Here is a 72,089-nt window from a genome sequence, read left to right as displayed (position 1 = left end):
ATAGTCGAAGGAATATGTATTTGACATGAAGAAAGCAATAGCAATAAAACCGAACGATCATAATGTTAAGCTAACAGATGGATCTTGTGCATCACATCATTCTCCTAATGATGTGATCCCGTTATCAAATGACAACACATGTCCATGGTTATGAAACTTCAACCATATTTGATCAACGAGCTAGTCAAGTAGAGGCTCGCTAGGGACATGGTGTTTGTTTATGTATTCACACATGTATTTAGGTTTCCGATAAATACAATTCTAGCATGAATAATAAACCTTTATCATGAATAAGGAAATATAAAATAACAAATTTATTATTGCCTCTAGGGCATATTTCCTTTAGTCCCCCACTTGAACTAGAGTCAATAATCTAGGTTACATTGTAATAAATCTAACACCCATGGAGTCTTGATGTTGATCATGTTTTGCTCGCGAAAGAGGCTTAGTCAACGGGTCTGCTACATTCAGATCTGTATGTATTTTGCAAATCTCCATGTCTCCCTCCTTGACTTGTTCACGGATGTTGTTGAAGCATCTCTTGATGTGTTTGGTTCTCTTGTGAAATCTGGATTCCTTTGCCAAGGCAATCGCTCCAGTATTGTCACAAAAGATTTTCATTGGACTCAATGCACTAGGTATTACACCTAGATCAGATATGAACTCCTTCATCTAGACTCCTTCATTTGCTGCTTTCGAAGCAGCTATGTACTCTGCTTAACACGTAGATCCCGCCACGATGCTCTGCTTGGAACTGCACCAACTAACAGCTCCTCCATTCAATATAAATATGTATCCGGTTTGTGACTTAGAATCATCCGGATTAGTGTCAAATTTAGCATCAACATAACCATTTATGACGAGCTCTTTGTCACCTCCATAAACGAGAAACATATCCTTGGTCTTTTTCAGGTACTTCAGGATGTTCTTGACCCATGTCTAGTGATTCACTCCTCGGTTACTTTGGTACCTCTGCTACCTCTTAAGCACTGTGTTGGTTTTCCCTTCAAGAGGAAAGGGTGATGCAGCAAAGTAGCGTAAGTATTTCTCTCAGTTTTTGAGAACCAAGGTATCAATCCAGTAGGAGGCCACACGCAAGTCCCTCGTACCTACACAAACAAATAAGAACCTCGCAACCAACGCGATAAAGGGGTTGTTAATCCCTTCACAGTCACTTACGAGAGTGAGATCTGATAGAGATAATAATGATAAGATAAATATTTTTGGTATTTTTATGATATAGATTGAAAATAAAAATAGATTGGAAACTTATATGATCGAGAATAGACCCGGGGGCCATAGCTTTCACTAGTGGTTTCTCTCAAGATAGCATAAGTATTACGGTGGGTGAATGAATTACTATCGAGCAATTGATAGAAAAGCGAATGATTATGAGAATATCTAGGCATGATCATGTATATAGGCATCACGTCCGTGAAGAGTAGACCGACTCCTGCCTGCATCTACTACTATTACTCCACACATCGACCGCTATCCAGCATGCATCTAGAGTATTGAGTTCATAAGAACAGAGTAACGCCTTAGGTAAGATGACATGATGTAGAGGGATAAAGTCAAGAAATATGATATAAACCCCATCTTTTTATCCTCGATGGCAACAATACAATACGTTTTGTTTCCCGTTCTGTCACTGGGATCGAGCACCGCAAGATTGAACCCAAAGTTAAGCATTCTCCCATTGCAAGAAAGATCAATCTAGTAGCCCAAACCAAACTGATAATTCAAAGAGACTTGCAAAGATAACCAATCATGCATAAAAGATTTCAGAGAAGAATCAAATATTGTTCATAGATAGACTTGATCATAAACCCACAATTCATCGGATCTCGACAAACACACCGCAAAAAGAGTTACATCGAATAGATCTCCAAGAAGATCGAGGAGAACTTTGTATTGAGATTCAAAGAGAGAGAAGAAGCCATCTAGCTACTAACTATGGACCCGGAGGTCTGAAGTAAACTACTCACACATCATCGGAGGGGCCATGGAGTTGATGTAGAGGCCCTCCGTGATCAATGCCCCCTCCGACGGAGCTCCGGAAAAGGCCCCAAGATGGGATCTCTTGGGTACAGAAGGTTGCGGCGGTGGAAATAGGGTTTTATGGTGCTCCTGGATGTTTTTGGGGTATGTGAACATATATAGGAGGAAGAAGTAGGTCGGTTGAGCCACGAGGGGCCCACGAGGGGGGAGGGCGCGCCCCTTGCCTCGTGGACTCCTCGTCTGTTTCTTAACGTCCACTCCAAGTCCTCTGGATCACGTTTTTTCCAAAAATCACGTTCTCGAAGCTTTCATTCCGTTTGGACTCCGTTTGATATTCCTTTTCTGCGAAACACTGAAATACGAAAAAAATAGCAATTTGCACTATGCCTTGGGTTAATAGGTTAGTCCCTAATAGAAAAGTGTAAAATAAAGCCCATTAACATCCAAAACAGATAATATAATAGCATGGAACAATCAAAAATTATAGATACGTTGGAGACGTATCAAGCATACCCAAGCTTAATTCCTGCTCGTCCTCGAGTAGGTAAATGATAAAAACAGAATTTTTGATGTGGAATGCTTTGTAGCATGTTCTTCAATGTGTTTTTCTCTATTGTGGCATGAATGTTCAGATCCAAAAGATTCAAGATAAAAGTTTATTGTTGACATAAAAATATTAATACTCCAAGTATGCTAATCAAGCAATTACGTCTTATCAAAATACCATAGCCAAAGAAAACTTATCACTACAAAGTCATATAGTTTGGCCATGCTTCATTTTCGTCACACATAATGCTCCCATCATGCACAACCCCGATGACAAGCCAAGCAATTATTTCATACTTAGCCTTTTCAAACTCTTTCAACTTTTACGCAATATATGAGCGCAAGCCATGGACATAGCACTATAGGTGGAATAGAATATGATGGTTGAGGTTGTGTGAGAAGACAAAAAGGGAGAAAGTCTCACATTGATGTGGCTAATCAATGGGCTATGGAGATGCCCACCGATTGATGTCAATGCAAGGAGTAGGGATTGCTATGCAGCAGATGCACTAGAGCTATAAATATATGAAAGCTCATCAAAGAAACTAAGTGGGTGTGCATCCAACTTGCTTGCTCACGAAGACCTAGGGCATTTGAGGAAGGCCATCATTGGAATATACAAGCCAAGTTCTATAATGAAAAATTCCCACTAGTATATGAAAGTGACAAAATAAAAGACTCTCTATCATGAAGATCATGGTGCTACTTTGAAGCACAAGTGTGAAAAAAGGATAGTAACATTGTACCTTCTCTCTTTTTTTTGTTTGGGCCTTCTTATCTTTTTTATGGCCTCTTTTTTTCGTCCCGAGTCTCATCCCGACTTGTGGGGGAATCATAGTCTCCATCATCCTTTCCTCACATGGGATGCTCTAATGATGATCATCACACTTTTATTTACTTACAACTCAAGAATTACAACTCGATACTTTGAACAAAATATGACTCTATGTGAATGCCTCCGGCGGTGTACCGGGATTGCCATGAATCAAGAGTGACATGTATGAAAAATTGAGCATGGTGGCTTTGCCACAAATACGATGTTAACTACATGATCATGCAAAGCAATATGACAATGATGATGCATGTCATAATAAATGGAACCGTGGAAAGTTGCATGGCAATATATCTCGGAATGGCTATGGAAATGCCATAATAGGTAGGTATGGTGGCTGTTTTGAGGAAGATATAAGGAGGCTTATGTGTGATAGAGCGTATCATATCACGGGGTTTGGATGCACCGGCGAAGTTTGCACCAACTCTCAAGGTGAGAAAGGGCAATGCACGGTACCGAAGAGGCTAGCAATGATGGAAGGGTGAGAGTGCGTATAATCCATGGACTCAACATTAGTCATAAAGAACTCACATACTTATTGCAAAAATCTACAAGTCATCAAAACCAAGCACTACGTGCATGCTCCTAGGGGGATAGATTGGTAGGAAAAGACCATCGCTCGTCCCCGACCGCCACTCATCAGGAAAGCAATCAAAGAACACCCCATGCTTCAAATTTGTCACATAACATTTACCATACGTGCATGCTACGAGACTTGCCAACTTCAACACAAGTATTCATCAATTTCACAATTACTCAACTAGCACACCTCTAATGTTACCACCTTTATATCTCAAAACCATCTATCAAGCATCCCACTTCTCTTAGCAGTTTACAATTTATAGCCAAAGTGAATTACCATGCTGTTCTAAAGGACTCCCAAATGATATAAGTGAAGCATGAGAGATCAATTATTTCTATAAAATAAAACCACCGCCGTGCTCTATAAGATATAAGCAAAGCACTAGAGCAAAAATTATCCAACTCAAAAGATATAAGTGAAGCACATAGAGTATTCTAATAAATTCCAATTCATTTGTGTCTTTCCCAAAATGTGTGTACAGAAAGGATGATTGTGGTAAACTAAAAATTAAAGACTCAAATCATACAAGACGCTCCAAACAAAACACATATCATGTGGCGAATAAAAATATAGCTCCAAGTAAAGTTACCGATGGACGAAGACGAAAGAGGGGATGCCTTCCGGGGCATCCCCAAGCTTAGGCTTTTGGTTTTCCTTGGATTTTACCTTGGGGTGCCTTGGGCATCCCCAAGCTTAGGCTCTTGCCATTCCTTGTTCCATAATCCATCAAATCTTTACACAAAACTTGAAAACTTCACAACACAAAACTTAAAAGAAAATCTTCATCAGCTCCGTTAGTAAAAGAAAACAAACCACCACTTCAAGGTACTATATGAACTCATTCTTTATTTATATTTGTGTTAACTCTGCTATATTCCAACTTTTCTATGGTTCGTAAACTCTCTTACTAGCCATAGATTCGTCAAAATAAGCAAACAACACATGAAAAACAGAATCTGTCAAAAACAGAACAGTATGTAGTAATTTGTAGGTTTCGAATACTTCTGGAACCCCAAAAATTCTAAAATAAATTTTCTGGACATAAGGAATTTATCTATTAATCATCTTAAAAATGAATTAACTAAATAGCACTCTCCAATAAAAAATGGCAGGAATTCTCGTGAGCGCTAAAGTTTCTGTTTTTTACAGCAAGATCACAAAGACTTTCCCCAAGTCTTCCCAAAGGTTCTACTTGGCACAAACACTAATTAAAAGCATAAAACCACATCTAAACAGAGGCTAGATGAAATATTTATTACTAAACAGAATTAAAAAAGCAAGAAACAAAAATAAAATTGGGTTGCCTCCCAACAAGCGCCATCGTTTAACGCCCCTAGGTAGGCATAAAAGCAAGGATAGATCTAGGTATTATCATCTTTTGTATTTATCTTCTTAATGGAATTATGCTCCAATCTGGGAGGTTCCTTACATTTTCCTTCATACTCGGAGATTCTTAAATCTAGAGAATCCAACCACTTATTGCAAAGTGTAATCAATGTATTCATGCGGTGAAGGTTCCCTCCAACATTTTTAAGAGGTTCAATAGACTTTTGCAATTCACATAATTTCTTTAAGATTTGGGATCCCTCAGGAGATGGTCCCTTTTGCGGGGGAAGTATTCCTACTATCCCTTCTATAATTTCATAAGCAACACTGGGATCAATATCAATAAAATTCCCTTTGGCGGCAAAATCAAGGAGTTGCCTATGTGGTATGGTGAGCCCAATATAAAAATTACGAAGTAAAATCTTAGAGTCTCCTTCTATAGTTCAATCATGATAAGATTTTATCATCCTATGCCAAGAATCTTTTAATTTTTCTCCTTGTCTTTGTTTGAAGTGGAGGACTTCAAAATTGGGAGACAGAGGAGTAGATAAAGGACTAGCCATAACGATGAAGCAAGCGAAAGAAAAGGGCGAATAAAACGGCAAGGGTGAATGGGGGAGAGGAAAACAAGAGGCAAATGGCAAATAATGTAATGCGAGGGATAAGAGTTTGTGATGGGTACTTGGTATGTCTTGACTTGTGCGTAGACTCCCCGGTAACGGCGCCAGAAATCCTTCTTGCTACCTCTTGAGCACTGCGTTGATTTTCCCTTGAAGAGGAAAGGGTGATGTAGCAAAGTAGCGTAAGTATTTCCCTCAATTTTTGAGAACCAAGATATCAATCCAGTAGGAGGCCACACGCAAGTCCCTCGTACCTATGCAAACAAATAAGAACCTCGCAACCAACGTGATAAAGGGGTTGTCAATCCCTTCACGGTCACTTACGAGAGTGAGATCTGATAGAGATAATAATGATAAGATAAATATTTTTGGTATTTTTATGATATAGATTGAAAGTAAAGATTGCAAAATAAAATAGATTGAAAACTTATATGATGGAGAATAGACCCGGGGGCCATAGGTTTCACTAGTGGCTTCTCTCAAGATAGCATAAGTATTATGGTGGGTGAACGTATTGACGGGTTTCGTAGTAATTTCAAAATTTTCCTACGCACATGCAAGATCATGTGATGCATAGCAACGAGAGGGGAGAGTGTTGTCTACGTACCCAACGCAGACCGACTGCGGAAGCGATGACACGACGTAGAGGAAGTAGTCGTACGTCTTCACGATCCAACCGATCAAGTACCGAAACTACGGCACCTCCGAGTTCGAGCACACGTTCAGCTCGATGACGATCCCCAGACTCCGATCCAGCAAAGTGTCGGGGAAGAGTTTCGTCAGCACGACGGCGTGGTGACGATCTTGATGAACTACAGCAGCAGGGCTTCGCCTAAACTCCGCTACAGTATTATCGAGGTATATGGTAGCAGGGGGCACCGCACACGGCTAAGGAATAGATCACGTGGATCAACTTGTGTGTCTAGAGGTGCCCCCTGACTCCGTATATAAAGGAGTAGAGGGGGGAGGCTGGCCGGCCAAGGAGGAGGGCGCGGGAGAATCCTACTCCCTCTGGGAGTAGGATTCCCCCCCTCCCCAATCCTAGTCGGAATAGGATTCGCGGAGGGGGAAAAGAGGAGGAGGGGGGCGGCCACCTCTCCTAGTCCTAATAGGACTAGGGGAAGGGGGAGGCGCGCAGCCATCTAGGCCAGCCCCTTCTCTTTTCCACTAAGGCCCACTATGGCCCATATAGCTCCCGGGGGGTTCCGGTAACCTCCCGGTATTCCGGTAAAATCCCGATTTCACCCGGAACACTTCCGATATCCAAACATAGGCTTCCAATATATCAATCTTTACGTCTCGACCATTTCGAGACTCCTCGTCATGTCCATGATCACATCCGGGACTCCGAACAACCTTCGGTACATCAAAATGCATAAACTCATAATATAACTATCATCGTAACCTTAAGCGTGCGGACCCTACGGGTTCGAGAACAATGTAGACATGACCGAGACACGTCTCCGGTCAATAACCAATAGCGGGACCTGGATGCCCATATTGGCTCCTACATATTCTACGAAGATCTTTATCGGTCAGACCGCATAACAACATACGTTGTTCCCTTTGTCATCGGTATGTTACTTGCCCGAGATTCGATCGTCGGTATCCAATACCTAGTTCAATCTCGTTACCGGCAAGTCTCTTTACTCGTTCCTTAATACATCGTCTTACAACTAACATATTAGTTGTAATGCTTGCAAGGCTTATGTGATGTGTATTACCGAGAGGGCCTAGAGATACCTCTCCGACAATCGGAGTGACAAATCCTAATCTTGAAATACGCCAACCCAACATCTATCTTTGGAGACACCTGTAATGCTCCTTTATAATCACCCAGTTACGTTGTGACGTTTGGTAGCACCCAAAGTGTTCCTCCGGTAAACGGGAGTTGCATAATCTCATAGTCATAGGAACATGTATAAGTCATGAAGAAAGCAATAGCAACATACTAAACGATCGGGTGCTAAGCTAATGGAATGGGTCATGTCAATCAGATCATTCAACTAATGATGTGACCTCGTTAATCAAAAAACAACTCATTGTTCATGGTCAGGAAACATAACCATCTTTGATTAACGAGCTAGTCAAGTAGAGGCATACTAGTGACACTTTGTTTGTCTATGTATTCACACATGTATTATGTTTCTGGTTAATACAATTCCAGCATGAATAATAAACATTTATCATGATTATAAGGAAATAAATAATAACTTTATTATTGCCTCTAGGGCATATTTCCTTCAGTCTCCCACTTGCACTAGAGTCAATAATCTAGATTACACTGTAATGATTCTAACACCCATGGAGCCTTGGTGCTGATCATGTTTTGCTCGTGGAAGAGGCTTAGTCAACGGGTCTGCAACATTCAGATCCGTATGTATCTTGCAAATCTCTATGTCTCCCACCCGGACTAGATCCCGGATGGAGTTGAAGCGTCTCTTGATGTGTTTGGTCCTTTTGTGAAATCTGGATTCCTTTGCCAAGGCAATTGCATCAGTATTGTCACAAAAGATTTTCATTGGACCTGATGCATTAGGTATAACACCTAGATCGGATATGAACTCCTTCAACCAGACTCCTTTGTTCGCTGCTTCCGAAGCAGCTATGTACTCCGCTTCACATGTAGATCCCGCTACGACGCTTTGTTTAGAACTGCACCAACTGACAGCTCCACCGTTTAATGTAAACACGTATCCGGTTTGCGATTTAGAATCGTCCGGATCAGTGTCAAAGCTTGCATCAACGTAACCTTTTACGGTGAGCTCTTTGTCACCTCCATATATGAGAAACATATCCTTAGTCCTTTTCAGGTATTTCAGGATGTTCTTGACCGCTGTCCAGTGATCCACTCCTGGATTACTTTGGTACCTCCCTACTAAACTTATAGCAAGGCACACATCAGGTCTGGTACACAGCATTGCATACATGATAGATCCTATGGCTGATGCATAGGGAACATCTTTCATATTCTCTCTACCTTCTGCAGTGGTCGGGCATTGAGTCTTACTCAACTTCACACCTTGTAACACAGGCAAGAACCCTTTCTTTGCTTGATCCATTTTGAACTTTTTCAAAATTTTGTCAAGGTATGTGCTTTGTGAAAGTCCAATTAAGCGTCTTGATCTATCTCTATAGATCTTAATGCCTAATATGTAAGCAGCTTCACCGAGGTCTTTCATTGAAAAACTTTTATTCAAGTATCTCTTTATGCTATCCAGAAATTCTATATCATTTCCAATCAGCAATATGTCATCCACATATAATATCAGAAATGCTACAGAGCTCCCACTCACTTTCTTGTGAATACAGGCTTCTCCGAAAGTCTGTATAAAACCAAATGCTTTGATCACACTATCAAAACGTTTATTCCAACTCCGAGAGGCTTCCACCAGTCCATAAATGGATCGCTGGAGCTTGCACACTTTGTTAGCTCCCTTTGGATCGACAAAACCTTCCGGCTACATCATATACAACTCTTCTTCCAGAAATCCATTCAGGAATGCAGTTTTGACATCCATCTGCCAAATTTCATAATCATAAAATGCGGCAATCGCTAACATGATTCGGACGGACTTAAGCATCGCTACGGGTGAGAAGGTCTCATCGTAGTCAATCCCTTGAACTTGCCGAAAACCTTTTGTGACAAGTCGAGCTTTGTAGACAGTAACATTACCATCAGCGTCAGTCTTCTTCTTAAAGATCCATTTATTTTCAATTGCTTGCCGATCATCGGGCAAGTCAACCAAAGTCCATACTTTGTTCTCATACATGGATCCCATCTCAGATTTCATGGCTTCAAGCCACTTTGCGGAATCTGGGCTCACCATCGCTTCTTCATAGTTCGTAGGTTCATCATGATCTAGTAGCATGACTTGCAGAACAGGATTATCGTACCACTCTGGTGCGGATCTTACTCTGGTTGATCTACGAGGTTCAGTAGTATCTTGATCAGAAGTTTCATGATCATTATCATTGGCTTCCTCACTAACTGGTGTAGGTGTCACTGAAACAGTTTTCTGTGATGTACTACTTTCCAGTAAGGGAGCAGGTACAGTTACCTCATCAAGTTCTACTTTCCTCCCACTCACTTCTTTCGAGAGAAACTCCTTCTCTAGAAAGGATCCATTCTTGGCAACGAATGTCTTGCCTTCGGATCTGTGATAGAAGGTGTACCCAACAGTTTCCTTTGGGTATCCTATGAAGACACATTTCTCCGATTTGGGTTCGAGCTTATCAGGTTGAAGCTTTTTCACATAAGCATCGCAGCCCCAAACTTTAAGAAATGACAACTTTGGTTTCTTACCAAACCACAGTTCATAAGGCGTCGTCTTCAACGGATTTTGATGGTGCCCTATTTAACGTGAATGCGGCCGTCTCTAGAGCATAACCCCAAAACGATAGCGGTAAATCAGTAAGAGACATCATAGATCGCACTATATCTAGTAAAGTACGATTACGACGTTCGGACACACCATTATGCTGTGGTGTTCCAGGTGGCGTGAGTTGCGAAACTATTCCACAATTTTTTGAAATGTACACCAAACTCGTAACTCAAATATTCTCCTCCACGATCAGATCGTAGAAACTTTATTTTCTTGTTACGATGATTTTCAACTTCAATCTGAAATTCTTTGAACTTTTCAAATGTTTCAGACTTATGTTTCATTAAGTAGATATATCCATATCTGCTTAAATCATCTGTGAAGGTGAGAAAATAACGATATCCGCCACGAGCCTCAATATTCATCGGACCACATACATCGGTATGTATGATTTCCAACAAATCTGTTGCTCTCTCCATAGTACCGGAGAACGGTGTTTTAGTCATCTTGCCCATGAGGCACGGTTCGCAAGTACCAAGTGATTCATAATCAAGTGGTTCCAAAAGTCCATCAGTATGGAGTTTCTTCATGCGCTTTACACCGATATGACCTAAACGACAGTGCCACAAATAAGTTGCACTTTCATTATCAACTCTGCATCTTTTGGTTTCAACATTATGAATATGTGTATTACTACTATCGAGATTTAATAAAAATAGACCACTCTTCAAGGGTGCATGACCATAAAAGATATTACTCATATAAATAGAACAACCATTATTCTCTGATTTAAATGAATAACCATCTCGCATTAAACAAGATCCAGATATAATGTTCATGCTCAACGCTGGCACCAAATAACAATTATTTAGGTCTAATATTAATCCCGAAGGTAGATGTAGAGGTAGTGTGCTGACCGCGATCACATCGACTTTGGAACCGTTTCCCACGCGCATCGTCACCTCGTCCTTTGCCAGTGCCCGCTTATTCCGTAGTCCCTGTTTCGAGTTGCAAATATTAGCAACAGAACCAGTATCAAATACCCAGGTGCTACTGCGAGCTCTAGTAAGGTACACATCAATAACATGTATATCACATATACCTTTGTTCACCTTGCCATCCTTCTTATCCGCCAAATACTTGGGGCAGTTCCGCTTCCAGTGACCAGTCTGCTTGCAGTAGAAGCACTCAGTTTCAGGCTTAGGTCCAGACTTGGGTTTCTTCTCTTGAGCAGCAACTTGCTTGCCGTTCTTTTTGAGGTTCCCCTTCTTCTTCCCTTTGCCCTTTTTCTTGAAACTAGTGGTCTTGTTAACCATCAACACTTGATGCTCCTTCTTGATTTCTACCTCCGCAGCTTTCAGCATTGCGAAGAGCTCGGGAATAGTCTTGTTCATCCCTTGCATATTATAGTTCATCACGAAGCTCTTGTAGCTTGGTGGCAGTGATTGGAGAATTCTGTCAATGACGCAATCATCCGGAAGATTAACTCCCAATTGAATCAAGTGATTATTATACCCAGACATTTTGAGTATATGCTCACTGACAGAACTGTTCTCCTCCATCTTGCAGCTATAGAACTTATTGGAGACTTCATATCTCTCAATCCGGGCATTTGCTTGAAATATTAACTTCAACTCCTAGAACATCTCATATGCTCCATGACGTTCAAAACGTCGTTGAAGTCCCCATTCTAAGCCGTAAAGCATGGCACACTGAACTATCGAGTAGTCATCAGCTTTGCTCTGCCAGACGTTCATAACATCTGGTGTTGCTCCAGCAGCAGGCCTGGCACCCAGCGGTGCTTCCAGGACGTAATTCTTCTGAGCAGCAATGAGGATAATCCTCAAGTTACGGACCCAGTCCGTGTAATTGCTACCATCATCTTTCAACTTTGCTTTCTCAAGGAACGCATTAAAATTCAACGGAACAACAGCACGAGCCATCTATCTACAATCAACATAAACAAGCAAGATACTATCAGGGACTAAGTTCATGATAAATTTAAGTTCAATTAATCATATTACTAAAGAACTCCCACTTAGATAGACATCCCTCTAATCTTCTAAGTGATTACGTGATCCAAATCAACTAAACCATAACCGATCATCACGTGAGATGGAGTAGTTTTCAATGGTGAACATCGTTTATGTTGATCATATCTACTATATGATTCACGCTCGACCTTTCAGTCTCCGTGTTCCGAGGCCATATCTGCATATGCTAGGCTCGTCAAGTTTAACCTGAGTATTCTGCGTGTGCAAAACTGGCTTGCACCCGTTGTAGATGGACGTAGAGCTTATCACACCCGATCATCACGTGGTGTCTGGGCACGACGAACTTTGGAAACGGTGCATACTCAGGGAGAACACTTCTTGATAATTTAGTGAGAGATCATCTTATAATGCTACCGTCAATCAAAGCAAGATAAGATGCATAAAAGGATAAACATCACATGCAATCAATTTAAGTGATATGATATGGCCATCATCATCTTGTGCTTGTGATCTCCATCTCCGAAGCACCGTCATGATCACCATCGTCATCGGCGCGACACCTTGATCTCCATCGTAGCATCGTTGTCGTCTCGCCAATCTTATGCTCCCACGACTATCACTACCGTTTAGTAATAAAGTAAAGCATTACATTGCGATTGCATTGCATACAATAAAGCGACAACCATATGGCTCCTGCCAGTTGCCGATAACTCGGTTACAAAACATGATCATCTCATACAATAAAATTCAGCATCATGCCTTGACCATATCACATCACAACATGCCCTGCAAAAACAAGTTAGACGTCCTCTACTTTGTTGTTGCAAGTTTTACGTGGCTGCTACGGGCTTAAGTAAGAACCAATCTCACCTACGCATCAAAACCACAACGATAGTTTGTCAAATAGACTCCGTTTTAACCTTCGCAAGGACCGGGCGTAGCCATACTTGGTTCAACTAAAGTTGGAGAGACAGTCGCCCGCAAGCCATCTATGTGCAAAGCACGTCGAGGGAACCGGTCTCGCGTAAGCGTACGCGTAAGGTTGGTCCGGGTCGTCTCGTCCAACAATGCCGCCGAACCAAAGTATGACATGCTGGTAGGCAGTATGACTTGTATCGTCCACAACTCACTTGTGTTCTACTCGTGCATATAACATCAACATAAATAACCTAGGATCGGATGCCACTGATGGGTTATGTAGTAATTTCAAAATTTTCCTACGCACACGCAAGATCATGTGATGCATAGCAACGAGAGGGGAGAGTGTTGTCTACGTACCCAACGCAGACCGTCTGCGGAAGCGATGACACGACGTAGAGGAAGTAGTCGTACGTCTTCACGATCCAACCGATCAAGTACCGAAACTACGGCACCTCCGAGTTCGAGCACACGTTCAGCTCGATGACGATCCCCGGACTCCGATCCAGCAAAGTGTCGGGGAAGAGTTTCGTCAGCACGACGGCGTGGTGACGATCTTGATGAACTACAGCAGCAGGGCTTCGCCTAAACTTCGCTACAGTATTATCGAGGTATATGGTGGCAGGGGGCACCGCACACGGCTAAGGAATAGATCACGTGGATCAACTTGTGTGTCTAGAGGTGCCCCCCGCCTCCGTATATAAAGGAGTAGAGGGGGGAGGCTGGCCGGCCAAGGAGGAGGGCGCAGGAGAGTCCTACTCCCTCTGGGAGTAGGATCCCCCCCCCCCCCAATCCTAGTCGGAATAGGATTCGCGGAGGGGGAAAAGAGGAGGAGGGGGCCGGCCACCTCTCCTAGTCCTAATAGGACTAGGGGAAGGGGGAGGCGCGCAGCCATCTAGGCCAGCCCCTTCTCTTTTCCACTAAGGCCCACTATGGCCCATATAGCTCCCGGGGGGTTCTGGTAACCCTCCCGGTATTCCGGTAAAATCCCGATTTCACCCGGAACACTTCCGATATCCAAACATAGGCTTTCCAATATATCAATCTTTACGTCTCGACCATTTCGAGACTCCTCGTCATGTCCATGATCACATCCGGGACTCCGAACAACCTTCGGTACATCAAAATGCATAAACTCATAATATAACTGTCATCATCGTAACCTTAAGCGTGCGGACCCTACGGGTTCGAGAACAATGTAGACATGACCGAGACACGTCTCCGGTCAATAACCAATAGCGGGACCTGGATGCCCATATTGGCTCCTACATATTCTATGAAGATCTTTATCGGTCAGACCGCATAACAACATACGTTGTTCCCTTTGTCATCGGTATGTTACTTGCCCAAGATTCGATCGTCGATATCCAATACCTAGTTCAATCTCGTTACTGGCAAGTCTCTTTACTCGTTCCGTAATACATCATCTTACAACTAACATATTAGTTGTAATGCTTGCAAGGCTTATGTGATGTGTATTACCGAGAGGGCCCAGAGATACCTCTCCGACAATCGGAGTGACAAATCCTAATCTCGAAATACGCCAACCCAACATCTACTTTGGAGACACCTGTAATGCTCCTTTATAATCACCCAGTTACGTTGTGACGTTTGGTAGCACCCAAAGTGTTCTCCGGTAAACGGGAGTTGCATAATCTCATAGTCATAGGAACATGTATAAGTCATGAAGAAAGCAATAGCAACATACTAAACGATCGGGTGCTAAGCTAATGGAATGGGTCATGTCAATCAGATCATTCAACTAATGATGTGACCTCGTTAATCAAATAACAACTCATTGTTCATGGTTCAGGAAACATAACCATCTTTGATTAACGAGCTAGTCAAGTAGAGGCATACTAGTGACACTTTGTTTGTCTATGTATTCACACATGTATTATGTTTCGGTTAATACAATTCCAGCATGAATAATAAACATTTATCATGATTATAAGGAAATAAATAATAACTTTATTATTGCCTCTAGGGCATATTTCCTTCACCCCGACCCTCGCAGTCCACCAGCCCGTCCCTCCGCCGAAACCCTAACCCGCCGCCGCCGCCGCCGGACTTTGCCACCGCCCACCGCCCCGCCACGGACCCGTCGCCGCCGCCGCCGCCGATCTCCGCCGCCCGCCGAGCTTGCCGCGTCGCGTCCGTCCGAGGTAGCCGCTGTCGTCGCCGGTTTTTGCCGGAAAACCGTACGGTTGTTTTTTTAGAACATGCGGTTATTTTCTTTTAGATCAGTTTATTTTTTTTTACCTGGTTTAGTTATTTAGCGAACGTCCGTTCGTACGTTCGTTTTAACGAACGGTTTTCACCGTTAACCGCAGACAGCGAACGTTCGTTCGTTAGCCTATTCGTCAGTTTTCTTTTTCCAGGGTTTTTCCGCGATTATTTTCGATCGCGATTTCTGCCCATTTTCGTTTTAGTTTATCTTTTCGCTCGTTTATCGGAATCAGGCGATTCAAGTGCCTAGATCTTCGTCTCGAACCCTCTTTCTGTTTAATCAACTTGAACAAGATTTTGGTACTGTAAAATTTGACTTTAGTCTAGAATAGTAATCGGATCTTGTTTCTTTCGCAGTTTGAGTTTCGTTGCTCCGTTGATTTGATTCTTTTTGCAAACCGGAGTTCTTCAGTTGAACTTTCCGGTTAGATCTTCTTATTTGAGTTTACCCGTGCATCTTTGCTTGATTGCTTATGTATGCTATTGTTTGTTTGCGATAGAACACCCGGAGTGCGAAGCGTGCTACTACGAGTCTTTAGGATTTGCAGATCGTCAGCAAGGCAAGTAACACTTTGATCATACCCCTTTATCACCCAGTTTTTATGCATTAGTTTCAACCTTCACACATTGCATGAGTAGGATCTCTTAACATGTGGGTCTGGGAAGTAGATAATGAGGTAGAACCTATTACCTGTTTTATTATCAAACCCTTGGGAGTTACTTCTACGTTATGCTTATATTGCCATGCTATGCTCGTAGACGTGGTTTGGGTTTGAGTGTATCCATGACAGATGTGAGTTGTTAATTAATGGTTCAACTTAAGGTGGCAACTTTAATACACATCTGGGTGGATTGCTTGTGGGCACCTGGAGAATCCAGTGTTGTCCTAGGATATCCCGGAGTACCCGTGTGATCATCCTACGGTCCGCCACCCAGGCTCAAAGGGATCATAAGACTATTCATGCTAGAAACTTCTGTGCAGCCACAAGCCATTATGGGCTCTGGCATAGTTGAGTAAGTTGCGTGAGCTCTTGAAGAGGTGGACTAGCAGATGTAGGGGATTGTAGGTGTACCGGTCCGCCCTGGAGTAGAGAGCAAATGCTTCTGAAAGATTGTGTCTCGGTCATCCGTTTCTCAAACACCATGCAGTGCGAGATACAACGGAGGAGATCGAGTCTTGTGGGGAAAAGTGCGCAAACCTCTGCAGAGTGTATAAACTAATCATGGTTAGCCGTGTCCCCGGTTATGGACATCTTGAGTATCTGGCTCTTGGATTATCATATGGATCTCATCACTCTAAAATTAATTTGTTGGGTTGATAATTACTTGTAATTGGGATTGAGTTGGAAGAACCTTCTCAATATTGTTCAACTACCATGATAGTTAAATAAGCTTTTCAAACGAGGAGTAAGGTGCGATAGGTTGTTTGTCATGCACTCAGCTATGCCGTTGGAGTTGATGAACTCACATTATCTTCCAAGCCTTCCGCTGTTATCGTATTAGATGACCTTAAGCCATACTTATTGTAATAAGTTCTCTCTTAAGACATTCTATGTAATAAGTGTGTGATTGCCACTATGTTATAAATCCTTCGAGTACTGTGTGTGTCAGCATTACCGATCCAGGGATGACACTGAAGCACAGAGACTTGACCGTTTGAGGTCGGTTCGCTACAAGATGGTATCAGAGCACACGCTGAATGTAGGACATGACCACTAAGAAAAGCCATAGGCCACTCTTCTCTACTTATTTCTGACTCCTCTCCATTTTCTACTCTTTAGGATGGCGGATACGAGGAACAAGTTTGCACAACCGGATGAAGACACACCTTTTGGACGACATTTGAAGGAAGTCACTAAGTACCTGAACATTGGAATACCAAGCTTCACCGGGACCTACACCGCCACTTTACCATAAGAGGAGCGATGGATGATTCGAGTTCAAGTTCCAGGAAGGACGTTCATGCCAGTCACTAAACCCCTAGAGTTTTCCTTTGATGCACCCACCTGGAGTCTAGGCAAGAGTATGGCAGCCCACATCGCTATAGGATGCATCGGTGAAGTTTACCACAAGGAGCTAAAGGACACTATCTACCAGATATGTGGACGCCGAGATGAGCAATGGGAGATGATCAACACCAGGAAGGATAGGTCCATTGCAGCATTCATCCAGGAATTAAACCACCACATTCGTCGCCAGGAGAACCAGATGTGCGCAAGCATGATAGATTTGAAGAAGGCGATGATCGGGATCACGAAGCTAGAAGAGGAGCTTAAGTCTACACGTGATGGATATGAGGAGGAAATGATGATACTTGTGGAGAAGAATGACGACATGACCAGGAAGCTAGGAGTTTTTATGGGAGACCCCGCGCCAGGAGGAGAAGACGACGAACCTAAGGAGATTCGTTCTGAAGAGTGCATCATCATAGACGACACTGACTCCGACCCGAATAGTAGTGATGATGACTATGAAGACGAAGCTGGAGCAGATATCATGGAGTCTTCCACCGATCAAAATTTCTAGTAGACCACCAATACTATTAGTAGTACCCCATGTAAATATTAGTAGTCTGAGCACTGTAACGATAGTTAGACCGATTGTATGCCCTTGCTTGCTTGATTGAGTGATATGATATGATATGATTGTGTTTGTCTCATGTGCATATGGGTAGTGCTTTATCATTAGACCTCATTCTATTCTAATCTCTTCCCTCTAAAACTCATCAGATGCCTCCGAGACGTGACCCCGGTTTTGCTTTCCCACCGGAGCTCACTCAATTGATCCAGCAGCAGAATGCCTTGATGCAGTCGTTAGTTCAGAACCAAGGCAACAACAACAACAACAACCCACCGCCACCACCACCAGTTGACAACTTAGCTCGTTTTCTGAGGCTGCAGCCGTCGGTGTTTTCTAGTAGCACCGAGCCAATAGTTGCTGATGATTGGCTGCGTGGGATTGGAAGGGAGTTGACCACCGCAGGTTGCACAGATGCTGAGAAGGTGCGTTTTGCCACACACTAATTGGATGGACCAGCAGCCACATGGTGGGAGAATTACACAACCACTTTTCCTATAGCCAATGTCACCTGGGAGCAGTTTCAGCAAGCATTCCGCACTGCCACATATCCACTGGAGCTATGAGCATGAAGAAGCGTGAGTTTCGCAACTTACGCCAAGGGAACCATACTGTAGGCCAGTACGTGGAGGAGTTTAGTAAGTTATCCCGCTATGCTCCAGATGATGTGGCCACAGATGCCGCAAAACAGGAGAAGTTTATGGAAGGGTTGAATGATGAGATGAGTATGCAGTTAATGGTGGCAACATTTAACAACTACCAGGAGTTGGTAGATAAAGCTCTCATGATCGAAGGGAAGCAGCAGCAGATAGAGAGACGCAAGAGGAAATATGGACAAGGGAAGTACAATTCAGGAGCTTGGCAGAAGCCTCGCTTTACCCCGAACTCGGGAGGGCTTACCCATAACCATGGAGGCCACACTCACAATGGAGGAAGTACCCATAATCATACTGGCCCAAGGAATGGGAATGGAAATGGGGCAAGCAGCAATCAGAACTGTTCCAATCCAGCCACACCCGCCAAGAGGGACCTAAGCCACGCTACTTGTTTCAAGTGCGGGAAAACTGGACATTATGCCATGGAGTGCCCTAAAGTGAAGAACGGAAATGGTAATGGGAGCTCTGGGAAGAAGCCCAATCCATTTAACAAAGGACAAGTGAACCATGTGAACGTGGAGGAGGTTGAAGAGCAACCAGATGCAGTTATCGGTAAGTTTTTAGTTAAGTCATTTACTGCAATCGTTCTTTTTTATACTGGTGCATCACATTCATACATATCAAGGGGATTTGTGGATAAGTATAAGTTGTGCACTAGAGTTCTTAAGACACCTATGCTAGTAACCTCACCCGGAGCCGAGTATATGGCAAGCAGTGGATGTTTTCAGTTGCCATTAACCATAGGTAGTCATGTTTTCCCCACTGACTTGATAATTCTGGAGTCGCAAGGATTGGATGTGATACTAGGAATGGATTGGCTGTCGATGTATGGAGGAAACATCGATTGCGCCAGTAAGTCAATTCTGCTTACTACCCCGGAGGGAAAAAGGATCAAGTATGTATCCAGGCATGCGCCAAGGAGAACCCAAGTGCATTCTCTCACGGGAGTTGTTCAGGAGGAAGTGCATGTTGTGAAGGATTACCCATATGTATTTCCAGAGGAGTTACTAGGCATGCCGCCAGATCGAGACATAGAGTTTTTGATAGAGTTGTTGCCAGGCACCGGCCAATATCAAAGAGACCATACCGGATGCCCGCGAATGATCTGGAGGAGATCAAGAAACAAATTAAGGAGTTATTGGAGAAAGGTTACATCCGACAGAGTTCATCACCATGGGGGGCCCCAGTGCTATTGGTTGAGAAGAAGGATAAATCTCTAAGAATGGTTGTTGATTATCGGGCGTTGAATGAAGTGACAATCAAGAACAAGTACCCACTGCCGATGATCAATGATCTGTTTAACTAGATACAAGGAGCTAAAGTGTTTTCGAAGATCGACCTGCGATTAGGTTACCACCAGCTGAAGATTCGAGAAAAGGATATACCTAAAACAGCTTTTACCACAAGGTATGGGCTTTATGAGTATACGGTTATGTCATTTGGATTGACTAACGCCCCTGCCTATTTCATGAGTATGATGAATAAGGTGTTCATGGAGTTCTTGGATAAGTTTGTCGTGGTGTTCATTGATGATATTTTAGTATACTCAAAGAATGAAGAGGAACACAAGGAGCATTTGCGCTTAGTTCTTGAGAAACTTAGGGAGCACCAGTTGTATGCCAAGTTCAGAAAATGTGAGTTTTGGTTGAAGGATGTTGGATTTCTTGGACATGTTATATTAGGGGAAGGTATAGCAGTAGACCCCACCAAAGTTCAGTCAGACACTGAGTGGTTGGCACCCACCTTAGTTGGAGAGATCCGCAGTTTCCTTGGACTCGCGGGATACTATCAGAGATTCATTAAAAATTTCGCAAGACTGTGAAGCCTATGACGACGTTGTTGAAGAAGGACACCAAGTTCCATTGGACTGAGGAATGTGAAGCAAGTTTCCAGGAGTTGAAGAAACGTTTGACTACAGCCCCAGTGCTGATTCTGTCGGATATACGCAAGGATTTCCAAGTGTATTGCGACGCCTCTCGCCTAGGACTTGGAGGAGTACTTATGCAAGACAGAAGAGTTGTTTCATATGCCTCACGACAACTTCGACCGCATGAGTTGAATTATGCCACACATGATTTAGAGTTGGCAGTCGTTGTACATGCACTCAAGACCTGGAGACACTTTCTTATTGGAAACCATTGTGATGTGTACACGGATCATAAGAGTTTGAAGTACATCTTTACACAGAAGGAGTTGAACCTCAGGCAAAGGAGATGGTTGGAGCTTATAAAGGATTATGATATGAAGTTGCACTATCATCTGGGAAAGGCCAATGTCGTAGCAGACACTTTGAGCCGAAAGAGTTATTCCAATACCTTAGTAACAGGAGGATTGCCAAAGGAGTTAGCAGAAGATTTTAGGGAGCTACGTTTAGAGATTGTTCCCAAAGGTTTTGTTACAACCATGGAAGTTCAGTCGACCTTGTTGGGAAAGATTCGAGAAGCCCAGAAGGATGACAAAGAAATTGTCGAGATAAAGGAGAAGATGAGTGAAGGCAAAGCCAAAGGTTTTGTAACATCCCAAATTTTGCAATTTGGAATGTTATACACTAGATCATCATGAATATCATATTTCTTGCATTTTTGGTTGATCCTAGAAATTTCACGCAACTCAAGGACCCTCGGAGAGAGTTGGAGATTTCGTTATTTTCATATTTGAGAGTTTTCTCGAATTTGAAAAGAGGATCATTTGATTTATTATTTCATCTTCAAACAATTTTCCCTTATCAAAAAAAATATAAGAGAGGGAATAATATGACTTTCCCAAAATTGAGGAAAAATGAAGATTTAATAAATAGATCAAGTTTTGGTTTGCCGGAGTTTTATTTGCATTTTATTTGGATAGGGAAAAATGCGTGTTTTAAAAATTGCATTTTAGGTCCGGAGAAAAGTTCATTTTGTTCGGCTCATTTTTAGGAGTCAGGGAAAGTTTACTTTAGAAATTTTGGAGCCCGTTTAGATTTTCTTTTCTGTGTTTTTCTGCGCGCGAAACCGTTAAAAAAATCCAGCAGGCCAGCCGGGCCAAAGGCCCAGCCAGCCGGCCACCGCCCCAGCCTCCCTGCGCGCCGTGCGCCAGGCAAGGCAGGCGCCAGCCGCCGCCGCCTCTTGCTCAAGCCGAGTCCTAAAAGGACTCTGGCCGGTTAGCCCCTCCCCTTTCCTTTGTTTCGTTTTCCTATTCCTACTCTATTTCTTGTCCCCTACCCCAAGTTTCCTCCTCCCCTCCCCAATATAAATACCCCAACACCCCCCCCCCTCTAAACCCATCAAATCAAACCCCAAGCCCTCCACCGCACCCCACACCCGCGCCGCGCCCCAAGTCGCCGCCACCGCGCCACCCCACACCCGCGCCGCCGCACCTTGCCCACGCCACCGCCGCCTAGCCGCCGCAGCCCTACGCCACGCCGCCGGAGCCTCTCGCCGGAGGTTGCCCCGCGTCTCTTTTCCTCGGATCGTTTTCTTCTAATCGTTCCGATTCTTTTCTTCTCTTCCGATTCGTTTTCTTTCCGGTTCTTTTCTAAACCGTTCTTGTTTTCTAGATCGGTTTTTCGTTTCTTTTTCGGTTTCTTTTCCGAAAAAAAACCTAGATCAGTTTTCGTTCTTCTTTTGGACCGTTCGTCTCAACGAACGTGATCACCGGATTCTTCTAGGTTAACGAACGTCTGTTCATATAACCGTTCTTCTTTTTCTTCTCGTCGGATTTATTTCGCGATCGCGATCTCAGATCCGATCTTCTTTCTAGTCTTTCTTCTCGCTCGTTTATCGGAATCAGGTGATTCAAGCGCCTGGAGTTTCGTTTCGAAACCGCCGTTCCGTCTAATCAACTTAAAACAAGCTTTTGCTTCAATAAAATTTGACCTAGTTTCAACTAGCTAGAACCGAGTTGTTTTCTTCCGCCGTTTGTTTTCCGTCGTTCGTTCGGTTCGTTCTTTCTTTGCAACCGGAGTTCTTAAATTGAACTTTCTGGTTCGTTCTCTTGTTCGAGTTTTACCTGTGCATTAGATGAGTACTTATTGTGTGCTTGTTGTTTGTCTGCGATAGATCACCCGGATTGCGCCGCTTGTTACTTCGAAACCCTAGGTCTCGCGGATCATCAGCAAGGCAAGTAACACTTTGATCATACTTTTTATACAACCCAGTTTTATTGCATTAGATCAATCCTCACACATTGCATGATTAGGATCTAATTAAATTGTGGGATGGGAAGTAGATGAGGTAGTACCTATTACCTGTTTATTACCAAACCTTTGGGAGTTACTTCTACGTTTGCTAATTATGCCATGCTATGCTAGTAGACGTGGATTAGGTGAGTGAAATCCAGGACAGATGTGAGTTTTATAATTTTAATGGTTTATCTAAGGTGGCAACTTAAACACACATCTGGGTGGATTGAGGCACCTGATGTCTATCAGGACTTGCCTGTTTTTTTGGACCGCCACCCAGGCTCAAAGGGATCATAAGATCATTCATACTAGTAACTTCCGTGTGCAGCCACAAGCCATTATGGGATCTGGCATAGTTGATTAAGTTGTGCGAACTCTTACAGTGGTAGACTAGCAGATGTAGGGGATGTAGGTGTACCGGTCTACCCGATCGTAAGGTGCTAGCGCCTCTGAAAGACTGTGTCTCGGTCATCCGTTTCTCAAACACCATGTAGTGCGAGAAATCCAACGGAGGCGATCGAGTCTTGTGGGGAAAAGTGCGCAAACCTCTGCAGAGTGTATAAACTAATCATGATTAGCCGTGTCCCCGGTTATGGACAACTTGAGTATCTTGTACTTGAATATCATGTGAATCTCAACATGTTACTTCTAATTAATGTTGTTGGGTTTTAATTGTTCACTTAATTGGGATCGGAATGCTGTCAACCATTCTCGATGTTTAACAACCACCATGATAGTTAAATAAATTTATTCCTTTGCAGTAGGGAAAAACTGGCTTTACGCAAAACTATAACCATAGAGCTTTCCACCGGCCATATATGCATATAGTATAGTTGTTTCATTCCATTACTCTCTATGTGTTACTTTGCCAGCATATTCCATGTGTTGACCCGTTTTCAGGCTGCAACTTCTCATGTTGCAGACTTTTCAGACGACGAGTAAGGTGTTTTAGGTCGTGGTTCTATACTCAGTGATGCCGTTGGAGTTGATGGACCCATTTATCTTCCGAGTCTTCCGCTGTTATCCTTATTAGATGGCCTTAAGCCATACTTATTGTAATAAGTTCTCTTTTGAGACAACGATGTAATAAGTGTGTGATTGCCACTCTACTATAAATCCTTCGATGTACTGTGTGGTGTCAGCATTACTGATCCAGGGATGACACCTGAGCACAGACCACTTGATCCATTCGGGTCGAGTCGCCACAGGTTTTCGTGAGGATGAGCATGACACCTTGTGGTTTGAAGACCATATTTTGTGTCCAATAATGCCGAGATCAGGAAGTTGATATTACAGGAAGCTCATGACTCACCATACTCGATACACCTTGGAAACACCAAGATGTATTTGGATTTGAAGGAGCGTTTCTGGTGGACTGGAATGAAGAAGGATATTGCCGAGTATGTAGCCATATGTGATGTATGTCAGAGAGTGAAGGCAACATCAGAAGTCGGCGGGATTACTACAGCCTATGACGATACCCGAATCGAAGTGGGATAAACTTGGCGTGGATTTTATCACCGGATTACCCAGGACCCAGTCGGGATATGATTCTATCTGGGTACTAGTGGACCGTTTGACCAAAGTATCTCACTTTATCCCAGTGAAAACCACATATACATGTGCGAAGTTGGCCAAGATATATATGACCAGGATCGTATGTCTGCATGGAGTTCTGAGGACCGTCGTATCAGACAGAGGAACACAGTTTACTTCAAAGTTTTGGCATCAACTGCACCAGACTTTGGGAACCAGGCTAGAGTTCAGTACAACTTTTCACCCGCAGACAGATGGACAGACTGAGAGAGTCAATCAGATTCTGGAGGACATGTTGAGAGCTTGTGCACTAGACTACGGGTCTAGTTGGGATGATAATTTACCCTACGCGGAGTTCTCGTACAACAATAGCTACCAGGCCAGTTTGAAGATGGCACCTTTCGAAGCACTGTACGGAAGAAGACGTCGAACCCCGTTGATGTGGGATGAAGTTGGAGACCGCTGGTTGTTTGGATCGGATTTGATTAAGGAGTCCGAGGAGAAGGTTAAGCTGATTCGAGATAGACTGAAGGTAGCTCAGTCCAAACAAAAGAGTTATGCAGACTCGAAACACAAGGAGGTAGTCTATGAAATCGGAGACAGAGCATATCTGCGAGTGTCACCTCTGTGAGGAGTTAAGCATTTTGGAGTTAAGGGAAAGTTAGCCCCGAGTTTTGTAGGACCGTACCGTATTCTAGAGCGTATGGGAGAGGTTGCCTACAAGTTGGAGTTACCTGAAGGACTGTCAGGAGTTCATGATGTGTTTCACGTTTCCCAGTTGAAGAAGTGCCAGGCTGAGATGGCTGATATTCCTCTGAGAGATACAGTGCCCCTGGAAGGAATTCAGTTAGACAGTGATTTGACATATGAGGAGAAACCAGTCAAGATTCTCGAGTTTGCCAGTTGAGTTACCCGCAGCTTATCAAGTTTTGCAAAGTTCAGTGGAGCCACCATACCGAGGACGAAGCCACCTAGGAAAGAGAGGATGATCTACGCAAGGACCACCCACACCTATTTTCTACCCAACCTGAATCTCGAGGGCGAGATTCATCTTAAGGGGGGTAGGTTTGTAACATCCCAAATTTTCAATTTGGAATGTTATACATAGGTCATTCATGCATATCATATTTTAATTGCATTTCGTTTTGTGATCCTCGAAATCCTAAGCAACTCAAGGACCCTCGGAGAGAGTTGGGGATTTTCCCTCGTTCTCATATTTGAGTTTTATCAAATATTGAAACAAGGATCACTTTGGGTTTTAATTATTTTTCTCCCCGAAAATATTTCACATCAAAATATATGAGAGGACATAATATGACTTCTCCAAAATAAATGAAATGTTGGAGGAAAAATATTAAAATCAATTCGTGTTTTTATTTGGGGTTTTATCGCTATTTTATTTGAATTAGGAAAAAATATGCGTTTTTCCAAATTGCATTAGAGTCATAAATAAATGTTCACCTTGTCCGGTAGATTTTTAGAGGACGGGGAAATTTTATTTCAGGATTTTTGGAGTCCGTTTAGTATTTCTTTTCTTCGTTTTTCTGCATGGATTTTTTTTTTAAAAAAAAGGTCAACCGACCTAGTCGGGCCGTGCCCGACTAGGACTCGCCCGACCGGCCTTTATAACCAGCGCCCCCGACCCCCGCAGCCCACCAGCCCGTCCCACCGCCGAAACCCTAACCCTAACCCGCCGCCGCCGCCAGCGCCACCGGATGCCGCCGCTACCGGACTTCGCCACCGCCCGCACCGCCCACCGCCCCGCTGCCGGACGCCGTCGCCGCCGATTCCGCCGCCCGCCGGAGTTGCTCGTCGCCGCCGCCGGACTTCCGCCGGAGCCGCCGCCGTCCCGTCCCGAGGTAGCCGATGTCGCCGCCAGTTTTTGCCGGAAAACCGTACTGTTGTTTTTTTTAGAACCCGCGGTTATTTTCTTTTAGATCGGTTTATTTTTTCTTTTTCCGGTTTAGTCATTTAGCGAACGCCTGCTCGTACGTTCGTTTTAACGAACGGTTTTCACCTGTTAACCGCAGACAGCGAACGTTCGTTCGTTAGCATGTTCGTCAGTTTTCTTTTTTCAGGGTTTTCCCGCGATTATTTTTGATCACGATTTCTGCCCTGTTTTTCGTTTTAGTTTATCTTTTCGCTCGTTTATCGGAATCAGGCGATTCAAGCGCCTAGATCTTCGTCTCGAAACCCTCTTTCTGTTTAATCAACTTGAACAAGATTTTGACACTGTAAAATTTGACTTTAGTCCAGAATAGTAATCGCATCTTGTTTCTTTCGCGGTTTGAGTTTCGTTGCTCTGTTTGGTTTGATTCTTTTTGCAAACCGGAGTTCTTCAGTTGAACTTTCCGGTTAGATCTTCTTATTCGAGTTTTACCCGTGCATCTTTGCTTGATTGCTTATGTATGCTATTGTTTGTTGCGATAGAACACCCGGAGTGCGAAGTGTGCTACTACGAGTCTTTAGGATTTGCAGATCGTCAGCAAGGCAAGTAACTGTAACAACCTGGATTTTTGCCCTTTTCTTTTTCCTTTGATTTTCTTGGATTTCTGGTTTTGTTTTGCTTTTCCGTGGCTATGTGGTTCTGAAACTAGGGAAGATCATGTCTTCCTAGGTTTTATAGTGGCTTGTCACCCTCTTCATCATCCCAAGATCATGTCATTTCCATCCTTGACCTAACCCAAAATTCTTTTGTTGGGAATATTCCTTTTCTGATAAAGGAATAACCCTTAAAACCCTAGGTTGTGAAGCAACCTATATTTCTGTCACTCCTAAAATTCCCAAATAATTCTCATAAATTGTTTGGGTCCTATCTTCCTCAAATATGGAAAAATAGTTCATTTCCATGACAAAAAATAATCCTCCAATAATTCTTTTCCTATTCTGTCCTAAATGGCACTTTACAAAGGAAGTGCTATTTATATTTTCTTGATTGACCCCAAACTTTTTGGACAGCTTTTCCTGTCAATATCATTTCCTCATGCCAAAATTCAACTCAATTTGCCTAGTAAATATTCCTGAGCAATTTTTCAAAGTTCCTGTCTGAGGGAAGTGATTGTGAAGGAAGTACAAGCTAGGCATATCCAAATGAGTTGAAAATTTTCAAGGTTCTTCATATGATCAAATCATGACTCTCCATCAAATATGAGCTCATGTAACTCATCTATGTGAGCCCAACCCCAAATCTTAGTTTCTAGTCAGAGTTTCAGTTTGTGAAGCAACTATATTTTATATTGCTTCATTTAAGCTGAAAATTTACCAGGACATGCTTCTACCTATATCAACTCCTTCCATCAAGTTTTAACTCAATTTGTTAATCCAATTAACCTGTGTAATTTTTCCAAGTTTCTGTCCAGAATGAAACTTTGTGAAGCAAGTGCCACTTTGGTATTTCCAAATGGCATGAAATTTTTACAGCAGCTTCATATCATCGTATAACCCCTCTCTGCCAAATTTCAGCTCACAGAGATCAAGTATGTGACTGTATCATCCTAATCCCTTATTCTGTCCAGTTTGCACTTTCTACAACAACCCCCATCTAAACCACTCCTCTTGGTCTGATTTTTAGTGATCAGCATCACCTTAGTGAGTGATCATCGCCAAAAAAACTCTTTACCATGTTACCAAGCTGGTTAGCCACAAAGAGTTACAAACACCTTCTTACTGATTTACTTTTGGAGCTAAGTGCAAATCTCTTCTTTGCCCCTGGACCGATTTATTTCTTCAGTTGGACTAAGAGCACCAAGGTTGGCCACACCAAAGAGCGCCGCTTGCGCCAGTGCGCGTGGTGATCACGCTTGCATCATGACTGCAGGCATGCTCTGGCTTGTTCCGGCCACTATGCTCGTCTCCTCCCTCCTCGTCTTGACCTCAAACCTTGTCCAGGAGCTCGCCCGTGCTCGACTACGTCGCCCTGCATCACTGCCTCATCGTGGTTCGCCATCAATGCGTCGCAAACGCCATGCCCGTGCCACGCCCTGCCTCTGCCCGCCATTAAAGATTGGTCGGGAGCTCGCCCGTGAGCTCGAGAAGCCTCCCCGCGGCTATATAAGGAGTGCCAGAGGTCCACCGCTCCTCATCGCTCCCTCCCTCGCCTCATTTGCTCTCTGGAATCGCCCCACCTCGCTGGAGTTCGTCGCCGTCCTCGGCCTCGGCTTGGTTCCGACCAACCCGAGCCTCCTCTTCTCCTCCTACCATGTCCACTGACTTCCCCTCATCCCTCTGAGCCTCCCCACTCCACCAGTTCGTCGTTGGAGTCCCTCTGGCAGCACCTCCCGGAGCTTGGCCGTCGCCATTGCTCTCGGCCACGACCTCGACCGAGCCCATCCGGTGCTCCTCTCTCCCTCCCGTAGCCACCAGAGCCTCCACCACTCTCCTGCGAGCCTCCCCAAGCCCTCCACCTCGCCTCCCCGCCGCCGGAGACCCCTGCCGTCACCACCATCGCCCGCCCCTGCCTCCTCTGTTCCTCTCCGTCCCCGCGTCCTCCACTCCTCCCCGGTGCCCCCTTTGTCTCTGAACGGGTGCGCCTCTGCCCCACGGTCCCACCGGTGTGCTCGTCCGGGCCGGAGCTCGCCGGAGCAGGCCGGTCCCCTCGCCGCCCCTCCCCTACTCTGCCTCTGCTTCACGCAAGGAACAGGGCGAGCGGGAGGTAGAGGACAAGCGCCCGTGCCCCCCTGCTCCCTGGGCCCCACGCGCCAGTGGCACACCCCCTCGATACCACGTGGCAAGTGGAAACGCATTTCCCGGAGTACGTCTCCTCTTTTCTGAAAGCGTATTCCATTCCTACTTCGGCCTGAAGTGCGTTTTCTAAGTCAGAAAGCGTATTTTCGCAAATCTGTTTCTGCCTTATCCACTCAGGGACCCGTTGGTGATAAATTTTTCACAGATTAGTCCCTGTTCTTCCAACCTTCACAACTTTTCAACCGTAACTCCGATTGTGGTGAAACCAACGCTCACTTCTTCGTATCGTCGAGCTCTATCTTTTGGTAACATTTTCACTAGGTGTTATCACAGTGAAAATGACCATTTTGCCCTTGCCTCTAATCAGCCCCCTCCGAGAAAGGACCGTCCGACGTTTCGTTCCGCGGCTTCACCGCACTTCTTCCTGGAGTCTCCGTCACCCCACGCAAGCCACAATACCCACTTGCATGATAGTCATGCAGTAGCCATGGTTTTCAACTTGAATATTTATTAAATGTTTGCTTGCTTAAAATATGGTTATAGTTGTTTCGATAATACTTATGGATTCATGCTTACTTTCTTGCTATGTTGTTATGCACCTAGTTGTCATGCCCTGATAGTTCCTAGTATTCTTTTCATATGCTTATGCTTGCTAGTAGTATATTTTGATGTTGGTAATGGTCTTCGGTGCATGACTGCCGTCTGTCCCGGGTACCGTTGTTATGCATGTTCCATTGCATCCAGTTGGTTAATGCTACCTCTTGAGCATTGTGTTGGTCTTCCCTTGAAGAGGAAAGGGTGATGCAGCAAAGTAGCGTAAGTATTTCCCTCAGTTTTTGAGAACCAAGGTATCAATCCAGTAGGAGGCTACGCGCCAGTCCCTCGCACCTACACAAAACAAATAAATTCTCGCAACCAACGCGATAAGGGGTTGTCAATCCCTACACGGTCACTTACGAGAGTGAGATCTAATAGATATGATAAGATAATATTTTTGGTATTTTTATGATAAAGATGCAAGGTAAAATAAAAGCAATGAAAATAACTAAGTATTGGAAGATTAATATGATGGAAGATAGACCCCGGGGCCATAGGTTTCACTAGTGGCTTCTCTCAAGAGCATAAGTATTTTACGGTGGGTGAACAAATTACTGTTGAGCAATTGACGGAATTGAGCATAGTTATGAGAATATCTAGGTATGATCATGTATATAGGCATCACGTCCGAGACAAGTAGACCGACTCATGCCTGCATCTACTACTATTACTCCACACATCGACCACTATCCAGCATGCATCTAGAGTATTAAGTTCATAAGAACAGAGTAACGCCTTAAGCAAGATGACATGATGTAGAGGGATAAAACTCATGCAATGTGATGAAAACCCCATCTTGTTATCCTCGATGGCAATAATACAATACGTGCCTTGCTGCCCCTACTGTCACTGGGAAATGACACCGCAAGATTGAACCCAAAGCTAAGCACTTCTCCCATTGCAAGAAAGATCAATCTAGTAGGCCAAACCAAGCTGATAATTCGAAGAGACTTGCAAAGATAACCAATCATACATAAAAGAATTCAGAGAATATTCAAATATTGTTCATAGATAAACTTGATCATAAACCCACAATTCATCGATCTCAACAAACACACCGCAAAAGAAGATTACATCGAATAGATCTCCACAAGAAAGGGGGAGAAATTTGTATTGAGATCCAAAAAGAGAGAAGAAGCCATCTAGCTAATAACTATGGACCCGAAGGTCTGAGGTAAACTACTCACACTTCATCGGAGAGGCTATGGTGTTGATGTAGAAGCCCTCCGTGATCGATGCCCCCTCCGGCGGAGCTCCGGAACAGACCCCGAGATGGGATCTCGTGGATACAGAAAGTTGCGGCGGTGGAATTAGGGTTTTGGCTCCGTATTTGATCATTTGGGGGTACATAGGTATATATAGGAGGAAGGAGTATGTCGGTGGAGCAACAGGGGGCCCACAAGGGTGGAGGGCGCGCCTGGGGGGGTAGGCGCGCCCCCCTACCTCGTGGCCTCCCTGTTGGTTGCTTGACGTAGGGTCCAAGTCTCCTAGATCTTGTTTGTTCCAAAAATCACGTCCCCGAAGGTTTCATTCCGTTTGGACTCCGTTTGATATTCCTTTTCTTCGAAACCCTAAAATAGGCACAAAAAAACATCAATTCTGGGCTGGGCCTCCGGTTAATAAGTTAGTCCCAAAAATAATATAAAAGTGAATAATAAAGCCCAATAATGTCCAAAACAGAAGATAATATAGCATGGAGCAATAAAAAATTATAGATACGTTGGAGACGTATCAATTAAATGTTTGCATGATGGCATTGTTGATATTTTCTTGCATGATGTTTATTGTTGATGCTAGTGGTCGTGTTATGCTATGAGTAGTGTTGTACTGGTAATATTCATGCTCTTCATTATGCCATGCTCAGTTGGAGATGATTCATTGTTGATATGGTGGCTAGTGTTGGAAATATGCCCTAGAGGCAATAATAAAATGGTTATTATTATATTTCTTTATTCATGATAATTGTTTATTGTCCATGCTATAATTGTGTTATCCGGAAATCGTAATACATGTGTGAATACATAGACCACAACACGTCCCTAGTGAGCCTCTAGTTGACTAGCTCGTTGATCAAAAGATAGTCATGGTTTCCTAACTATGGACATTGGATGTCATTGATAATGGGATCACATCATTAGGAGAATGATGTGATGTACAAGACCCAATCCTAAGCATAGCTCAAAGATCGTGTAGTTCGTTTGCTATAGCTTTTCCTAATGTCAAGTATCATTTCCTTAGACCATGATATTGTGCAACTCCCGGATACCGTAGGAGTGCTTTGGGTGTGCCAAACGTCACAACGTAACTGGGTGACTATAAAGGTACACTACGGGTATCTCCGAAAGTGTCTGTTGGGTTGGCATGAATCGAGACTGGGATTTGTCACTCCGTATGATGAAGAGGTATCTCTGGGCCCACTCGGTAATGCATCATCATAATGAGCTCAATGTGACCAAGTGGTTCATCACGGGATCATGCATTACAGTACGAGTAAAGTGACTTGCCGGTAACGAGATTGAAAGAGGTATTGGGATACCGACGATCGAGTCTCGGGCAAGTAACGTACCGATTGACAAAGGGAATTGCATACGGGATTGACCGAATCCTCGACATCATGGTTCATCCGATGAGATCATCGAGGAGCATGTGGGAGCCAACATGGGTATCCAGATCCCGCTGTTGGTTATTGACCAGAGAGTCGTCTCGGTCATGTCTACGTGTCTCCCGAACCCGTAGGGTCTACACACTTAAGGTTCGGTGACGCTAGGGTTGTTGAGATATTAGTATATGGTAACCCGAAAGTTGTTCGGAGTCCCGGATGAGATACCGGACGTCACGAGGAGTTCCGGAATGGTCCGGGGGTGAAGATTTATATATAGGAAGTCAAGTTTCGACCATCGGGAAGGTTTTCGGGGTAATCGGTATTGTACCGGGACCACCGGAAGGGTCCCGGGGGTCCACCGGGTGGGGCCACCTATCCCGGAGGGCCCCATGGGCTGAAGTGGGAGGGGAACCAGCCCCAGATGGGCTGGTGCGCCCCCCCATGGGCCTCCCCTGCGCCTAGGGTTGGAAACCCTAGGGGTGGGGCGCCCCACTTGGCTTGGGGGGCACTCCACCCCCCTTGTCCGCCTCCCCCCTTGGAGATGGCATCTCCTAGGGCCAGCACCCCCTAGGGTCCTATAAATAGTGGGGGGGAGGGAGGGCACCCGCACCCTAGCCCCTGGCGCCTCCCTCTCCCTCCCGTGACACTCCTCCCTCTCCCTGAACTTGGCGAAGCCCTGCCGAGATCACCGTTGCTTCCACCACCACGCCGTCGTGCTGCTGGATCTTCATCAACCTCTCCTTCCCCCTTGCTGGATCAAGTTGGAGGAGACGTCTTCCTAACCGTACGTGTCTTGAACGCGGAGGTGCCGTCCATTCGGCGCTAGGTCATCGGTGATTTGGATCACGACGAGTATGACTCCATCAACCCCGTTCTCTTGAACGCTTCCGCGCGCGATCTACAAGGGTGTGTAGATGCACTCCCCTCTCCCTCGTTTCTAGATGACTCCATAGATTGATCTTGGTGATGCGTAGAAAATTTTAAAATTCTGCTACATTCCCCAACAGTGGCATCATGAGCTAGGTCTATGCGTAGTTTCTATGCACGAGTAGAACACAAAGCAGTTGTGGGAATGGATATTGTTAATTTGCTTGCCGTTACTAGTCTTATCTTGATTCGGCGGCATCGTGGGATGAAGCGGCCCGGAACGATCTTACACGTACGCTTACGTGAGACTGGTTCCACCGATTGACATGCACTTGTTGCATAAGGTGGCTGGCGGGTGTCTGCCTCTCCCACTTTAGTCGGATCGGATTCGATGAAAAGGGTCCTTATGAAGGGTAAATAGAAATTGGCATATCACGTTGTGGTTTTGGCGTAGGTAAGAAACGTTCTTGCTAGAAACCTATAGCAGCCACGTAAAAACTTGCAACAACAATTAGAGGACGTCTAACTTGTTTTTGCAGCATGTGCCGTGTGATGTGATATGGCCAAAAGGATGTGATGAATGATATATGTGATGTATGAGATTGATATTGTTCTTGTAATAGGAATCACGACTTGCATGTTAATGAGTATGACAACCGGCAGGAGCCATAGGAGTTGTCTTTATTTATTTATGACCTGCGTGTCAACATAAACGTCATGTAATTACTTTACTTTATTGCTAAAGTGTTAGCCATAGTAGTAGAAGTAATAGATGACGAGACAACTTCAAGAAGACACGATGATGGAGATCATGATGATGGATATCATGGTGTCATGCCGGTGACAACGATGATCATGGAGCCCCGAAGATGGAGATCAAAAGGAGCAAATGATATTGGCCATATCATGTCACTATTTGATTGCATGTGATGTTTATCATGTTTTACATCTTATTTGCTTAGAACGACGGTAGCTTAAATAAGATGATCCCTCGTAATAATTTCAAGAAAGTGTTCCCCCTAACTGTGCACCGTTGTGAAGGTTCGTTGTTTCGAAGCACCACGTGATGATCGGGTGTGATAGATTCTAACGTTCGAATATAACGGGTGTAAGCCAGATTTACACACGCAATACACTTAGGTTGACTTGACGAGCCTAGCATGTACAGACATGGCCTCGGAACACGGAAGACCGAAAGGTCGAGCATGAGTCGTATAGAAGATACGATCAACATGAAGATGTTCACCGATGTTGACTAGTCCGTCTCACGTGATGATTGGACACGGCCTAGTTGACTCGGATCATGTTTCACTTAGATGACTAGAGGGATGTCTATCTGAGTGGAAGTTCATTGAATAATTTGATTAGATGAACTTAATTATCATGAACTTAGTCTAAAATCTTTACACTATGTCTTGTAGATCAAATGGCCCACGCTAATATTGCCCTCAACTTCAACGCGTTCCTAGAGAAAACCAAGCTGAAAGATGATGGCAGCAACTATACGGACTGGGTCCGGAACCTGAGGATCATCCTCATAGCTGCCAAGAAAGATTATGTCCTAGAAGCACTGCTAGGTGACGCACCCATCCCAGAGAACCAAGACGTTATGAACGCTTGGCAGTCACGTGCTAATGATTACTCCCTCGTTCAGTGCGGCATGCTTTACAACTTAGAACTGGGGCTCCAAAAGCGTTTTGAGCGACACGGAGCATATGAGATGTTCGAAGAGCTGAAAATGGTTTTCCAAGCTCATGCCCGGGTCGAGAGATATGAAGTCTCCGACAAGTTCTTCAGTTATAAGATGGAGGAAAATAGTTCTGTCAGTGAGCACATACTCAAAATGTCTAGGTTGCATAACCGCTTGACTCAGCTGGGAGTTAATCTCCCGGATGACGCGGTCATTGACAGAATCCTTCAGTCGCTTCCACCGAGCTACAAGAGCTTTGTGATGAACTTCAATATGCAGGGGATGGAAAAGACCATTCCTGAGGTATATTCAATGCTGAAATCAGCGGAGGTGGAAATCAAAAAGGAACATCAAGTGTTGATGGTGAATAAAACCACTAAGTTCAAGAAAGGCAAGGGAAAAGAACTTCAAGAAGGACGGCAAGGGAGTTGCCGCGCCCGGTAAGCAAGCTGTCGGGAAGAAGTCAAAGAATGGACCCAAGCCTGAGACTGGGTGTTTTTTATTGCAAGGGAAGTGGTCACTGGAAGCGGAACTGCCCCAAATACTTAGCGGACAAGAAGGCCGGCAACACTAAAGGTATATGTGATATACATGTAATTGATGTGTACCTTACCAGTACTCGTAGTAGCTCCTGGGTATTTGATACCGGTGCAGTTGCTCGCATTTGTAACTCAAAGCAGGAGCTGCGGAATAAGCGGAGACTGGCGAAGGACGAGGTGACGATGCGCGTCAGGAATGGTTCCAAGGTCGATGTGATCGCCGTCGGCACGTTGCCTCTACATTTACCTACGGGATTAGTTTTAAACCTCAATAATTGTTATTTAGTGCCAGCTTTGAGCATGAACATTGTATCAGGATCTCGTTTAATTCGAGATGGCTACTCATTTAAATCCGAGAATAATGGTTGTTCTATTTATATGAGAGATATGTTTTATGGTCATGCTCAGCTGGTGAATGGTTTATTCTTAATGAATCTCAAGCGTAATGTTACACATATTCATAGTGTGAATACCAAAAGATGTAAGGTTGATAATGATAGTCCCACATACTTGTGGCACTGCCGCCTTGGTCACATAGGTGTCAAACGCATGAAGAAGCTCCATGCAGATGGACTTTTGGAGTCTCTTGATTATGAATCATTTGACACGTGCAAACCATGCCTCATGGGTAAAATGACCAAGACTCCGTTCTCAGGAACAATGGAGCGAGCAACCAACTTATTGGAAATCATACATACTGATGTGTGCGGTCCAATGAGTGTTGAGGCCCGCGGTGGCTATCGTTATGTTCTCACCCTCACTGATGACTTGAGTAGATATGGGTATGTCTACTTAATGAAACACAAGTCTGAGACCTTTGAAAAGTTCAAGGAATTTCAGAGTGAGGTTGAGAATCAACATGACAGAAAAATCAAGTTCTTGCGATCAGATCGTGGGGGAGAATACTTGAGTCACGAATTTGGCACACACTTAAGGAAATGTGGAATAGTTTCACAACTCACGCCGCCTAGAACACCTCAGCGTAATGGTGTGTCCGAACGTCGTAATCGCACTCTATTGGATATGGTGCGATCTATGATGTCTCTTACCGATTTACCGCTGTCATTTTGGGGCTATGCTTTAGAGACTGCCGCATTCACTTTAAATAGGGCTCCGTCGAAATCCGTTGAGACGACACCGTATGAATTATGGTTTGGGAAGAAACCTAAGCTGTCGTTTCTAAAAGTTTGGGGATGCGATGCTTATGTCAAGAAACTTCAACCTGAAAAGCTCGAACCCAAGTCGGAAAAATGCGTCTTCATAGGATACCCTAAAGAAACTATTGGGTATACCTTCTACCTCATATCCAAAGGCAAGATCTTTGTTTCCAAGAATGGATCCTTTCTAGAGAAAGAGTTTCTCTCGAAAGAGATAAGTGGGAGGAAAGTAGAACTTGATGAAGTATTACCTCTTGAACCGGAGAGTGGCGCAGCTCAGGAAATTGTTCCTGAGGTGCCTGCACCGACTAGAGAGGAAGTTAATGATGATGATCATGAAACTTCAGATCAAGTTGCTACTGAACTTCGTAGGTCCACAAGGACACGTTCCGCACCAGAGTGGTGCGGCAACCCTGTCTTGGAAATCATGTTGTTAGACAACGGTGAACCTTCGAACTATGAAGAAGCGATGGCGGGCCCGGATTCCTACAAATGGTTGGAAGCCATGAAATCCGAGATAGGATCCATGTATGAAAACGAAGTATGGACTTTGACTGACTTGCCCGATGATCGGCGAGCCATAGAAAATAAATGGATCTTTAAGAAGAAGACAAACGCGGATGGTAATGTAACCATCTATAAAGCTCGACTTGTCGCTAAGGGTTATCGACAAGTTCAAGGGGTTGACTACGATGAGACTTTCTCACCCGTAGCGAAGCTGAAGTCCGTCCGAATCATGTTAGCAATTGCCGCATTCTATGATTATGAGATATGGCAAATGGACGTCAAAACGGCATTCCTTAATGGTTTCCTTAAGGAAGAATTGCATATGATGCAGCCGGAAGGTTTTGTTGATCCTAAGAATGCTGACAAGGTGTGCAAGCTCCAACGCTCGATCTACGGGCTGGTGCAAGCATCTCGGAGTTGGAACATTCGTTTTGATGAGATGATCAAAGCATTTGGGTTTACGCAGACTTATGGAGAAGCCTGCATTTACAAGAAAGTGAGTGGGAGCTCTGTAGCATTTCTCATATTGTATGTGGATGACATACTGTTGATGGGAAATGATATAGAATTCTTGGAAAGCATAAAGGCCTACTTGAACAAGTGTTTTTCAATGAAGGATCTTGGAGAAGCTGCTTACATATTAGGCATCAAGATCTATAGAGATAGATCGAGACGCCTCATTGGTCTTTCACAGAGTACGTACCTTGACAAGATATTGAAGAAGTTCAATATGGATCAGTCAAAGAAGGGGTTCTTGCCTGTATTGCAAGGTACGAGATTGAGCACGGCTCAATGCCCGACCACGGCAGAAGATAGAGAAAAGATGAGTGTCGTCCCCTATGCCTCGGCCATAGGGTCTATCATGTATGCTATGCTGTGTACCAGACCTGATGTAAACCTTGCCGTAAGTTTGGTAGGAAGGTACCAAAGTAATCCCGGCATGGAACACTGGACAACGGTCAATAATATCCTGAAGTACCTGAAGAGGACTAAGGATATGTTTCTTGTTTATGGAGGTGACAAAGAGCTCGTTGTAAAGGGTTACGTCGATGCTAGCTTCGACACAGATCTGGATGACTCTAAGTCACAAACCGGATACGTGTATATTTTGAATGGTGGGGCAGTAAGCTAGTGCAGTTGCAAGCAAAGCGTTGTGGCGGGATCTACATGTGAAGCGGAATACATGGCAGCCTCAGAGGCAGCACAAGAAGCAATCTGGGTGAAGGAGTTCATTACCAACCTAGGAGTCATACCCAATGCGTCGGGCCCGATGACTCTCTTCTGTGACAACACTGGAGCTATTGCCCTTGCCAAGGAGCCCAGGTTTCACAAGAAGACCATGCATATCAAACGTCGCTTCAACTCCATTCATGAAAGTGTTCAAAATGGAGACATAGATATTTGTAAAGTACATACGGACCTGAATGTGGCAGATCCATTGACTAAACCTCTCCCTAGAGCAAAACATGATCAACACCAGAACTGCATGGGTGTTCGATTCATCACAATGTAACTAGGTTATTGACTCTAGTGCAAGTGGGAGACTGTTGGAAATATGCCCTAGAGGCAATAATAAAATGGTTATTATTATATTTCTTTGTTCATGATAATTGTCTATTGTTCATGCTATAATTGTGTTATCCGGAAATCGTAATACATGTGTGAATACATAGACCACAACACATCCCTAGTGAGCCTCTAGTTGACTAGCTCGTTGATCAAAAGATAGTCATGGTTTCCTAACTATGGACATTGGATGTCATTGATAATGGGATCACATCATTAGGAGAATGATGTGATGGACAAGACCCAATCCTAAGCATAGCTCAAAGATCGTGTAGTTCGTTTGCTATAGCTTTTCCGAATGTCAAGTATCATTTCCTTAGACCATGAGATTGTGCAACTCCCGGATACCGTAGGAGTGCTTTGGGTGTGCCAAACGTCACAACGTAACTGGGTGACTATAAAGGTACACTACGGGTATCTCCGAAAGTGTCTGTTGGGTTGGCACGAGTCGAGACTGGGATTTGTCACTCCGTATGACGGAGAGGTATCTCTGGGCCCACTCGGTAATGCATCATCATAATGAGCTCAATGTGACCAAGTGGTTGATCACGGGATCATGCATTACGGTATGAGTAAAGTGACTTGTCGGTAACGAGATTGAACGAGGTATTGGGATACCGACGATCGAGTCTCGGGCAAGTAACGTACCGATTGACAAAGGGAATTGCATACGGGATTGACTGAATCCTCGACATCGTGGTTCATCCGATGAGATCATTGAGGAGCATGTGGGAGCCAACATGGGTATCCAGATCCCGCTGTTGGTTATTGACCGGAGAGTCGTCTCAGTCATGTCTACGTGTCTCCCGAACCCGTAGGTTCTACACACTTAAGGTTCGGTGACGCTAGGGTTGTTGAGATATTAGTATACGGTAACCCGAAAGTTGTTCGGAGTCCCGGATGAGATCCCGGACGTCACGAGGAGTTCCGGAATGGTCCGGAGGTGAAGATTTATATATAGGAAGTCAAGTTTCGACCATCGGGAAGGTTTTCGGGGTAATCGGTATTGTACCGGGACCACCGAAAGGGTCCCGGGGGTCCACCGGGTGGGTCCACCTATCCCGGAGGGCCCCATGGGATGAAGTGGGAGGGGAACCAGCCCCAGATGGGCTGGTGCGCCCCCCATGGGCCTCCCATGCGCCTAGGGTTGGAAACCCTAGGGGTGGGGGCGCCCCACTTGGCTTGGGGGGCACTCCACCCCCCTTGGCCGCCGCCCCCCTTGGAGATGGCATCTCCTAGGGCCGGCGCCCCCCTAGGGGTCCTATAAATAGTAGGGGGAGGGAGGGCAGCCGCACCCTAGCCCCTGGCGCCTCCCTCTCCCTCCCGTGACACTCCTCCCTCTCCCTGAACTTGGCGAAGCCCTGCCGAGATCACCGTTGCTTCCACCACCACGCCGTCGTGCTGCTGGATCTTCATCAACCTCTCCTTCCCCCTTGCTGGATCAAGTTGGAGGAGACGTCTTCCCAACCGTACGTGTGTTGAACGCGGAGGTGTCGTCCGTTCGGCGCTAGGTCATCGGTGATTTGGATCACGACGAGTACGACTCCATCAACCCCGTTCTCTTGAACGCTTCCGCGCGCGATCTACAAGGGTATGTAGATGCACTCCCCTCTGCCTCGTTGCTAGATGACTCCATAGATTGATCTTGGTGATGCGTAGAAAATTTTAAAATTTTGCTACGTTCCCCAACAACTAGTTATGTTGCACTCGTGCTTATGTTGATATCATGCTCATGCATTGTAATTGTATCATGTTATTTTATCATGGCTCAGCATATTTGCATTCAAGTTTAACCGGATTAAATTGAGCTTGAACATAAGTTGGCTGAGTCATGGTGCCACCATATCGAACTGACCAATGCAACCACGCTTACCTTTATGGGAAGGTCGTAACTGGGTCTATTGTCGTGCCTCTTGCCGGTGCCTCCAACTAGGGAAGGTTATGGGCGTGCGGTACCCTGGTCCGGTAAGCAGACATAACCTTGTGTGCCCGTTGTTGTTATTATGGATCCAGTCCCCGTGAGGGGCGTTTTGGCCACGACGGTGGTCGTTGTGTCTTTGGTAGACACGGGGCCACCCAGGACTAGCCCAGTTGGGAGTGGGTCGGAGTGGCCGGGAGAGTGTCATGGCAGTAGATCGGTTTTGTCGGAACGCCGTTGGTCCACCCGAATGGGAGTTCGAGGCCATGGGTTCCGTAGTGTGGGTACAGTGTACTAACCTCTGCAGAGTGTATATTAAATCTATCGATAGCCGCGCCCACGGATAAGGGCCCAGTTCGTAGTTGGTCACACTATGAGTCAACAGTAATAATAATAATAATAATAATGTGCTAAATAACAACCCCGACTCGAGGATGAGATAAGTTGGTTGTGATCGCCGGAGGGGGATCACGGTTTGAGACCAAGTGTTGGTCATGGTTGTGATCGCCGGAATGATCACCGTGGTATCGAGGATACTGAGTTGTTGAATATTTGTTATGTTGTGCGAGAATCGTGGGTAAAGATCAAGCTCCTTGTGGTCATTTTATGATTACTACGGTATTGTTTATACCAAGCTTGATTTGATCCCGAGATGATTGTGTAATGTCCGAAGTTGGTAAGTGATGCATGTGATGGTTACGAGGTAACCCGAGCAGAATAAATGGTGCATGTAGTGTCATCATGTTGCATGCTAGTATCATCAGATTTATATGTTCATGCCATGATCACATTGTTCTAGCGCTATTATGTTCATGTTATCCTGATGATCTCATGATAATTCCTGCTTAACCTGTAATTGCCATGCTGTTGTTTGTCTTGAATGCTTCTGGTTATTGTGAGCTTGCAAGTACATTCAATGTACTGACCTGGCGTGTCATGCCAGTTTGCATGTCGTGCCTGGATTGCTTGCTTGTTTGGTGTTGTTCCTGTGTTCGCGAGCTAGGATAAACGTTCCAGACAGAGTCCCTGCGGTTTGGAGTCCATCATCGTCGTTCGTTGTTCCGCTGCCAGTAGTTGTTCCGCTGCTTCAAGTTGTTATGCTGCTTGTATAGAGCAACCGTGGTTGGCATAGTGTCGTCGTGCCAATGTTATTCATTGTAATATCGGAACCCTTGTATTCATATTCGTGTTGTAATAGAGAGATGGTTTGTTCTATACTAAGCAGTGTCGTATTCCAGAAGACTTCACCTCGATCTCTAGGCTGGAATACGGGGCGTTCCGGTTTTCTCTGAGCCGGGGTGCCACATTAACACTTTGATCATACCCCTTTATCACCCAGTTTTTATGCATTAGTTTCAACCTTCACACATTGCATGAGTAGGATCTCTTAACATGTGGGTCTGGGAAGTAGATAATGAGGTAGAACCTATTACCTGTTTTATTATCAAACCCTTGGGAGTTACTTCTACGTTATGCTTATATTGCTATGCTATGCACGTATACGTGGTTTGGGTTTGAGTGTATCCATAATAGATGTGAGTTGTTAATTAATGGTTCAACTTAAGGTGGCAACTTTAATACACATCTGGGTGGATTGCTTGTCGGCACCTGGAGAATCCAGTGTTGTCCTAGGATATCCCAGAGTACCCGTGTGATCATCCTACGGTCCGCTACCCAGGCTCAAAGGGATCATAAGACTATTCATGCTAGAAACTTCCGTGTGCAGCCACAAGCCATTATGGGCTCTGGCATAGTTGAGTAGGTTGCGTGAGCTCTTGAAGAGGTGGACTAGCAGATGTAGGGGATTGTAGGTGTACCGGTCCGCCCGGAGTAGAGAGCAAATGCTTCTGAAAGATTGTGTCTCGGTCATCCGTTTCTCAAACACCACGCAGTGCGAGAAATACAACGGAGGAGATCGAGTCTTGTGGGGAAAAGTGCGCAAACCTCTGCAGAGTGTATAAACTAATCATGGTCCGTGTCCTCGGTTATGGACATCTTGAGTATCTGGCTCTTGGATTATCATATGGATCTCATCACTCTAAAATTAATTTGTTGGGTTGATAATTACTTTTCATTGGGATTGAGTTGGAGGAACCTTCTCAATATTGTTCAACTACCATGATATTTAAATAAAATATATTTCTTTATTATAGGAAAAATTTGGCTTTTCGCAAAACATATTAACCATACAGCCTCCACCAGCCATATATGCATGTAGTGATAGTATTTATATGTTCATTACTCTCCTATGTTACCTTGCCAGCATATTCCATGTGCTGACCCGTTTTCGGGCTGCAACATATCATGTTGCAGACTTTTCAGACGAGGAGTAAGGTGTGATAGGTCGTTTTTCATGCACTCATCTATGCCTTTGGAGTTGATGGACTCACTTTATCTTCCAAGCCTTCCGTTGTTATCGTATTAGATGACCTTAAGCCATACTTATTGTAATAATTTCTCTCTCGAGACATTCTATGTAATAAGCGTGTGATTGCCACTCTGTTATAAATCCTTCAAGCACTGTGTGTGTCAGCATTACCGATCCAGGGATGACACTGAAGCACAGAGACTTGACGGTTTGAGGTCGGGTCGCTACATACAAGCTTCTAGCAAGAACCGTTCTTACCTACGCAAAAAACCACGATGGTGTTTCGCCAAGTTTGTTGTTTTAACCTTCTTCAAGGACCGGCCGCAGTCAAATTCAATTCAACTAAAGTAGGAGAAACAGACACCCGCCAGCCACCTTTATGCAAAACTAGTTGCATGTCTGTCGGTGGAACCTGTCTCATGTGCTTGGAGATGTAATGTTGGTCCGGGCCGCTTCATCCGACAATACGGCCGAATCAAAATAAGATGTTGGTGGTAAGTAGTATGACTGTCACTGCCCACAACTCTTTGTGTTCTACTCGTGCATATCATCTACGTATAGACCTGGCTCATGATGCCACTGTTAGGAATCGTTGCATGGGAAACAAAAAAAATTCTACGCACACGCAATGATCTATCCATGGAGATGCATAGCAACGAGGGGGAGAGTGTGTCTACGTACCCTCGTAGACCGTAAGCGGAAGCGTTTCTCAACGCAGTTGATGTAGTCGAACTTCTTCGTGCTTCGACCGATCAAGTACCGAATGCACGACACCTCCGCGTTATGCACACGTTCAGCTAGGTGACGTCCATCGCCTTCTTGATCCAGCAAGACATCGAGGTAATAGATGAGTTCCGTCAGCACGACGGTGTGGTGACGGTGATGATGAAGTGATCCTCGCAGGGCTTCGCCTAAGCACTACGAAAATATGACTGGGGATGTAAACGGTGGAGGGGGGGCGCCGCACACGACTAAACAATTATCTGGGGTGTGCTAGGTGCACCCCATATATGTCGGAGGGGGAAGGAAAGAGAGGGGGGAAAGGGAAGCCCTGCGAGGTCGGCCCATATGGGGGGCGCACCAGCTCCTTGTGGCTGGTGCGTTTCCCCTCTTGGCCCACAAGGCCCATATCTTTTGTCGGGGGTGCCCGGAACCCCTTTGGGTGACCCAATAAGTACCCAGTACCTCCGAAACACTTTCGGTGTCCGAATACTATCGTCCTATATATCAATCTTTACCTCTTGACCATTTTCAGACTCCTCGTGATGTCTGAGATCTCATACGGGACTCCAAACAACATTTGGTCACCAAATCACATAATTCATATAATACTATATTGTCATCGAACATTAAGCGTGCGGACCCTACGGGTTCAAGAACTATGTAGACATGACCGAGACACCTCTCCAGTCAATAACTAATAGCGGAACCTAGATGCCCATATTGGCTCCTACATATTCTACGGAGATCTTTATCGGTCGAACCGTTATGACAACATACGTAATTCCCTTTGTCCATCGCTATGTTACTTGCTCGAGATTCGATCATCGGTATCTTCGTATCTAGTTCAATATCGTTACCGGCAAGTCTCTTTACTCGTTTCATAATACATCACCTCGTGACTAACTCCTTAGTCGTTTGGTTGCAAGCTTATGATGTGTATTACCGAGAGGGCCCAAAGATACCTCTCCGATACTCTGAGTGACAAATCCTAATCTCGATCTATGTCAACTCAACAAACACCTTCGGAGATACCTGTATAGCATCTTTATAATCACCCAGTTACGTTGTGATGTTTGATAGCACATAATGCATTCCTCCGGTATCCGGGAGTTGCACAATCTCATAGTCGCAGGAATATGTATTCGACATGAAGAAAGGAGTAGCAATAGAACTGAACGATCATAATGCTAAGCTAACGGATGGGTCTTGTCTGTCACATCATTCTCCTAATGATGTGATCCCATTATCAAATGACAACGCATGTCCATGGTTAGGAAACCTTAATCATCTTTGATCAACGAGCCAGTCAAGTAGAGGCTCGCTAGGGATATGGTGTTTGTCTATGTATTCACACATGTATTTAGGTTTTCGATCAATACAATTCTAGCATGAATAATAAACCTTTATCATGAATAAGGAAATATAAAATAACAACTTTATTATTACCTTCAGGGCATATTTCCTTCAAAAGTACGCCAAGATCTGGCACCCCGCGCGGCCGCACAACCTTCTCCAACCAGCTAGCTCTTTGTTTGTTGATGAAGGTTTCTGGATTGCTACACCCATCTTGGAAGGTCTGAATCAAGCCCGTGGGAACTTTTTAAGCATTTTTCCAACCTATCTGCTTATTGCAACAACCTTCACATTTATGTTATCTTAAGCATAAGTTGCTTCATAGGCCACAACGCGATCTTAGCGCCGACCTGATCGGCGCCCCTTCAGGTGCTTCCTAGTCATGTCCCTTGACACAACCACGTGTACTAACACAGGGGCCTTGATGGCCGAGCCGATTGTCCAGGCTCCTCCGTCTCCTTCAGACTCCACCTCCGACTTCGTAACCATGGAGGAGTATGATGTTGGAGAAGCTGACCAGCCCATTACCAATGAGCGAACACCGATGCACGACGCCACTTTAAACCCACCTGCAATTGACGTAGGTGATCGAGACTAGGCCCATGCTCCCAAGGTCAAACTTTGGGAAACCGGGACCGGATAGCACACCGTGTAAGTCAATTCCTCGGACAGACGACTAGAAGGGAAAAACCTTCCACCACCTCCCTCCACTACGTCCCAGCTTCACAGCCGAGGCCATCCACCGAGCTCATCATATGCGAAGCCCCGTTGCGACCGCCAGCGGTCTCCAGCACCTCAACCAACGCCATCATGGTGCAGGGGCCTCAAAACGAGATGTCCGTCACATGCTTAGAGGTTGCATTCACACCTTGCGCCGCCAGGCAGACACGAAGTCCTGGCAAAATCCCTTCCCGATGAAGGCAAAGCGGGAGGCTCTAACCTTCTTGAAGGTGCATCTAATGGGATGAACGAAGATGTGAAGCGTATAATGGATAGCTTCATGCCTGGAATGGAGGTAAACTTCTTCATGCCTTACAATTTTTGCATGATAGTATAGCAAGTAGCCCTCAAGGTGCATGCCGGCACGTGTCGCAAGTCTTTGTAGTTTTACTTAGCACTTTCACACATTGTTTCCCCGAGTCGCTGTCTGGCTTGGGACATGTTGGTTGTTTAACTTAGACTTAGCAGAAAAACTTTGGTGCAGTCTCTCTTGAGACTTAGGTCGGGCACAAGTAATTGAACCGGGGATCAAAATCTTTCTCGGGCAATAACTTGTAGTTAAAATGAAATCGTTGATTCAGTAGCCCCCGAGACTCAGGCTAATTTGGCAGCAATCGTCATGAGGATCGAAATCCTGCTCAAGAACTTGTACTTAGGACGAATGGATGTGCATTAGCCCCCGAGACTCGGGTTGGGCAGATTTGGCTGACTTGGATCGACATCTCCTCGCAAACTGATATGGCGCTTAGAATGTTTCATCTGAAACAACTTCCTAGATGTCGCAAATCACTCACAATGCATCGATGGTGGTTTCTTGTGCACTAGACCCTTGGTAAAGTGGTAATGATGCTCACGTACACAGAGTCTCCTTTAGGGAGTCTGATAAATTTTTTGGTGATGCAACCACCTTCGCTAAAACCTAATTAGCAGGTCATTTTTGTTGTTGTTAGTATGATATTTGTTCTTATAGCCCCTTCGCCTCACTCTAGGTGATCACTGTTTTGTGCTTCCTGTCGACATCGTCGCTAGCGTGTCGTCTTCCATGGCCTTAAGGCCATGTAGGCATTGTGGACCATGTCCCTTGCCGGTCTGAAGGTTCCTACCTCATTTTATGTATTTTTTAAGTTTGGTTAGGTTTATGTCTTATTCAAGAATGTGAGGCGGCGACGATATTTTTGTATTTTGATTTGAGGCAAAAACAATGCAAATATTGGCCAGGTATTGGTACACACTTTTAGTGAAGTTCTATAAAAAAGGTTCAACTTCCACAAAGAGTGAAAATGCTTCTACAAGCTCGTGGGTTTCAACAAGTTTGCTCCGCTGAGACGACATCCCGGAGGAGGCAACGAGCTTTGCTCACGCCGCGCTACCGGTGGATGCAACAAAAAGAAGACTTTGACAACCCAAAGATGGTTTTTTTCAATTTCTATAAGGGTGTTTTGTAAGAACTTGTATTTCTTAATATATGACCTTTGATCTTTCGCAAAACCCGTCAGAATTAATGCACATATACCATCTTTGTCTCTATATAACACGCCTTACATGTCTCTTTTAATGAGAAGATATTCGAGTTGACTTCTAAATATAATGTACATTGAATCCAAACAACTTTAATAGAATTCCACGAGATATTGAATATCTCCAAAGATTGCCCTACATTTATGCACCACATTAATTTCATTTGGTCTCATAGAGGTCGGTCGGTGGTCATCGGCGTCACTCGTTACGTACATGTTTTAATTCAAGGGATTTAAAGACTTTTGAAATTATGATCACCTATGATATCGAAGATCGTCCTTGTATCTTTCAATACACCATTGATTGAGCTACTCTTATTATGGACGATCATTGGGCATTATTTAGAATCCTTTGATTCGCAGGATTGAAGGACTTAGAAAACTATAATTTTCAAGATATGAAAGATTGCCCTTATCTTTATGTATGCCATCAATTTGAGCTACTTTTTTTTGGGGTGGGGGGGTGTTCATTGTTCTTGGTCTAGGGTCTCTTTTATTCATCGGATTCAAGGACCATATAAATAGAAAAACACATAAATATAACATCATGCCTTCTGAAAGTTAAGTAAATCAAGAGAAAGAACAATTTTCAAAAAATAAAAAACACTCTCAAAGGCCTAATTCTTTAGATTATTAATACATTCAACTACACAAACCAAAGAACCCACAAAGGAAAATTCTAAAATGGCATGAACTCCAACGAGCCGGGGGCGTGAATGGCCTTATCGCAATTACATGTGTCCACGAAGGGTGAAAGTGTAAAGTGAGAAGGCAATGGGGGTTTTTGGCCTAAAGCCCTCGCCCCCCTCTTCTCCTCTCCCCTGTTCGTCTCTTCCTTTTTATTCCTTTCCTCTGTTCCCTTCTCCTCCCCACCCCTCTCCTCCCCACCCCATATTAAATCACCGCGCACCTACCTTCTCTCCTCTCCAATTGATTTCTTTTTTCAAAGAAGCAACTTGCGTTTCGGCCTTGCAAAGTGGCGTCGAGGCAAGATTTGGAGCGGAATGTGAGCGGTCAAATCTTTCTTTTCTCTTCGCCGCCTTGTGCTCCGTGCGCTCTTGTTCCTTTGGCGGTTCTTGAGGCGCTGTTTTACCGTGTCGTGCAGTGTGGCCGCGAGGAGGAGGAGGGGGACGAGGCGGCAGCCATGGCGCAGGATTCTTGGGACGCAGACAAGATGTGAGTTTCGTTCCTCTCCCTGCTCCGCCTCCGGGTTTGTTTCAGTGAGCAGATTGCTTTTGGCAGGGAACACGCTGCCACTTTTTTTTTAATCTTCACACATTCTCTCTCGATGTGTTCGAGATGAGGGTTTCTTCGCGTTTCTTGAAATTTCTTCGTTTCCGTGTGCCTCCCCCACCGTTGATTTCCTTTCGCAGGTTGGTTTCTTCGCCGTCCGTTCCGCACCATTGTTTCTTGTGATTTTTTTTTGTTGACAACGGCGCCTCTGTCTTCCCTTGTAGAATCAGATTATCCGCCGAAAAACAAATGCCCTGCATTATTCGTTGAAGAACAAACGCTTTATTAGGTCACTTCTTGATGAAATTTCTATTTTCCCGTTCTGCACATTTCCCTCTTCTTTTGCAAAAGTTGCCACCTTTTATCTTCTTTCTATGTTTCTTTTTCTGCCCTTCTTTTTTCTTCCCGGTAATAGGTCTGTTCCATGCGTGTCTGCCTTTGCTGCCTCTTGGTTTCAAGAGAGTTTAATGCATCTTTACCACAGTGCTTAAATGCACATTTTATCTCTATTTTTTCCTCCGTTTTTTTTCGCTTTCATCTCCTGTTGTTTCCAGTGCCTGTAGCTTCCTTGTTGGGGTTTTTTCTGGAGTAAATTTTGCATAAGAGGAGATTTTCTTTAGGTTATTTCGTGCCTTTTTCTAATTATTATTAACCTCGATGATGTACTGATCTGTGGTATGAACCTAATGTTTGCCATGTGTATCGCTGGCGAAGCAGCTTGGATGTGTACATCCATGACTACCTGGTGAAGCGGAACTTGCAGAACACTGCAAAGGCGTTCCAAGCCGAATCCAATCTGTCTCCAGATCCTGTTGGTGAGTGCTACAACATCAATGTGTCATGATCAATTTACCTTGTTGCGAGGAAGGCTCCATTTTAGTTTCCAAGCTCTATCTTTCTGCATTAGGGCCAAATATTTTGATTCCTGTAGGTATTGTTGTTAGGTAGACAGTGCCTTTGTTGTCAGGTAGGCAGTGCTTGTGCGACAGAGATGCATGACTAGAAGCAAATGTGCATACAGCTGTTCTAAACATTGCATTGTCTTAGTCTGATTTTACCTATGCAAATGTCTGATCTCTGCTTTCTGAAGAATGAAACTTAATTTTACTGCACTGACATGTGTCACTTTAATTTTGCAATAGCAATTGACGCCCCAGGGGGTTTCCTCTTCGAGTGGTGGTCGGTCTTCTGGGACATCTTCATTTCAAGGACCAACGACAAGCATTCCGATGTTGCTACTTCGTACATTGAGGTTCTTATATGATGCACTGCCTCTGCACATGCATATCGATTTACTTGTGCTGCTGCGTTTAAATGATACAACTTTACAGTAAACATGTAAATGTTTCATTGCATTAGTCATACCCACCACTTGCTCGCTGATAGGAGTATATTCTCATCATAAAGGATACTGAAAATTTCCACATGAATAGTAGAGGCAAAATCCAAGAAACTTTCATTTTACTGTTGAAAGAATGAAAAAAAACCCTAATCCATCTACCTTGGTTAAATCTTTATGATTCATTCATGTTTATTTCATTTTTTTGCACAATTAGCTAATTAAAGGATGACAGCGTAACCGCACAACTATTGACGGACCTGTGACTATGGCCAGACATCTTTGAGCATGGGTCTGCGAAAATTTGAGTTGTCTTTCCCATATATATCAACCGGATTCTGTTCAGACTGGTGGTTCATCTGTGATGTGTTTGTTTCAAGCTACTTTTAAATATTTCAAATTAAATCTTAAGTTAATGCGCCATACCAAACACCAAAACCTATTTCCAATGCTCCAGAGCCAATTATTTTTATGTTCATTCTGTGTATAAAAGTATAAAACAATAAGTTGTGTTAGTTTAGCGCTTGATAGTAGCTAAGCTCGCATTTATCCATTAGGCTTTTGTTTCTGAGTAGTCAGTACCTGTATATTTTTTGTAGCTACCACCTGCCTCCTGCTCTGGAATTGCTTGCCACTGCTAGCTATATAGTGTGATAATCTTGCATGATCATGAAGTATCTTTTCCCCGTGTTTGCATGGTCTTGTTCCCGTATATGACTATAACTTTGTGTCCCAGACACAGTCGATTAAAGCTCGAGAGCACCAGTCATCATTGCAGCAACAGCAGCAACATCCTCATTCCCAGCAGTCAGCACAGCAGATCCAAATGCAGCAACTCATGCTACAGAGGCAGCAGCAGGAGCAGCAACAACAGGAGCAGACCCAACAACAGCAACAACATCCTCAGCAGCAGCAGCAGCAGCAACGTCGCCAGCAGAAGCAACAACAGCGTAATGAGAGCAGTTATTTGCCCACAAGTCCCCAGAATGGTTCAGTATCTGCTGATCCTCCAACACAACCAAATACTGTAACAACAAGTTCTTTGTCTGCAAAGGCGTATGAAGAGAGAATGAAGATTTCTGCGCAGAGGGACACCTTGGATGAGGCATCAGTAAAGGTAATTTCCAAGTGGCAGTATGTACTGTTAGTTAAATAATACCCCTCAAATATTTTGATATAAAATGATACACACTAATATTTCCACCCTAATCTGCACCGCAGCAAAGGTTTAATGAAAATGCTGGGCAGCTTCTGGAATCAAATCCGGCGTCTTTGCTGAAGTCCGCAGCATTCTCAGCTCAGGCTTCCGGGTATAAACTACAAACTATTTAGTAATGCTTGTTATAGCATTGTATTTACTTGTGGGAGCTTTGTAGTACATACAACTCATGGTCCTGTGACATCATCTATTTTAGTACAGTTAGCAAATGTAAAAAAATAAATCTTAAGTTCCAGTTCTGTTGCTTTTTGTCTTATCCCATCAATTACAGTCTGAGCTGAATTCTCGATTCTATTTTTACTTGCTCATTTTGTACCTTTCTAGTTCCTACGGAACTCTAGTTGTGGGTTCATAAATCATAATAGCTTGTTCCTGCTGTAGTTTTGTTTGCATATTGTTCTTTCATGATGACTCGCTTGTCACAATGGAGTGGTTTCGGTGGTATCAGAGCTACTTGGTTAAACATCCTTGATGTTTTCGTGCTCGGCAACCAAAAAGTGTTTTAATATATTCTGTAACTTCATCTTTCCCCCCTCTTTACTTTAGGATTATAGGAATTCACTCTTCTAATATATCTGATCGCCTTGTAGCAAATTTTGATACTATGCATCCTAAGAATATCTTGAAGACGATAATTCGATCTATTCTGGTTAACTGGAAATGCAATCTATTCTATCCATGGTGGTTTTGGGAGTTTAGTTTGAACATCCAAATGCATAAATGCCCATTACAGCTTTTACACGCTGATCTTAAGATAGAATGAAAATCTATTTGATTGATCCATTAGCATGTTGTCCAGTAATTCATTGAGACTATTGATTTGCTGTAATGAATTATGCAAAGTGATGGCATGCATTTACTAGGTCCATAAAGACCAGTTGCAGCAAACATGTTAGTGAAAAGATCGATGTAAAGCATCTCTGTCTGCTGATTATATGGATGCTGTTATGATGTTTCTGTCTTTAATTTTCAATTACAAGGACATTTCTGTTATGTGCATGTACGTTTGATATCTTCGCCTAGCTGTTCATATGATTGTTATTTTCCCGTAAAAAATATGATTGTTATTAGGGTGCAAATGTTTGGTTTATGTTTTTAGGTAGTCCGTGCATATCTTAATTGGATTGCTGTTCTTACAACCGTTAGGCAAATATTTCAAGGATCAGCTGGTGGAGTGTCAGGTACTTTGCAACAAGCTCAGGCCAGGAACCTACAGCTTCAGGGATCAACACAGGTAATCTGTACATGTCTTAACTGGGTTGCTGTTTATTTAAGATATTGTGTTCACTTATGTGCCAGTATATATAAGTTGGTAAGTCTAATTGTACCAGGAAATCAAGGCAGATTCAAACGCCACTCTAAATCTTAGGGGTGCAGGAGCAGACGGATCATTACTTGGAGTACCAGGTTTTTGCCATTGAACTCTAGTGTAAATTGATGTTTCTGCTTTTATTCCTGCTTTCATGTGGTTTTCACATCTATAGATCCGTAGTCTATTGAACCTGAAAACATGTTTCCTATTTTGTAGTAGTAATTAATCATTAGTGTTGCAACAGTTTTCTTTTATCTTGTGTAGAAATTGTATAGATCATTAGGCCCAGATTCGAATATATACAAAAAATGTTATGGTTGTTTAACATTCACAACTTAAAGGTGGTAAATTTTTACAAAGAGTACAAACATACAATTCTGTTTTCATATATAAATGCACTGATCATTATGCAGAACACATGCATCTAATATTGTGGTCTTCTATGCATTGAGACGTTAATATTTGTTGTTTTAATTTGTGTACGGTCAGTGATCTACAGTGTAGGTATGATGTAGGTCTATTCTCTAGTCTCTAGAAGGGAGATTATGTTTCTTAATGCAAACATGAAAATCTCTGTTATTTTAGTTTTGAGGAATAATTAGGCTGCACAGCTGTCATTACCACACATATTCTCCATCTTTTTGTTTATGTAGCCTCATGGTTGCTTTTGTGCCTGTCTGCTGCAATTCGGGACTCTGACTCTTTGTTAGATGTCCTAATACCTGTCAACTTGTATTGTTCATTCACATACTGATTGTTATGGTTTAATACTCTGCTGTCTGGCAGGCACTAATCCAGCAGGGCACAATATGACCTTGAAAGGGTGGCCTCTCACGGTTAGTTTTTCACTTGATTAAATCTCTGTCGTCTAAATTATAAATTTGCAGCAAGTAGGACTTCTACATATTTTATGTTCTTACGACGTATTTCAATTTGGTCACAACTATTCAGGGTTTAGATCAGTTTCGATCTGGATTTCTCCAACAGAAATCTTTTATGCAGAATCCCCAAGCATTGCAACATCTTCAGTTTCTCACTCAACAGCAGCAACAACAGCAACAGTTGCTGCTTCAAGCACAGCAAAATATTACATCTTCATCTGGAGAGATGGATGCCCGAAGGCTTCGGGTGCTTTTGAGCAGTCGAAGGGATGGTCAGTCAAACGCATTCACAGATATTATTCCTAGTGTGGGGCCTTCACTGCAGAACATGTATTCACATGTGCAGCCAATGGAGACAGATATGCTGATGAAGGTAAGTCCAACGTACTATTTATGTTATATGCATATAACTGCCAATACTTTTACTGCGGTTTATGCATGTAGTCTCACGCCTTGTTTCTTTTCTTTTGTGTCTCCCCATTGGTTCCTGCCACAATACAAATACTGAATTTTGGTCACTGAGCAGTCATTCTTTTTAACGGGATCACTCATCGGATTTATTTAAACCTGTCATAAGAAAATATGCCATGTTGACAAGTTGGCATTCTTATTGGATAAGAGGTTTTGTGTGTAATTTTCTTTTTTCTTTTCTGTTTGTACATAAACATTTATTTGAATGAAAATTACCGTAGAACTATTGTTCTACGGTCTTCGGTTTAAAAAAAACAAGTTGGCATTCTGCAGTATCAATTTTCTTACGAGATAAGTGCGTGTTACCCTCCTGAGCTTCGGGCCGAGTTTAAAATTATGCTCGGTGAGCAATCATCGAGCTTTATTTAAATTTATCATAAGAAAACCATCCTAGGGCAGTTTACCTCTCGCTTCTTGTTTGTGTGGATGACATGGCTACCTGGTTGAGCTGTTGCCTACTCTCCAGCTCAGGCTGTTTCTGAGGTCACTGGTGATCCATTGACCAACCCAAGCCCCCCCGCCCCCGCCCCTGCCCCCGTCCCCCAAAGTGGCAGATTCAAAGTCCACAAGGCCCAGTGGGCCTCTGCTAGTCTACAAGCGGCACTTTGCCAAGCCCAGAGTCAGTGTGTTCAAATCGACCTCTGCCTCCCCAGTCAAGAGCTGACTCTTCAAGAGTGGGCAGTCTCCTGCCAAAACCTATTTCCAGCTTGATTCTAAAATATCGAGTAGAGAAGTTTTCACTCAGCAACCAGCCCCAGAACTCCCCATTGAGATCCATCAAAACCTGAGGAGGCCGCTGCCGTGACCAGTGAAGACGTTCACTAATTTGCAGCTCCTGGGGCCTCTTTGACCCCGCATCTAAGCTTTATTTGTTTCTGCATTTGACATGCAGGGTCATAATTTGTTATAACTAACTGTTGAGCTGGTTTGTTGTCTTTATGTCATTGCCGAACCTTGCCTGTCATCTCAATGGACTCCTTCCGTCCTTGTCGGGCACCCACCTTCAGGACTGCCCACCTTAGAGCCTAGTGTGCTATCTCATCTTCTTTCAGTCTACCTAGTGTGCTACCTCCAGCTTCTTTCAATCTACCTAACCTACCATGGATACCACAAACTGGAAATGGAATTTTCTGAACTGGAACATAGAGGTCGTAGCTCTGACATCAAAGTAAATGCTGTTACAAAAAATAAATAGAGGAAAGCGGCTACATGCTATTTGCATACACAAAGAAATACTGTTTGGATCTCTGACATTAGCACATGAAGGCTCAATTCATTCCTTGGTTAAAAATGTCTTTTGCACCCTACATGTGCACAAAGATATAGTTCAACAGTGAATTGCCTTATCCAAACACTTCCTTTTATAGCTTCAAATCTCAATGTGAATGTCCTCCGTCTTAGAATCACTTTAAACTTGTACAACTGAGTCCACCTCCATTCAAAATGAATACAAATTCAAATCACGAACAATAATCATCTTTGAGAGTACAAGTTCGCGTCGGTGGAGCTATTTACTACGAGTTCATCCTGACCTTAATAGAGTAAGAACACATCCTTATTGTTTTCAAGTACTTAATGATATTCTTAACAGCTGTCCAGTAGCACTTACAATCAGCTCTTTGTCAGTCTGGAAGTTTGCATGATCACATGATCATCTAGCTAACACATCCTTATTGTTTTCAAGTACTTAATGATATTCTTAACAGCTATCCAGTACCACTTACCATCAGCTCTACCCTAGCGCTACCATTTATGATATTTTGTATCTTAATAGAAACCCTCACCACTTCCCCTCTTTGTAGTAGAAGATAGCTGCTTTACAGCAGCAACGGCAAAGCAGCAATCAGCAACAGCTCCTTCAACAATCATTACTTAGCCAGCTACCACAAAGCTCAAATCACTTCTCAGGCCATCATGAAAAAATGGTGCCTGGGAGTGTTTCTATGGATGGAAGCTTGTGCTATTCCTTTCGTGGAAATGAACAGGTTTTACTCTGTTCTGCATGATCCAACTTTATCATCTTAACATCTTATTACGTTTTGTTGAATCTTCAAGTTTCCATAAGTTTGTAAACCCCAAACTCTGATATGGTTTTGCAGGCTTCCAAGAATCAAAATGGGCGAAAACGCAAACAACCTATCTCATCATCCGGTCCAGCTAACAGCTCTGGTACTATGAATACTACTGGCCCCTGCCCCAGCTCAGCACCCTCAACTCCTTCCACAGATACTCCAGGAGACACCATATCAATGCCACCGATGCACCACAATGCTAGTATATCGAAGGCCTTAGTTGTTTTTGGTTCTGATGCCCCAGGCACAAGGGAATCGCCAACAAACCAGATTGTAAGTTATTGTTTACTAGTACTTTGGAAGTATTTGGACGTACAACTACTATAATTAGCCCATTTCTGTTCTGTTGGTTGATCCTTTTGTGCCCTGACTTCTGTAGGCTGACATGGATCGCTTGGTGGAGGATGACAGCTTGGGAGATAACGTGGACTCGTTCTTGTCACATGATGATGCTGCAGGTCCAAGTGATGCCCGCAGCCGTTGTATGGCTTCTTCTAAAGGTGCAATTCTTTGGTCTAGCTGTTTAATACCAAAGGCTTACGGCAATTATTGGCACTGGTTCCCTGGGTTACCAGTGTAGTACCCACAGGTCCCAATCGGGTAAACTGAACTAGGTTGTGGTTAGCATGGAAACTGTGAGCTGTACAGACCCTGGTCCCCTTTTTAGTGAAAACCTAACAGGTGTCGAAGTAGTATGCTGGTTCAATGTGTTATATTTACATTGTTTACTTGAAAGTTGTATCATAAGTTTGTTTCATATTTAACCTTTTGTGTATGTTTTACGCAGGATTCACCTTCCGAGAGGTTTCTTCAGCTCGAGCAAGCACCAACAAGGTTGTATGTTGTCACTTCTCATCAGATGGAAATCTACTTGCTACTGGGGGTCATGATAAGAAGGTAAACATGCATGTTCATACTAACCAGGCTGCTCAGTCGAAGGGATATTGTCTGAGTTCTGGAGACTTGCATCCAAAATTGGTGTTGAAACTGAAATGTACAACTGTTATGTTATAATGCAGGTGGTATTGTGGAATGCTGAAACTTTAAAACAAAAGGCAGTATTGGAGGAGCATTCTCTTCTGATAACCGATGTACGGTTCGGTCCAAGCATCCCACGTATTGCTACATCATCATTTGACAAAACTGTCAGGGTCTGGGATGTCGACAATGTAAGTAAGCCTGTGCGGTTTGTCAAAGCTCCAACTTTTGCTTACCCATCTGCTTCCTTGTGATTTGCCTGTCTTACATTGCACAACACTGTCAAGTAACATCGAATGATAATATCAAATTGCTATTTTTTATTCATAACTCAGGTGTTAATGCCATCTCAGTTACCTTTTATGCTGAAACTGGAAAGCATAGTTAGTTAGGCTGTGAAACTCACAAAAGAGAGCAGTTTAAGCAATGCCCATGGCAAGGCTACCTGTCATGAAAGGTCCCACCACCCCCAACATCAGTTCTTAGATTCCTTCACACGGCACAAATTCTTCATCTAGGAAGTGGATCTTATTTGTTCTGGGGTATATGTATGATGGTTCTAATTTGATTTGGATGCTTGGGAGATGTCTATCCTTGTTTTCTTAAGAGTTACAAATGCAGCGAAGTTGTATGTTTTACTATATAAACATGCCATTAACATTCGACTCCTGCAATGTTTTTTCCAGCAAGATGATACAGTCCATACGTTTACCGGGCACTCAGCATCTGTTATGTCGGTGGATTTTCACCCAAACAAGGATGACCTCATTTGTTCTTGTGATGGGAATGGTGAGATTCGGCTCTGGAGTATCAGCAGCGGAAGGGCTGTCCGAAATTTCAAGGTTACTAAACTTTGCTTACTGAGCATTCTGTCGATCTCTAGCAGCTTTGCTTTGTCCATACAATTTTGTTGTAAAAGTAGTGAGGTGCCACCGGCACAAGCAGCAGATGGTTTTAAATGAGATCACTTGCAGACCATCTGTTTGTTGATTTATTTACTTGTAATGCCTGTGTAGGGAGGTTCAAGCCAGCTGAGATTTCAGCCACGTCATGGTGGATTTCTTGCAGCAGCTTCAGAGAATGTTGTATCTATACTGGATGTGGAAACACAAGCTTGTGTTAGGATATTTGAGGTTTGTATTGGATGGCTCTAACCTCTATATTTCTACATCACAACTGGGTGCAGATAGTCTGCTTATGTTTAGTTCACTAAGTGGCATAAGGATATAGTGTCCAACTAAATCTCGGTGTCTATTTCCTTGTTTAATTGTTTACTCAACCTTTTGAGATTCACTTGCATGTATGACAAATTGCTCTTGCCTGAGTATTCTCCCAAGTGTTCAGGTGGCTGCTGTAATAAGAATTTACTTGTCTAGTAATTGAAAATTCCCTAGGTCATGACAAGAGAAAACTTCAACCCCATCTTGGTAATTTTGCAGGGTCACACAGAGCATGTTGATTCACTTTGTTGGAGCCCCACGGGTGACTATGTTGTCTCTACCAGTGAAGACACGGTAAAAGTATGGTCTGTGAATTCTGGGAATGAGAACTGCGTGCAAGAGCTCAACAGCACCGGGAGCAAGTTTCATGCATGCGCTTTCCACCCTAAGTATCCATCTTTGCTCATCATCGGTTGCTACCAGGTGAGCGTTTTTAGCGCGTAACAGCATTTTGCGATCACGACACATGCGAAAGTAAATTGCAAAGAACTATAAATGTGGTTGCAAATGAAATGATCTCAACTACAATTTTAGCTTCGCGTTGGAAATTCCTATCTTTTTAATACAAGCATGACCTAGAATTTCAACTGCAATTTTAGCTTCAAATGTAGTTGCAAATGAAATGATCTCAATTACAATTGGATACTTTTTTTAATGTTTATAAGAATAGACATGATCACTGGATTCCCTGCTAAGATATATTTAATTGACGATAAGGATAGACAGGATCATTCATTTTTTCCTCCTAAGATATTCATGCTGTTGACTTACAAGTGTTTCGTGTCCAACACTGCAGTCTCTGGAGCTGTGGGACATGGTGGAGAACAGGAGCATGACCGTCGCGGCGCACGACGGCCTCATCTCTGCCTTGGCCTCCTCAAGCTCCGGCCTGGTGGCTTCAGTGAGCCATGACAAGCACGTGAAGCTGTGGAAATGAACCGTCCAACTGCCGCTCGCCCTGAACCGTAACCGTGGTGGATGAGCGAGCGCTTTTTGCCGCACCACACCGATCCGTCGTGCGGGTACTGGAGACTCTTCTAGATAGCATAATAGCCCCCTAGTTATGCGGCATATGACGCTAGACTGAATATATATGGTTGGTTGGAAGTACAAGCTTTTGCTTGCGCACCCTGGGACCTGGGTTGGTGGATTGATTGCCTTTTTGTATAGAACATCAGCAGCTAAATATATCTATCTGAGTTTGGACACCATCTCTGGTCTCTGAAATGGTTGTGCTCTGAAAGTGCCGCTGTTCTGAATGATGGATGCGGGTTAGAGCATCTCCAGCCGTTGGCCCCCCAGGAGACGCTAAAAATCGCCCACTGGGGACGCACCGGCGCAAACCGCGTGCTGGGGGCGTGATGCCCCCCAGTTAAGGCGCCCATGTTTTTTTGAAAATTTTAATTTCGGCACAAACATGGTGCAAATTCAACCAAACTTCGGCGAGTTTGTACATATTTAAAATATTTTACAAAAAAGAAAAAAAAACGCTACTAGGCTGCTCATCGCCGTCTCCCTTGCCGTCCTTGCAGTTCTACATGCCGAGGAGGCGGTAGAATCGCGTGTAGTTGCCGCCGTTGTCGTCGTCGCCGCCTCCTCCGTGGCCGCCGTCCTTGCTGCAACCCTCCCCCGTTGGCGCGGCGGGTTGGATGGTCCGGGGGTGTCGTCGTCGCTGTCGAGGATCACGACGCCGCGCTCGTCCTCGCGCCCATGTTTGCGGGCGGCTATCTCCTCCAGGGCCCGGCGCTGCTGGACCATCTCGTCGCGAGGTAGTCGTCCCGCGCCCACCGTAGGGCGTCCTCGTCGGAGAAGCCGCACCGAGCTATCTCCTCGTACTCCGTGGGGAGGCCGGGCTCGGGCTTCGGCCTGACGAGGACGAGGCGGCCAGAGGCGGGGGCGGAGTCGTCGATGCGGACGCCGGAGCTGCGGGTGCGCGCGCTGATAGGCGTGTCCTGGGGCTCCGGCTTGACGAGGCGGAGGCAGGGAGAGTCGGACGAGCGGCCGGACGAGGAGGAGGATGCACCCAGGTCCATGTGCCTCGGTGTCCACGAGCTCCCACGCTGGCGAGAGATGGACGGGGGAGCGGGGTACTCCAGCCTCGGCGTGTTGCCGCCCTCGATGTACTCGAGGACGACCTCCAGCGTGCGGCCGGGCACGCCCCACCATCGACGTCAGCCTTCGGAGTTGAGCCTTCCGGAGGGCACGACGCCGTTGGTGGCCTCTAGTTGCTCGGCGTGGCGGCGGCGGAAGTAAGGCTCCCAGAGCGGGCTGTCGGGGACATACCGCGGGCTTTCCCTCGCCGCCCGCGGTAGAGAGGCGTGGATACGCGCGATCTCCGCACGCCGCGCCGCCCCGGTGGGCGGTGGTGGCACGGGGACCCCGCCGGCGCTGATCCTTCACGCCCCCGGCACCCGCATGTCCGGTGGGACCGGGTACTCGGCCTCGAAGAGGAGCCGAGCTTCGTCCTCGTGAAGGTGGTGGCAGCCGAAGTCGTTCGGCGCCGCACCGTCGCTTGGGAAGCGCTCGGCCATGCTTTGAACTGGAGACGGCAAGAGGAGAGGGAGGAAAGGGGGAGAAATGGCGTTGCGGCGGTGGGGATTCTGTGTGTCACCGGTGCGCTGGGGTTCGGCTTATATAGGCGGAGGCGCGGCTTGTATGCATGGCCGCCGCGCGTACGCGTGGCGGGCGAGGGGACGCGCGTCGTCCGGTCACTGCGCCGCCCGTGAGGCATCAAGGGAGAAGGCTGACCGGCGCGGCAGCGCGCGGCAGCTTTGGCATTGATTCGTCGCGGGAAACGAGTCGTTGAGGATGACGAAGCGGCGAGAAGAGAGACGAGTCGCTGGCAAGGAGGGCGCGCGGCTGTTTCGTGCCAAAAACGATTCGCCCGACGCCTCCGAGCGCCCCCCAGCGCGCCGGGTTTGGGTTGAATCCGCCGACACCAATTTTGACCTGAGCCGGCGAAAAATAGGCCATTGAGGACGTGACTGAGCCGATTTTTTGGCACCAGCGACCGAAAAGTCGCATGGAGGCCTTGTTGGGGGCGCGGCTGAAGATGCTCTTACGTGATTTAGTTTTGTGGCTAGTTGATTTTACTGTAGGTACGTACTATATGTGATTTCTCGTGAGATTTCTCTAGTTTGTGGTGGTGGATACGGCTGCAGTCTTGGATGCCACGCCATCATAGTGTGGATGATTCAAGCTTAGCAGAAGGGAAAAAATCTGTTGGTGTGGTACCACAACCTACATGAATAAATTGCAAAAAAAACATCACAATTGTGAGCCCTAAATAAAAAAAACCACCACCTTATCTTATTTTTTTCCTTAAATAAAAACCATCTGGTTTCTTCTTGACTGTTTTCTAAAAACGTTGATCCCTCAATTATAGAAGTCAACATCGAATCATGGGCTTTCTTTTACTGCTAGACCTTCAGGTTCTTGGGATGATGTAATCCCTGACTTTGTTTCTCATTTACTTGTAAACGACATGACCATCATATGAGAAATAAAGTCTATTTGTTGTCAAAAAAAAAACACCAAATCATCGGCGGCAACTAGATTGGCATAGGCCTGGAAGGCTAATCCGAGTCACAGCCACGACTTTACTTCCGGTCTCAGTGGGCGGCGTTGAGTGAGTTCTACCCCTCCCCCTACTGCATTGTCTCATTTGTTTGCTGTCAGTGCAAATTTGTTAGTGCAAATTGATCCTACCGTTAGTGGTATAAGAAATTTAGGGAATTGGCGTTGTTGTTAGTGTTATTTAGGAACTAGGGTTTCTCAATTAGTTCAAATTAGGAACTAGGGTTTTGCAATTAGTTCAAATTTAGGAACTAGGGTTTCTGAATTAGGTGCAATTTAGGAAGTAGGGTTTCTGTAACATCCCAAATTTTCAATTTGAAATGTTATACATAGGTCAATATGCATATCATATTTTATTTGCACTTGCGTTTTGTTCCTATAAATTCTAATCAACTGAAGGACCCACAGAGAGAGTTGGGGATTTCGTTTATTTTCATATTTGAGTTTTTCTCAAATATTGAAAAAAGATCATCTTGGTTTTAATTATTTTTCTCTCCAATTAATATTTCCAACATTAAAAATAAGAGAGAGGAGATAATATGACTTCTCCAAAATAAAGGAAATATTGAAGGAAAAATATTAAAATCAAATAAATAATTTTACTTGGATTTTATTGATATTTTATTCGAATTAGAAAAATATGCATTTTTCAAAATTGCATTTTTAGGCCAAGAAAATGTTCACTTCGTTTTAAATATTTTATTTAGACGGTGAAAATTGTTTTTGGCATTTTTATTTTTTTATATTTTTTAAGAATTTTTCTTTTTGGCGGAATTTATTTTTAAAAAAAGCTGCGTCGCCCGAGCGGGCCACAGCCCAGCGCGCCGTCGCCTCCCGCTCCGGCTCGGGAGCGGACTCCCGAGCGCCGCCGCCGCCATGGACGCCGTGTCCGTTCCGGACATGCGCGCCCCCCTCCCTCAAGTCGGACCACCCACCGAGGCCCTTATAACCCCCCCCGCCACCGCCCTCCGCATCTCGCCTCGCCCGCCGCCCCCGCGTCGCCCGCCTGTCGCCGCGTCGCGCCCCACCCCCGCAGCCCTGCGCCCGCGCCGCCTCACGCAGCCAGCGTGCCGGAGCCGCCGCCGCCTGCCGGATTTTTCTCGCCGCCATTTTTTGGGTTTTTAGGTATAAAACCACCCACTTTTTATTAACCCTGGATTGGTTTTTTTTATTTCATTTAGATTAGTTCAGTTTTTCTCGGTTAGTTTATTTTACGAACGTTCGTTCGTTAGCTCGTTTTAACGAACGAATTCGTTCGTTTGCCTCTGTTAGCGGACGTTCGTTCGATAGATTTTTCTTTTTCTGTTTTAATTTCGTCAGGGACCTATTCATAATTATTTTTATCGCAGATTAGCCCCTGATCTCAAACCCTCACAACTTTTCAACCGTTCGTCCAAATCCAGTGAAACCAATGCCAAAATCTTCGTCTCGAAGACCTCTTTCCGGTTAAACAACTTGAACATGATTTTGACAATTTAAAATTTGGTTTCAAGCAGATTTGAGTTCGAAGTTCTGTTGATCGTAGTTTCAGTTCCGTAGCTCCGATTCGATCGATTCTTTTTGCAAATCGAAGCTCTTTAGTTGAACTTTCAGATTGGATCTTCTTATTTGAGTTTTACCCTTGCATCTATGCTTGAGTGCTTATGTATGCTATTGTTTGTTTGCGATAGAATTTCCGGAGTGCGAATCGTGCTACTATGAGTCTCTGGGGTTTGCGGATCGTCAGCAAGGCAAGTAACACATTGATCATACTCTTTTCATATCCAGTTTTTATGCATTAGTTACAATCCTCAAAAACTCCATGATTAGGATGTGTTTAACATGTGGGTATTTGGTAAGTAGATGATGAGGTAGAACCTATTGCCCTTTTATTATCAAACCCTCGGGAGTTATTTTCTACGTTATGCTTATGTTGCTATGCTATGCTTGTAGACGTGGATTGGGTTTGAGTGAATCCATGACAGATGTGAGATTATTAATTAATGGTTAACTTAAGGTGGCTATTTAAATACACATCTGGGTGGATTGGTTGCGGGCACCTGGGGATATACCAGTGCAGTCCTTTGGTTCGCCACCCAGGCTCAAAGGGATCATAAGATTATTAATGCTAGAAACTTCCATGTGCAGCCACAAGCTATTATGGGCTCTAGCATAGTTGAGTATGTTGCATGACCTCTTTCAGTGGTAGACTAGCAGATGTAGGGGATGTAGGTTGGTACTGTCTACCTAGAGTAAAGAGTTAATGTTTGTGAAAGACCGTGTCTCGGTCATCCGTTTCTCAAACACCATGTAGTGCGAGAATTCCAACGGAGGAGATCGAGTCTTATGGGGAAAAGTGCGCAAACCTTTGCAGAGTGTACAAACTAATCATGGTTAGCCGTGTCCCCGGTTATGGATATCTTGAGTATCTCGTTCTTGGATTATCATGTTGATCTCGTCACTCTAAATTAATTTGTTGGGTTATTAATTACTTTTTAATTGGGATTGAGATGGGGTACCATTCTCAATGTTTATCAACTACCATGATAGTTAAATAAATATATATTCCTTTATTGTAGGAAAAAAATTGGCTTTTCGCAAAAACATTATAACCATAGAGCATCCACCAACCTTACATGCATGTAGTGATAGCCTTTACTTGTTCATTGCTTTACTGTGTTATTTTGACAGCATATTCCATGTGCTGACCCGTTTCGGGCTGCAACATATCATGTTGCAGACTTTTCAGATGAAGAGTAAGGTGCGCTAGGTCGTTGTCGTGCACTCAGCTACGACGTTGGAGTTGATGGACTCGCTTTATCTTCCAAGCCTTCCGCTGTTATCGTATTTAGATGGCCTTAAGACATATTATTGTATTAAGTTATCTTTTGAGACATTCGATGTAATAAGTGTGTGATTGCTACTCTATTATAAATCCTTCAAGTACTATGTGTGTCAGCATTACCGATCCAGGGATGACACTTATGCATAGAGATTTGACTGTTTGAGGTTAGATCGCTACAAGATGGTATTAGAGCACACGCTGAATGTAGGACACGACCACTAAGATAAGCCATAGGTCACTCTTCTCTACTCATTTCTGACTCCTCTCCATTTTCCACACTATAGGATGGCGGACTCAAGGAACAAGTTTGCACAACCGGATGAAGACACACCTTTTGGGAGACACTTGAAGGAAGTCACTAGGTACCTGAACATCGGAATACCAAGCTTCACCGGGACCTACATCGCCACTTTACCAGAAGAGGAGTGCTACCTCTTGAGCACTGTGTTGGTTTTCCCCGAAGAGGAAGGGATGATGCAGCAAAGTAGCGTAAGTATTTCCCTCAGTTTTTGAGAACCAAGGTATCAATCCAGTAGGAGGCTATGCACGAGTCCCTCGTACCTGCACAAAACAAATAAATCCTCGCAACCAATGCAAATAGGGGTTGTCAATCCCTATAAGGCCACTTACGAGAGTGAGATCTGATAGATATGATAAAGATAATTTTTTTTGGTATTTTTATGATAAAGATGCAAAGTAAAATAAAGGCAAAGTAAATAGCAAAGGAAATAACTAAGTAGTAGGAGATCAATATGATAAAGATAGACCTGGGGGCCATAGGTTTCACTAGTGGCTTCTCTCGAGAGCATAAATATTCTACGGTGGGTGAACAAATTACTGTTGAGCAATTGACAGAATTGAGCATAGTTATGAGAATATCTAGGTATGATCATGTATATAGGCATCACTTCCGAGACAAGTAGACCGACTCCTGCCTGCATCTACTACTATTACTCCACTCATCGACCGCTATCCAGCATGCATCTAGAGTATTAAGTTAAAAATAGAGTAACGCCTTAAGCAAGATGACATGATGTAGAGGGATAAACTCAAGCAATATGAAGAAAACCCCATCTTGTTATCCTCGATGGCAACAATATAATACGTGCCTTTCTGTCCCTACTATCACTGGGAAAGGACACCGCAAGATTGAACCCAAAGCTAAGCACTTCTCCCATTGCAAGAAAGATCAATCTAGTAGGCCAAACCAAACTGATAATTCGAAGAGACTTGCAAAGATAACCAATCATACATAAAAGAATTCAGAGAAGATTCAAATATTATTCATAGATAGACTTGATCATAAACCCACAATTCATCGATCTCAACAAACACACCACAAAAAGAAGATTACATCGAATAGTTCTCCACAAGAGAGGGGGAGAACATTGTATTGAGATCCAAAAAGAGAGAAGAAGCCATCTAGCTACTAACTATGGACCCGTAGGTCTGAAGTAAACTACTCACACTTCATTGGAGAGGCTATGGTGTTGATGTAGAAGCCCTCCGTGATCGATGCCCCCTCCGGCGAAGCTCCGGAACAGGCCCCAAGGTGGGATCTCGTGGATACAGAAAGTTACGGCGGTGGACTTAGGGTTTTGGCTCTGTATCTGATCGTTTGGGGGTACGTGGATATATATAGGAGGAAGGAGTACGTCGATGGAGCAACATGGGGCCCACGAGGGTGGAGGGTGCACCTAGGGGGGGGGTTGGCGTGCCCCCTACCTCGTGGCCTCCTCTTTTCTTTCTTGACGTAGGGTCCAAGTCTCCCGGGTCTTGTTCGTTGAGAAAATCACGTTCCCGAAGGTTTCATTCCGTTTGGACTCCGTTTGATATTCCTTTTCTTCGAAGCCCTAAAATAGGCAAAAAACAGCAATTCTGGATTGGGCCTCCGGTTAATAGGTTAGTCCCAAAAATAATATAAAAGTGGATAATAAAGCCCAATAATGTCCAAAACAGTAGATAATATAGCATGGAGCAATCAAAAATTATAGATACGTTGGAGACGTATCAAGGAGCGTTGGATGATTCGAGTTCAAGTTCCAGGAAGGACATTAACGCCAGTTACTGAGCCCATAGAGTTTTCCTTTGATGCACCAACCTGGAGTCTAGGAAAGAGCATGGAAGCCCACATCACCATGGGACATATCAGCGAAGTTTATCACAAGGATCTTAAGGACACGATCTACTAGATATGTGGGCGCCGAGATGAGCAATGGGAGATGATCAGCACTAAGAGAGACATGTCCATTGCAGCTTTCATCCAGGAGTTAAACCAACACATTCGTCGATAGGAGAACCCAATGTGCGCAAGCATGATAGATCTAAAGAAGTTGATGACCAGTAACTTGGAGCTTGAAGAGGAACTCAAGTCTGCATGCGACGGATACGAGGAGAAAATCGCAATACTAGTGGAGAAGAATGACGACCTGACAAGGAAGCTAGGAGTATTCATGGGAGACCCCGCGCCAGGAGGATATGACGACCATCCCAAGGACTACATCATCATCGACGACACTGACTCCGACCCCGACAGTAGTGATGATGACTATGAAGACGAAGCTGGAGCGGATATCATGGAGTCTTCCACCGATCAAAATTTCTAGTCGACCACCATATTATTAGTAGTACTCCCCCATGTATATAGTAGTCCGAGCACTGTAACGATAGTTAGATCGATTGTATGCCCTTATTTGAATTGATTGGTGTGATATGAATGTGTCTGTCTCATGTGCATATGGGTAGTGTTTTCTCACTAGACCTCACTCTATTCTAATCTCTCCCCTCTAAACCCATCAGATGCCTCAGAGACGTGACCCCGGATTTGTCTTCCCACCGGAGCTCACTCAATTGATCCAACAGCAGAATGCCTTGATGCAGTTACTAGTCCAGAACCAAGGCAACAATAACAATAACAACAACCCACCGCCACCACCTCTAGTTGACAATTTAGCCCGTTTTCTGAGGTTGCAACCGTTGGTGTTTTCCAGCAGCACCGAGCCAATAGTTGCTGATGATTGTCTACGTAGGATTGGAAGGGAGTTGACCACCGCAGGTTGCACAGATGCTGAGAAGGTGCGTTTTGCCGCACATCAATTGGATGGACCTGCAGCCTCATGGTGGGAGAATTACACAGCCACTTTCCCCATGGCCAATGTCACTTGGGAGCAGTTTCAACAAGCATTCCGCACTGCACATGTCTCAACTGGAGCTATGAGCATGAAGAAGCGTGAGTTTCGCAACTTACGCCAGGGAAACCATACTGTGGGGCAGTACATGGACGAGTTCAGTAAGTTAGCCCGCCATGCCCCAGATGATGTGGCCACAGATGCGGCTAAGCAGGAGAAGTTTATGGAAGGGCTGAATGATGAGATGAGTATGCAGTTAATGGTGGCAACATTTAACAACTACCATGAGTTGGTAGACAAGGCTCTTATGATTGAAGGGAAGCAGCAACAGACAGAGAGCCGCAAGAGGAAGTATGGACAAGGGAAGTACAATTCAGGAGCTCAGCAGAAGCCTTGTTTTACCCCGAACTCGGGAGTATATACCCATAACCATGGAGGCCATACCCACAATGGAGGAAGTTTGCATAGCCACGGTGGCTCGAAGAATGGAAATGGGAATGGAACAGGTAGCAATCAGAACCGCTCTAACCCAGCCACACCCGCCAAGAAGGACCAAAGTCACATTACTTGTTTCAAGTGCGGGAAGACTGGACACTATGCCAATGAGTGTCCTGAAGCAAAGAATGGTAATGGCAATGGAAGCTCTGGGAAGAAGCCCAACCCTTTCAACAAGGGACAAGTGAACCACGTTAACGTGGATGAGGTTGAAGAGTAGCCAGATGCAGTTATAGGTAAGTTTTTGGTTAAGTCATTTACCGCTCTCGTTCTTTTTGATACTAGTGCATCGCATTCATACATATCAAGGGGATTTGTGGACAAGTTTAAGCTACCCACCTTAGCCCTTAGGTCACCCATGCTAGTAAGCTCACCAGGAGCAGAGTATATGGCCAGCCGATGGTGCGATCGGTTACCCTTAACCATTGGTAGCCATGTTTTCCCCTTAGACCTAATAATTCTAGAGTCACAAGGATTGTATGTGATACTAGGCATGGATTGGCTATCGAAGTATGGAGGGACCATTGACTGTGCTAGTAGGTCAATTCTGCTCACCACCCCAGAGGGAAAAAGGATTAAGTATGTATCCATGCATGCGCCAGAGAACCCAAGTAAATTCCCTCTCAGGAGTTGTTTAGGAGGAAGTGCCTGTAGTGAAGGATTACCCGGATGTATTTCCAGAGGAATTACCAGGCATGCCGCCGGATTGAGGCATTGAGTTTTTCATAGAGTTGTTGCCAGGCACTAGACCGATATCGAAGAGACCATACCGGATGCCCGCAAATGATCTGGAGGAGATAAAGAAGCAGATTAAGGAGTTATTGGAGAAAGGTTACTTTCGACGAAGTTCGTCACCATGGGGAGCACCAGTGCTTTTGGTTGAGAAGAAGGATGGATCTTTGAGAATGGTTGTTGATTATCGTGCATTGAATGAAGTGACAATCAAGAACAAGTACCCACTTCCGATGATCAATGATTTGTTCGACCAGCTGCAAGAAGGTAAAGTATTCTCCAAGCCTGATCTACGATCAGGATATCACCAGTTGAAGATCCGAGAACAGGATATACCCAAGACAGCCTTCACCATAAGGTACGGGCTATATGAGTACACGGTTATGTCATTTGGATTGACCAACGCCCCTGCCTATTTCATGAGTATGATGAATAAGGTGTTCATGGAGTTCTTGGATAAGTTTGTTGTGGTGTTCATTGACGATATCTTGGTATACTCGAAGAATGAAGAGGAGCACAAGGAGCATTTGCATTTAGTTCTCGAGAAGCTCAGGGAACATCAGTTGTATGCCAAGTTCAGCAAGTGTGAGTTTTGGTTAAAGGAAGTTGGATTTCTTGGCCATGTTATATCAGGAGAAGGTATAGCAGTGGATCTTACCAAGGTTCAGTCTATCACTGAGTGGTTGGCACCCACCTCAGTTGGAGAGATCCGCAGTTTTCTTGGACTCACGGGATATTATCGGAGATTCATTGAGAATTTTTCTAAAATTGCGAAGCCCATGACTGAGTTGTTGAAGAAAGACACCAAGTTCAAATGGACAGATGAATGTGAGGCAAGTTTTCAGGAGCCGAAGAAACGTTTTGTTACAGCCCCAGTGCTGATTCTGTCGGATATACGCAAGGATTTCCAAGTGTATTGTGATGCTTCTCGCTTAGGACTTGGAGGTGTACTTATGCAATACGAAAGAGTGGTTTCATATGCCTCATGTCAGCTTGGACCGCATGAGTTGAATTATGCCACGCATGATTTGGAGTTAGCAGCTGTAGTGCATGCACTCAAGACCCGGAGACATTTTCTTATTGGAAATCGTTGTGATGTGTACACAGATCACGAGAGTTTGAAGTACAATTTCACACAGAAGGAGCTGAATCTCAAGCAAAGGAGATGGTCGGAGCTTATAAAAGATTATTGAGGGAGTCCTGGATTAGGGGGTCTCCGGACAGTCGGACTATATCCTTTGGTCGGACTGTTGGACTATGAAGATACAAGATTGAAGACTTCGTCCCGTGTCCGGATGGGACTCTACTTGGCGTGGAAGGCAAGCTAGGTAATATGGATATGCATATCTCCTCTTTTGTAACCGACCTTGTGTAACCCTAGCCCCCTCCGGTGTCTATATAAACCGGAGGGTTTTAGTCCGTAGGACAACATACAATCATACTATAGGCTAGCTTCTAGGGTTTAGCCTCTCTGATCTCGTGGTAGATCAACTCTTGTAATACTCATATCATCAAGAACAATCAAGCAGGACGTAGGGTTTTACCTCCATCAAGAGGGCCTGAACTTGGGTAAACATCGCGTCCCCTGCCTCCTGTTACCATCCGCCTTAGGTGCACAGTTCGGGACCCCTTACCTGAGATCCGCCGGTTTTGACACCGACATTGGTGCTTTCATTGAGAGTTCCACTGTGTCGTCACCATAAGGCTTGATGGCTCCTTCGATCATCGCTAGCGATGCGGTCCAGGGTGAGGCTTTTCTCCTCGGACAGATCTTCATATTCGGCAACTTTGCACTCGGGCCAATTCGCTTGGCCATCTGGAGCAGATTGAGAGCTATGCCCCTGGCCATCAGGTCAGATTTGGAAACTTGAACTACACGGCCGATATCCGGAGACTTGATCTTCGACGGATTCGGGCCCATGTCGGACGCACCGTACAGTCTTGACGAGCATGACGTAACTCTGCCGTCGGACAGTGTTCGGGAGATCGCATCCGCAGCTACTCCCTCCATCAATCCGGAGCAAGTCGCGCCACCCGAGAGCGGAGGGATGGACCCCGCCATGGAGGCAGCACTCAGTGGCGAGAGAGCCAGATACTGACTTCACCCCTTACGAGAGTCGTGTCGCCGAACCACTGGATTTATCTCTGGCCACGGACTCCGAGCCGCTCATATCCGTGCCCGTCGAGTCCGACTGGGCGCCGATCATGGAGTTCACCTTCGCGGAAATCTTTCAGCACTCACCCTTGGGGATGTGCTAAATTCATTAAGGTCTCTCTCCCTGTCAGGAGAACCTTGGCCGAACTACGTCCGGCTAGAATGGGATGCAGACGACGAAGAAATTCGCTGCCCACCCACCACCCACTTAGTAGCCACTGTCGACGACTTAACCGACATGCTCGACTTCGGCTCCGAAGACTTCGACGGTATCGACGACGAAGCCGGAGACGAACAAGATCCACCGCCCTCGGGGAAATGGACCGCCACCTCATCATATGATATATACATGGTGGACACCCCTAAAGAAGCCAATGGCAACGAGACAACGGAGGATGACCCCTCCAAGAAGCAACCCAAGCGCCGACGTCAGCGGCGCCGCTCTAAGTCCCGCCACAGCAAGAGCAGTGATACCGGCACAGGAGATAATAACACTCCGGATAGCGCCGAAGACAACAGCAATCCCCTCCAGCACGATGCAGAGCTAGAGGACGAACAAGCTAGCCCTCTAGAGCAGGCAGCAGATGGAGAACCGGAGGAGGACAATTACATGCCTCTCTCCGAAGACGAGGCGAGCCTCGGCGACGACGAGTTTATCGTGCCTGAGGACCCCATTGAGCAAGAGTGCTTCAAGCGCCGGCTTATGGCCACGACAAGTAGCCTAAAGAAGAAACAATAACAACTTCAAGCTGATCAAGACTTGCTAGCAGACAGATGGACCGAAGTCCTTGCGGCCAAGGAGCATGAACTCGAGCGCCCGTCCAAGAGTTACCCAAAACGCAGGTTGCTACCTCACTTCAAGGAGGAAGTATTGAAACCTCATTCACCAGTGTACGATGCGGCTGACCGGCCAGTACGTGGCTGAGCCAGAGAGGCGTTTCAGCCTAAAGTTCAGACCGCACCCCGTCGCCACTCAGTCAAAAATACTAAGGCCTGGGGCAACACAGAGGACCTGCGAGACATCTTGGATAGTAAGGCAAAAATCGCAAGGTCAATATACGGGACACGCGCACGTGCGCCCACACGGGACGATGATCATCGCGTCGGATACACCAAGAGTAAATCCGGCCGGGCCGAATACAGCAGACAAGACTCATACGAACTACGACGGGATATAGCCCGACACAGAGGCGCCGCACACCCCCTATGCTTCACTCATGAAGTTATGAATCATGAATTCCCGGAGGGTTTCAAACCCGTAAATATCGAATCATATGATGGCACAACAGATCCCGCTGTATGGATTGAGGATTTCCTCCTTCACATCCACATGGCTCGCGGTGAC

At 44.6% G+C, this 72,089-nt stretch overlaps 1 protein-coding gene across 3 annotated transcripts; it reads left to right on the top strand.

The window, feature by feature from the left end:
- Positions 1–47,937: 47,937 nt before the first annotated feature.
- On the top strand, positions 47,938–59,045 carry LOC125543061 (transcriptional corepressor LEUNIG-like). 3 transcript variants are annotated; one of them, XM_048706309.1, is made up of 19 exons: positions 47,938–48,115; positions 48,215–48,285; positions 49,057–49,157; positions 49,485–49,594; positions 50,418–50,798; positions 50,903–50,991; positions 52,047–52,134; positions 52,232–52,307; positions 52,999–53,048; positions 53,215–53,466; positions 55,370–55,549; positions 55,664–55,909; positions 56,016–56,136; positions 56,424–56,533; positions 56,656–56,805; positions 57,301–57,456; positions 57,631–57,747; positions 58,054–58,257; positions 58,631–59,045. In XM_048706309.1, exons 2-19 carry the CDS (start codon positions 48,254–48,256, stop codon positions 58,769–58,771), a joined length of 2,604 nt encoding a protein of 867 aa, XP_048562266.1. In that variant the 5' UTR covers positions 47,938–48,115; positions 48,215–48,253; the 3' UTR covers positions 58,772–59,045. The 3 variants fall into 3 exon arrangements, with proteins under 3 accessions (XP_048562266.1, XP_048562265.1, XP_048562264.1); XM_048706308.1 differs by having other exon boundaries at positions 47,939–48,115; positions 49,060–49,157; positions 53,164–53,466; XM_048706307.1 differs by having other exon boundaries at positions 47,939–48,115; positions 53,164–53,466.
- Positions 59,046–72,089: the final 13,044 nt, after the last annotated feature.

This window comes from Triticum urartu, chromosome 3 (assembly GCF_003073215.2).
Source record: "Triticum urartu cultivar G1812 chromosome 3, Tu2.1, whole genome shotgun sequence".
NCBI lineage: Eukaryota > Viridiplantae > Streptophyta > Magnoliopsida > Poales > Poaceae > Triticum > Triticum urartu.
The sequence above is the reverse complement of the archived record's forward strand: the minus strand, read 5'-3'. Positions and strand labels throughout refer to the sequence as shown.

Excerpts from the sequence above, each read along its gene's own strand:
- LOC125543061 (XM_048706307.1), top strand. The coding sequence starts at position 48,254 with ATGGCGCAGGATTCTTGGGACGCAGACAAGAT. Across the intron at positions 52,308-52,998 it reads ATCATTACTTGGAGTACCAG|GCACTAATCCAGCAGGGCAC; the intron begins GTTTTTGCCATT and ends GCTGTCTGGCAG. Across the intron at positions 57,457-57,630 it reads GGGCTGTCCGAAATTTCAAG|GGAGGTTCAAGCCAGCTGAG; the intron begins GTTACTAAACTT and ends ATGCCTGTGTAG.